Raw genomic sequence first — 72,089 nt, 5'->3', positions numbered from 1 at the left:
GCATACACACGATCGGAATATAAGATGAAAAGCTCCTGTTGGACTTTTTCTGTCGGACATTCCGCTCGTGTGTATGCGGCATAAGTGTAGCACATTAGGGGGACGTGATTGAGCTTCTAAAACAGTTTGATCAATTGTGGTTCAGTCAAACATTTTAATAATTCACAAACCCATAAAAATTCAGGATTTCTGGAGGTCCCAATGAAGAAAAAAAATATCTAAACCAGGCCTCAGACAGGTATATATTACAGAACGTCAAACAATGCAGTTGCTAATGCATGTACACTCTTAAACTCTGTAAGCTTGGTGGGGTTTTTTAAACAATTTTTGGGGACAAACATTTTTGCTGCATTGTTAAAATGTATTGTAAATGATTTATGATATTGTGGTATTTGATTTGATGGATGATGTAGGATACATTGAGCTAGAGATAGAGACAATCGTAGCTGTTGTGATCTTGGGTCCACTTCCTCCCAGAATGAGGCAATAAGGGTGCAAGTCCACCACATATGGAGAAAGAGCCTGCTGATTTACAATGCCAGTGGTGTTCGGGTTAAAAGAAGACATTTTGGGAAGGAGTGATTGGGTGCAATACCAACATGTACAAACCTTCTATCTATTTTCTTGGATGTTGACATTGAGTGAGCTTTTGAGAACAGTGGAGATTATGCATTTCCAGTCTTAGTCTTATAATAGAGACAATCGTAGCTGTTGTGATCTTGGGTCCACTTCCTCCCAGAATGAGGCAATAAGGGTGCAAGTCCACCACATATGGAGAAAAGAGCCTGCTGACTTGCAATGCCAGTGGTGTTCGGGTTAAAAGAAGACATTTTGGGAAGGAGTGATTGGGTGCAGTACCAACATGTACAAACCTTCTATCTATTTTCTTGGATGTTGACATTGAGTGAGCTTTTGAGAACAGTGGAGATTATGCATTTCCAGTCTTAGTCTTATAAGTTTTCAAAGGGGAGGCAGTTCTGAAGCAAGGTCAGTAATTTGGTGTTATGAAGTAGAATCTGATCCATGAAGGGAAGTGGCCAATTTTCTGAAAGCTGGCAAGGACCAGCCTCGGGAAGGTCTCCTTAATAAAAAAGGTTCTAGCAATGAGTTTGAAGGATGATGGGGCCAAGTGTTTAGGAAGAATTTGAGCATGCCCAGTAGGAAGGGGGAGGGAGTAGGAGGTAGGGTTTTTTTTTTAGACTTGGTATTGAGGCTATGTAATCTAAGGCAGGGGTCCTCAACCCCTGGGCCTCAGAGTATTGCCGGTTAAACATGTGCAATTCGTTTTGTTCCAAATTAGTTTTTTTAACAAGTTTTGACAAATTTGTTCATTTTCCGAATTTCCGAAATTTGGGAAATTTGAAAATTCGGAAATTCAGAAATTCAGAAAGTTTCCAAATTTCAAATTCCGAATTTTCAAATGTTCTAATTCCTGAAATTTCGGAATTTCAGAAATTCGGAAAATCGGAATTTGAAAATTTGGAAATTCGAAATTCAAAAATTCGGAAATTTGAAAATCCGAATTTTTGGATTTCCGAATTCCGAAATTTGAAAATCCGAATTTTTGAATTTCTGAATTCCGAATTTCCAAATTTCCGAAAAAAGCAAAAAAAACCGAATGAAACTAAAATGAACAAATTTTTTGTCAGTGCACATGTCTAGTGCCGGTCCATAGCCTGTTGGAGGCTGGGCTGCGCGACTGGTGGTGCTCAGCGTGAGAGCGAACTAGAAAAACATGCACCGCCACCCTCCCACCACCAGAGGGCGCCTGCTACCCTTCTCTGATCCCCACTACTCCCTTCCCTCTCAGTGGTCATCTTACCTATGGAGAGGAAGGGGGAGAGGAAGGAGAAGGGGATGGAGGAGAGCCAGGTCAGGGTCATAGAGCACTACCTGACAGGCTGCACACATCCAACCCCCCCCCCCCCGGAGGTGACAGGCAGTGCACTTTTCCATGGTGATTGCTGGCAGATGTAACAACGACCTGGATCATTAACATTTCATGCGCATTACACCATTTCATCATTCTGGTAAGACCCTCTTGTATGCATGAAGTAGAAGTTGGACATTTGCTTGGACATTTTATTCACTAGGACCAGAATATTTGTGTGTTCTTTGTACATATGGACACTTTAATGGCCACTTTCTATTTTTATTTATTTCTATTCATTTTTATTAATTGTTATCTTGTTTTTCATTATTTGGCAATTGATGGTGATGCATTGCATATATTAAAGCGGACCTTCAGTCATTTTTTCAAATTTCCATCTAGTAAATCTTCTGCCCTTGCTGTTTTAACATTGTATAGTAAAACTTTTTTTTTAAATACCTTATATGGCCCACTTCCTGTTTCTTGTCTGATCATTAGCCTAGGCTTAATGCACAGCTCTCTCTATCACTCTTGTGAGAGTTTGCCAGGAAGGGAGGGGGGGTGAGTCATAAGAGGGCCAATGAAAACTGCAGGCCTGCAGAGCTGGAGGTGTGCCTTTGTGTGTCTGCGTAAATCCAGGAAGTGAACAGGCACAGTTAAAATGGCTGCAGCAAAGTGGTTGGAGGGAAGCTTCAGAATGGCAAAGATGTTTTGATTACAAATTATGTGAGCAGACTGCAGTTCCTCTTTAATTTTGTTATATATATAGCACTGGACATTCAAGCTATGACCCCCTCCTCAGCAACCCCTCCTCAGCAACCAGCAGCCCCCCCAACCCCCAGTCCGTGGTGGGGTTGTTGTCAGCGAGGCTGGTCCTTGGTGCCAGGAAGGTTAGGGACCGCTGATCTAAGGTATCAGCAGAAGCATTAGTAAAAATTATCCCAGGAAGGGATTCCACTGAAGTAGAGGAGATTAATTATTAGTCTACCTGGTCTTTTATGGAGCTATGTGAGCTCCAGTCCACATTTCTGGTTATTTGTGTAGTTCAGCAATGATTTAGGATTTCTAGGTGCTTTATACCTCCCAAATGCTTAGGTGCTATTAGGATAAATTGTGTATTGAGGGAGAATATGATGTTAATGAGGAATGATAAACATTGTTGTCACCTGTTTAAGGGGCGTGGCTTGACGATGGCAGCATGAGGACGATGGCAACGTGAGGATCCGAAATCACACACTACTTTTTGAGGCAGCACGCCGTATCTTCTCCCGTGGTTCAATCCAAATTGGGCCCCCGGCGAGTCACTCCGGCAGCGGTGCCCAGCGCTCACAATAGCACCAAGAAAGGTACACAGGTGGGGGCTGCAGCAGCTCGCGACGCTCACCAACCCGCGGATTGGCCGCTCTCCCCTATTCTATCTCCAGACCTGCCCCGCATAGACTCCCAGCCTACCTCAGAAAGCATGGTGGAGACAGGCAGCCACCCTGTGGCGGCCCTCCGGGACATTGTCGCGGGCCTGCAAACCAAACAGGACCTACAGGCCATGGCCACATCAATTGTAAATGCTCTCACACGGGAGCTTCATGATCTCCACCAGCAGGTGGAGACTGTGGAGGAGCTGGCGACTGACTTAGAGTTGTCCTCAAATGCTACGAATGCCTGGAGATGGAGCAGGAAGCCTTCCGCCGCCATCTTGTTGAGGTTCAACTGAGGCTAGATGATGGGGAAAATCGCAGCAGGCGCAATAACCTGTGACTTTGCGGCATTCCGGAGGTAACCACGGGACCAGACTTACACACCACAGTGGTAAGCATTTTGAATCAAGTCTTGAGCAAACCCCCTACCTTGGAATTAGAGCTGGACAAGGTGTTATGGGCCCCAGGGCGCCCCTTTCCTCCTCTCAGGGTCGTGCTCCATTGGACCTAACATGGGACGTCCTCTGCCGGGTCTACTTTTTCACCATTAAAGAGGAACGTGGTCCAAGGGCACCATTGACTTTGATGGAGCCATGATTCAGATCTTCCCTGATGTCTCCAGGCAAACACGGGCCCTACGAGGCCTTTTGCGACCCCTGCTGGATGTGATCCATGAAGCGGAGGCCACTTACCACTGGGGTCATCCCTTCCATCTAATCGTGCGGAAGCAAGGATCTGATTTCTACCTTCGTTCCCCGGATCAGCTACTTGACCTGTTCAGCTTCATTGATAAACCTGCCATCAGTGTTCCCAATTGGTTTGACTTTCTACTTACCCAAGAGGCTTTTGGCCGTATCAAGATCTCCTTAGGGTTCGTGAGGAGCTCCGTACGCTCCTATTCCACAAAACAAAGTAAAAACTGGCATAGGCACACCGTCCAATGTACGAATTCTCTAAGAAACCCGGTACGTTGCTGGCACGGGAGCTGTGAGGTCCATGTACAAAAACCTATATATCCCGTATCATGGGCTCCTCGGGGCAGAAGCTTCATACCTCTTCAGACATGGCGGCGGAGTTCAAACCCTTCTATGAAAGCATCTATAATATGGACCGTTCCCCTCCTACAGACCCCTCCACTAGTGGTGGTACTGCCTCTAAGTCCTATCTTGCCTCTTCAGGCATGCCATCCCTTCCCCCCCCCCCGCAATTCAAGAAGAATTGGAGGAGCCTATCACGGTTGGAGCTAGGAGTGGCTCTGGCTCACTCAAAGCTGAAAAAGGCCACTACAAGGTTTTTTTTTTAGACCTTGGGGGTTATTTACGAAAGGCAAATCCACTTTGCACTACAAGTGCACTTGGAAGTGCAGTCACTGTAGATTGCTGTAGATCTGAGGGGAAGCTTTGAAATGAGGTGAAGCTCTGCTGCTTTTATCATCCAATCATGTGCAAGCAAAAATGCTGTTTTTTATTTTCTTTGCATGTCCCCCTCAGATCTACAGCGACTGCACTTCCAAGTGCACTTGCAGTGCAGTTGTAGTGCAAAGTGGATTTGCCTCTGGTAAATAACCCCCCTTGTCTCAACCACTGGTCTCTGCCCTAAATTTGATGACAGACGGAGAGTCCTTTCCGAAAGACACATTGAGAGTTTATATTTCCCTTATTTCAAAGGAGGGTTTGGACCCATTGCAATGTGGGAATTATCGCTCAATAGCACTCCTAAATACAGATTTGAAATTATTTGCGAAGATTCTGGCCAATAGGTTGCTCCTGCATATCCCGAGTCTCGTCCACAGAGACCAAGCAGGTTTTGTGCCTCTTCGCGAGCCATACGATAATACAATTCGGGTGGTGAACTTGATCCAAGCAGGCAGGTCATCGAATCGGCCTCTTCTCTTGCTGTCCACGGATGTAGAGAAAGCCTTTGATTGGGTAAATTGGACCTTCATGCAAACCACCCTAGAACACATTGGTCTCCGGTCATCCATGCTAAATTGGATACTATCTCTCTATTCTAACGTCACGGCTGTGGTTAAGGTCAATCAGAAGCAAGGACGAGCCAGAAGCGGTCGGTCTTGTAAACTAGCGCTCATAATGGAGAATTAACATTCGTGGCGCTGCAAATTATGAAATCCCGAAATGCAGCACACATTCTCTTCTTTTTTAATGGGATAATAATGGAGCTGCTTTGCTGGTGATACTGATGGAGTTATTGCAAACAAATTTTCAAAGGCTTTTTTTTTCTAGTGATATCAAGAATAATATTATTATGCTTTTTTCTTTTTATTTGGGCAAGTTAACACAACACCATTATCTCATAATTTTTAAGATCAAAGATACAGCTATGTTGGTGTCCCTTGTCAATTTTACATTGTATTTTTTAAAATGTAACTGTCTACTCCCAAAATGTCATTTGAAGTAAAACACATAGCCAAGTATTATTCTCCTCAATTTTTTTAATGTGCATTAAAAAAAGAAAACAAATAAAATTAGATATGTTATCTGCCAATAGAACTTAACCAAAAAGTGCATTCTATGCATCCAAAAATATAGAAAATATACCAAATCAAATCATTTTTTAACCAAAAAAATAATGTCAAAGCAATAACTCCAAGGCCAATAATAAATAACACGTTATTTCCTCTGATTCCGCAACATGTCTGTTTGACGAACGGCCATTCAGAAACTAACTGAAAACCACGAAATGAAAAGTGCCAAATGAAAAGTGCAAAAAGAAAAGCGCGAATCAACACTCACCAAACTTCTACTAACACGAAATTAGCAGAAGGAGCCCAAAGGGTGGTGCTAAAGAGCTGAAAAACAACATAGTACGTCACTACGTTCGTATTTGTTGGCCAACAATTGTGTGGCCGTGTGTATACAAGACAAGTTTGAGCCAACGCCCTTCGGACAAAATTCCACGGTTTTGTTGTTGGAAAGTCCGATCGTGTGTACGAGGCGTATGGGTACCTAGTCTCTTGGGATATTCAGGAGAGTCATTACGTTGTAGTAGGAAACACATACCAAGGTGGGGATTGAGATATTACAGCGATCATGTTAGGGTGGTTAAGCAATCATAGCTCTACCATCAATATTCAAGAACATAATAACATATCAGGAGTAAGATGGTAGTTGCAGAGTTCCGATCACATACAAAATGAAATGATATAAAAGTTTTGCGATTGCGGGTAGCAGGTCTCGCTCGAGGGATACAGAGACTGGTACGAGACTGTTAGTATTTGATATTATTAGAGCTTTGGAGCTTCTCGAAAAAGCAGCCATACTTAGAGCCAAGCCATGCCCCTAATTAGTAATTTTCGGTGTATTCTATTTATTCTTCATAGTGCCAGCATCTACAGCACATTATAGAATACCATACACAAAGCCATTTCTCCCTGCTAAAGTAACAATTATTGTCCCTACCAAAGTCATATTGTACCAGACACACTTCATAGTGCTAATCTAGTTTTTGATAATTGATTTGTGGGATCTACCTTCATGCTGCCAAAACCATTGCACTTTAAGTTATGGAAATATCTCAACCCGAATTCTTTTAAAAATGCATTTTTAAGTATTATGAGCATATGCAGTGCAACAATCTAGTTAAATTGCTACAGTGCCTCAGCAAGCAGTGATCTTACTTTATTTCTGGCTTATTAAGTGCCAATTTCACTATTTTCCAATGTGCATTAACAGTTGACAGATGTAGCCAGAATAAAACTTGCATAGAATTACTGCTGAGCATAATTATCACCAGCCACAGAAAGAACATATGTATTTACACGTGGGTGGCTGATTGAGAAAATAAAACTGCACTGGAATTCATAGCATTTATTGAAAGGACACATGGGAGTTATTAAAGCTAAATTTCAGACAAATATAAATGAGACATTTTTCAATGTGGGTGTATGTTTGTTAAAAACATTAACTATGATTTTACTGCTTGTACATGTACCTGAATGTAGCTTTATTTTAGCTTCCTGTAACCCCCCCCCCCATACATCAGGTCTCAAAATAAGAGAAGGAGGGCCAGCAATGTTAGCCAGTAATCAGAGGTGGGGGACTCGAGTCACATGACTTGACTCGAGTCAGTTTCGAGTCACCTGTTTGAGGACTTGCGACTTGCTTGACAAAATTAAATAAATGACTCGACTTGACTTTGACTTGTCACTAATGACTTGCGACTTGACTTTGACTTGGGCTATTTGACTTGCAATGACTTGGCACCACCAGTCCTGTGTCTTGGCCTAGGCAAAAGCCGCCCCCCCCCCCACAAAAGAAAGCTCCCCCCGAGTCCCGGCTTCGGGGTAGATCAGTATTTTGACTTAATTTGTGACTTGACCAAAATAAATGACTTGACTTGACTTGCTTGACTTCTAGCAGGGACTCGACTTGACTTGCTTGCTTTTTGCCACAGTAACTTGGGACTTGCTTGTGACTTGAAGGTTAAGACTTGAGACTTGCTTGTGACTTGCACATGTGTGACTTACTCCCATCACTGCCAGTAATGCCTGGTACATATGATGAGATTATCGGATCGTACATTTTTTTTTTTTTTTTTGCATACTAGTCTCATATCGAAAATAAAAAATTTAGTGACCAAAATTCTCGTGCGACAGAAGTTTAAAGGTTTGTAAGTGATGTAATGCATTGTAGTGTAGTGTATTTGTATTGTATTTTCAAAAAACAACTGTACTGATTAAACGAAAATCAAACGATCTGGTATTGTATGAGAACATTTTTCGTGCTTGTCCCATCAGATGATATCAGATGAACTGTTGTGATCAGCTCTCGAAAGCAGTGTACTAATTATCAGACGATCGCTTCAAAGGCGATATTTTTGTACGATTTACTGATCGTGTTTACGGGCCATAAAGCTCTACTGAAGTCCGCTCTCTGCTGACGTCACAGGAATCAGTCCAGGCACCATGTCATCGCGACAATAGAAGTCGGGATCCGCCAGGTGCCTGTACTGATACCCATCTCAGCCTCTCAGGGAGCCGCTGAGAACCTGAGACGACCGCTCCCCACCCCCTCCACAGCTCAGCGCTCCAGTGAGTGTGGAGGAACAGAGCAGGAGAGCTGCTGATTGACAGTTAGCAACTCTGCTCGGGGAGCTGTGAGAACCGAGCCATCGGCGATGTTCGATTGCTCAGTTCTTAGTGTAGACAGATGCAGCATTGGACCAAGGTAAGTGTGATGGGGGAAACCCCCAAACCCATACTTCTCTTTTAAGCTCTGTATGAGGACTTTTACCGCTGTAGGATCTGTCCTGCCCAGTAGCGGCTAGTGGTTTTTGTTTGGGGGGGCAGCACACAACCAACCCTGCGGCACCACAACCCCCCCCCCTCGCTGTCTGCCGGTCCACCGGCACTTACCCTATCCAGACAGCGGGCACATTGGGTCATCGGTGATCACATCGGGCAGCGGCGGGGATCGAGGCATCGGCGGACATGAGGCTGCGGCGGGCATCTGGCAGCTGCTCCTGTGTCTTCTCTTCCTCTCTTCCACCGTGCGTCTCCTCCTCTCCTATTGGGGGTCCAATAGGATTGCCTGTCCTTGCAGCCAATCGAGTGATGGGTATCAGACCTTCTTCCCAATTGGCCGGGAGGAGGATCAGTGTTGCAACAGCGCATATTCATGCGCTGTTGTAATACCTGCGTGGGCTCATGGCGCAATGCTCTGAGCCACGGGTCCACCCTATTTTGAAGCCTAGCAAAGCCTCTGGCTCTAATCAGGTGCTTAAAAGAAAAACCCTGCCGCTGTAATTCATGTGCCTGGCATCCTAAAATATATAACGCATCAATAGGGGGTTGCAGCTGCGGATAGAGGGGGCGGCACCCAGGCGCTCCTAATGGACGGGCCACCACGGGTCCTGCCTATTAGCTGTCTGTTGCCCATGGTGCTACAGTTGGGATGATCTACTAAAGGCAGATACTCTTTTAATTTTGCAAGAAAAATTTTGACATTACACACTTTGCAAGGAAGTTACCCCTTAACTTAGTGAATGAGGTGAAGCTCTGCTGACTTCCATTATCCAAACTTGTTCAAGACGTTTTCCCCACATTAACTAAATGAGGGGAAAATTCCTTGAAAAGTGAGCAGCATATTTGCCTTTAGTAAATCAAACCCTGTGAATCTGTCAAATATTTAACTATAGTCTAACTTGATTTTTCTTATCGGCTGGAATTATCCTTTGAAAACAAACAAAAAAAAGAGTTAAAAAAAGTGTATTTGCAAAAGGGAAATTTGACCATTGGAGAAAACTGTAGAAAGATTCTGGAAAAAAAGTTCATACCATAGAATGAATGGTACTGCTCTTCCCTATTCATTTTGTAATAAGGAAGTTTTCTACTGAACTTTCTTCAATCATGTGTCGATGTTGACCTTAATGTTCTGCCAACTTAAAAACAATATTATTATAACACAATCATACATCCTGTTCTCAGTCGAACAAAAAAGGTTAGTAAATATGAATGCTACCAGGTGTGGCAAAAAAACAACCATAACCAATCACATTCATATACATTCTCTAGAAAAAAGTTTACAATGGAACTAAGTGTTATAGGTCACTGGTATTATATTAAACTTCACAGAATCAGATCCTTCGCATCACGTCGTCCCCTTTACATCGATGTCCTCAGTCCCCTTCACATTACAGCCCCCCACCTTTTCCCTTACAGTCCCCCTTTATATCAGTGTCCTCAGTCCCCCTTCATATCACCGCCCTGCCCCCTTTACAATACAGCCCTTCCCCTTCACATCCCAGCCCCTCCCTTACATAGTTACATAGTTACATAGTAGGTGAGGTTGAAAAAAGACACACGTCCATCAAGTCCAACCTATGTGTGTGATTATGTGTCAGTATTACCTTACATATCCCTGTATGTTGCGGTCATTCAAATCATAGGCCCTTCAAATCATAGTCCCCCTTTACATCACAGACGCCCCCATCCTTTCCCTTACAGTCCCCCTCTACATCAGTGTCCTCAGTCCCCCATTCATGTCACAGCCCTGCCCCCTTTACAATACAGCCCTCCCCCTTCACATCACAGCCCCTCTCTTCATATCATAGGCCCCCTTTACATCACAATCGCTCATTTACAACAGTGTCCTCAATCCCCCTTTCATATTACAGATATCTTTCACATCACAGTCCCCCCTTTACATCTCAGTTCCCCTTTATATTCCCCCCCACATCAAGTTCCCATTCACAGTCCCCCCCCTTCACATCACAGTGCCCCCCTTCCCCCTTTACATCATGGTTTCCTTCCTTTACTTCATAGTCCTCTCTTTACGTCACAGCCCCCTCTTCGCATCACAGTCCCTTCCTTTAAACCACAGTCCCCCTTCACAACACAGCCCCCTCCCCCCACTTTACATCACAATACCCCCTTCACATCACACACCCCCCATCACAACACAGCCCCACTTTTGCATCACAGTCACCCCCTTTACATCACATTCCTTCTTTTACATCAATTTCCCCGGTCCCCTTCACATCACAGCCCCCCCCACCTTTCCCTTACAGTCCCAATTACATTAGTGTCCTCAGTCCCCCTTCATATCACAGCCCTCCCCCCTTTACAATACATCCCTCCCCCTTCAGATCACAGCCCTTCCCTTTATATCATAGGCCCCTTTTACATCACAGTCCCCCCATTTACATCAGTGTCCTCAGTCCCCTATTCATGTCACAGACATCCTTCACATCACAGTCCCCCCTTTACATTACAGTTCCCATTCACAGCCTCCCCCCCCACATCAACGTTCCCTTCACAGTCCCTCCTTTACATCACAGTGCCCCCTTCCTCCTTTACATCAGAGTTTCCTCCATTTACATCATAGTTCCCTCTTTACATCACAGCCCCCCCTTCACATCAGAGTCCCTTCCTTTACATCACAATCCCCCTTCGCATCACAGCTCCTCTTTATATCACAGTTCCCCTATTCGTTTACATTACAACCACCCTCCCTTTTCATCACATCCCCCTTCACATTACAAGCCCCCTTTACATCACAGACCCCTCCCCCCACTTTACATCACAATACCCCTTCACATCACGCATCCCCATCACAATACAGCTCCCCTTTCACATCATAGTCACACCCTTTACATCACACTCCCTGCCACATAACAGGCCCCTTCACATCAAAGCCCCCCTTTTACAGTACAGCCCCATTTACATCTGAGCCCTCACTTTTCATCATAATCCCCCCTTCACATCCTTGTTAGGTCCACCCCAGGATCTATCAACCAATGAGACCAGGGAAAGGACATCCAGACTGCTGAGTGGCGCGGCTGTGGTAATCCAGATAGGATTGTCACTCAGTTCAGGTTTAGACCATATCTACCATTTAGTGATGTCTGATATAGGTGACAATATTGTTTCATGTTAACAAAACCATGCACAAACAAATGATCCTGAAAGGTTAGAGGTTACTTATTAGAATTTATGAAAGAATTAATGCACTGGAGTCAAGGAGAAGGTGAAGGTTTTGGTGTAATTGACTTTAAAGTATACTGTACGTAAAGGCAAAGCATTTCTTTTTAGAGTTGGGCCCCCTGTCAATATTTGTACCCTAAATACCCATTAAAAGATCCAACAACATAAAAATAAAAATACAATTCATCTAAGCAGTTCAGTGAATAAAATTGTGAGTTTCCATTACAGTAAAATGTTGCAAATGCAAAATCAGTTTTACTGACATCCCTCTGTTCACCCCAGAGATACAGTATAAGTAACTTAAGCCATGACTGGATTATGGTCGCCACTCAAGTCAGTTAAAATAAATTCCTTCAAAAATTCAACAGAAATAGCATTAATAATACAGTGTGTGCCCTCCTCTAGTAGAGACCGCAAGGTAAATGTAGTTTTTGGCTCCATTGTAGTGAGTGGAGCAGTGATTTATTATATTGTAGACATGTGCGATTAGTTTCGTACAAATCAAAAATTCATACGAATTTCCGGAAATTCGTACATTTGCGAGGATCCGAAATACGAATTTTTATGCATACGAATTTTTATGCATACGAATTTTTATGCATACAAATTTTGTACAAAATACGAAATTTCGTTTACGAACTTAGGATAATTTTATCATAATGACCTTTCGTTGTTGTTACGAAAAGTTAACGAAACTAAAATTTAAAACCCCAGGAAGTCAGCACAGTACAGGGATGGTGGGAGCCCCTCATAATGATACATTTATCATAACAAACTTTCATTATTGTTACGAAAAGTTTACGAACCTAACGAAAATTCATATTTCGTATGAATCCGAATTGAGTTTCGGACACAAATTACGAATTAATTTTAATACGGAACAGAATGAAACAAAACTAATTTATTGATGGCGCACATGTCTATTATATTGGTCTGTTCAGGGTTTCCTGAGAGTTTGATTACTCCCACCTGCCTCTGAAAGAAGCTGCCAGAGCATAGAGTTTTACAACTGTCTGCATTTCTTCTTTAAATATAAATAACCCCTAAAATTTATACTTAACTTCTCCCAACACTTAAAATGAACCTTTAACCTAACTCTGAAACTAACCCTTGAAAAATAATTTTACCTTAACCTTTAGCCCAATTCTTCCCATAACATTAATGCAACACTAGAGTAACCTAATCGTCCTACTGACACTAACATAAACTCATAACTCATAATATTTTCTCCCCCAGAAAAATGAAAAGTCAGCAGCTACAAATACTGTAGGTGCTGACTTTTAATAAAAGGAAACTCAACTGTCCAGTTATCCAGTGTTGTCCTCACCCGAGCCGATTCTTTAATCGGCTTTGGGCCCAGGCACCAGGATCTTAAGTAAGGGAAACCGGCAGTGAAGTCTTGTGGCTTCACAGCTGGTTCCCACTGTTACTTGCACAAGCTGTGCGTTGTGAATGGTCCTGCAGTCTTCTGGGATCTGTGATGTGTCTCAGAATGCTGTGGGGGAACCAGGTACCCGCCCCCCCCCCACCCCCCAAAAACTTACTATAATTAAAGAGGGGGTGGATGATGCAAAGAAGCAGAACTTCCCCTTTTGGGAGAAGTTCTGCTTTAACCCCTAACAATTCCTAAAACAAGGTGCTCATTACTTATCCTTCCAGCACTAAAAGTACACTTTTGTGAACCATAAGCTGAGATCTCAGCAATGAGACAACCTGATTTGCTGCCTGTTGGTCTGGATAAAATACAATCAGCACAGAAGCAGGTTGGAAATGCTAGATGTTATTTAGGAATGTGTTCGAAAAAATGTTATGTTAGCCAGAGCTACCAATCAGATATTCCTCTTCCCTCATTATGCACTGTAGTAAAAAATAAAAAGGGATAACCCTGATTTATTATAATGGATACAGGAATATTTCTTTATTTAGACATTCAGATAAATGTGGCCCACAGCATTAATAAATCATGTATATTTTGGAAATATTTTAGATTGCTACAAAGTTAAAATGTTTCTTTTCCCAGCTAAAAGTCTATATTGGTTTTATCGACTTGTATCTTTAAATACATGCCAAGTCCTCTCTTCAAAATAATTGTAACTGTTGTAGTTATTAAATATTCTCTAATTCCTGACTGGTAGATGTAACAACCAATAACAACTATAATAGACACCTGATGAGGCATGACTTAAAGCAAACATGTGTTTGCCCATACAAGTGAAAGCAACATGCTTGTTTTAAAGCCCTCCTATCCATTAGCACATACTTACCTTACCTTCACTCCCTAGGTACGCATGGCATATGTAATACTACAAATGCACTAAAACAAGACTTTCTTTTATTTAGATTACCTGCTATGAGGACATATTTTAAAGCTCTTATGAAAAGTACAAATTTTCTTTGTCTACCTAAATCAGTGCATAGAATTACAAATAATAGCCTGTTTCTGTGCAGTCTCAACTTAAAACAAAATATGCATACATGGGAACTAAAGAAAAAAAAGCTTGTTAACACTCAGTAAGAAAAAAAAAGAAGAAGAAAAATAAATAATGAATTTAAAATATTTTTTTATCAAGAAATCTTTATCATGCTAGAAAAATATATACTGTATTTGGAACTGTCTTTACCAACCAAAATAGAAACATTTTGTAGCAGGGGTTGATTATTCTGGGCTGCTCATTGTCTCACAGGCTGCTGCTCTAATTGCTCTCACTTGTGTTCTAGAGGATTCTAGAGTTATAGTGGAAGGAAACATGAGAGAAGCAGCCTGAATATTTATGGGGATCCAGCTAATCCCTGGGAAGGTGTGCCCAGTAGGTGATTGGAGAGCACATAACTAGTCTGAGGTCTGAAGCAGGAATGAGGAGTTCCTTGATACAGACCTGCTGGAGGAGCCATTCAGATGACAGTGAGGTCCTAGCTAGAGTTTAAGCGGGGGGCCCTGTTGTGCTATATTACAACATCCCCAGAATTATTGCTCTCACTCTAACGTTCAGCAATACCTCACATGTGTGGTTTGAACACCGTTCTCATATGTGGGAAGGTCTTAAGTATGCGTTCACTTCTGCGTGCGAGCACACGGGTACAGGGGTGATTTACTTTTTTTTTTTTTATATTGTTAATTTTACCTTTTTTTTTAGTTTGACACTTTAACCTCCCTGGCGGTATTCCCGAGTCTGGCTCGGGTTGGATTTTTTATACCAAAAGCGGTATCCCCGAGCCAGACTCGGGCTTGCATCGCAGGATCCAGGAAGAGCATACTTACCTTGTCCCCTGGATCCTGCGATGTCTCCCCGCTGTGATCGGCGAGCCGCTGTGTCTCGCTCGATTCACAGTGCCGAGCTCCGTTCCCTGCGAGCGTTGCGACGCACGGGGACGGAGTTCGGCAGTAAATTCAAAAGTGAAACACACAGTATAGATACAACATACTGTAATCTTACAGATTACAGTACTGTATCAAATAATTACACATCCCCTTTGTCCCTAGTGGTCTGTCCAGTGTCCTGCATGCAGTTTTATATATATAAAACTGTTCTTTCTGCCAGGAAACTGGAGATTGTCCATAGCAACCAAAACTGTCTCTTTACATCAAAAGTGGTTTTAGAGCAGCTAGAAAAAAGCGATAATAAATTAGAATCACTTGCAGAATTGAGCGATAGTGATTTGTGGGGAGATCCGTCATCAAACACTAAAAGTAACGAAAGCTAAAATTCTGCAACTGAGCAAATTTCAGTGTTTTTGATTTGATTACATTATTATATAATTTTTATTATTATTATATTATTATTTGTTATAATTATTTATAGTTATTTATTATATTATAATTTTTTATTTCGTTTTTCAAACTTTATCATACCCGGGATGTCTACTAGACTCTTGTTTGGACAGATTTAAGTGAACTATTCCTAAGAATTACAGGCCTACAATATAAAGCGCCAAATTTCTGTGCAAAATAATTGTACCGCTTTCAGCACCTAAAATCAGAAATAATCATACCGCCAGGGAGGTTAAAAAAAAAAAAAAATGATCACATTTATTCCTATTACAAGGAATGTAAACATTCCTTGTAATAGGAATATGGCATAATCGCTCCTCTTTACAGTAAGTTATAGGGTCAATAAGACCCCACATCTCACCTCTAGGCTGGGAAGCCTGAAATAATAAAAAAAAAAAAAAATATCTCGGCTCCCCATTTGTTTGAATGCAGAGGCCGGGCATGATGTCATAACATCGCGCCCGGCCTCCGAACGATCATAGAGACTCTGGCGGCCATCTGGTCTGCCGGAAATCTCTATAGTAAATATCCGGGGCCGGCGGATTCATTCTCTGACTCACCGATGGAAGCGGTGAGTCGGTAGAAGCACCGGATGGTGGCAGGAGGGGACGTCCTCTCTCGCCACCCCTAAGAACTATCAAGTGGTGGAACAGCCACTATGATCATTCTTATGGTGTAGGGAATCTCCGGCTGAAAAAGACGATATCTGAATGATGCCTGTAGCTGCAGGCATCATTCAGATATCCCCGCTCAAAGTCAAGGACGTCCTATTAAGTACCTTGGGTGGGAAGTTGTTAAAATTATTTTTTTTTATATTAATCAGACATAACATTACATGGGACAATATTACTGATTACTGTCAGGTTTTGACTTGAGTAGATATTTCTCAAACAAATGCTGGGAACATAGATACCATTGTTGTATTCAATTGACAGTTTGAATAGTCTCTATAGCTACAGTAAACAGGTAAGAGAGGGTCTATCAAACTGAAAGAATGACTGTTAGGCGGTTGTTATAGAAAACAACCTGAGCTATATAAAGGTTGCCAGGCATAAGCTGGGGGCCACTCATCATGGATTAACACCAGAGCAGGAGGAAGAATCTGTAAACAGTGAACAAGAAGGTGCCTAATCTCCAGAAGCCTCATTGTCAATGGAGATCACGAACACAGTAACTGGAGATAAGTAACTTTTAAGTGTATTTCTACTGTTACAGACCATAGGCTGTTTATTTGCTAGGCATTTTGCTTGTTATAGATATCTGTCAGTCTTGTACTGTATTCCTAAAATTGTAATAGCATGTTTGTAGAGTAAAAGCACATTTACACACTGCAGAGGTCTCAGCTTCCTTGCTTATACCACAAAGCAACTTTGATAGATAGACGCAAGCAAAACACCCACAGGTGCTCAATAGGGTTTAGGTCTGGAGACATGCTCTGCCAGTCCATCAACTTTACCCTCAGCTTCTTTATCAAGGCAGTGGTCATCTTGGAGGTGTGTTTGGGGTTGTTATCATGTTAGAATATTGCCCTGCGGCTCAGTCTCCGAAGAGAGGGGATCATGCTCTGCTTCAGTATGTCACAGTACCTGTTGGCATTCATGGTTCCCTCAATGAACTGTAGCTTCCCAGTGCCGGCAGCACTTATGTAGCCCCAGACCAGGACACTCCCACCACCATACTTGACTGTAGGCAAGACACACTTGTCTTTGTACTCCTCACTAGGGATGAGCCGAACACCCCCCAGTTCGGTTTGCAGCAGAACTTGCGAACAGGCAAAAAATTTGTTCGAACACGCGAACATCATTAAAGTCTATGGGACACAAACATGAATAATCAAAAGTGCTAATTTTAAAGGCTTATATGCAAGTTATTGTCATAAAAAGTGTTTGGGGACCTGGGTCCTGCCCCAGGGGACATCAATGCAAAAAGAAGTTTTAAAAACGGCTGTTTTTTCGGGAGCATTGATTTTAATAATGCTTAAAGTGAAACAATAAAAGTGTAATATTCCTTAAAATTTCGTACCTGGGGGGTGTCTATAGTATGCCTGTAAAGGGGCACATGTTTCCTGTGTTTAGAACAGTTTGACAGCAAAATGACATTTCAAAGGAAAAAAAGTAATTTACTCGCGGCTATAAATGAATTGTCGGTCCGACAATACACATAAAAGTTCACTGATAAAAGCTGCATGGGATTTCCCCACAGGGGTTACCCCGAACCAAAATAAAAAAAAATGGCGTGGGGTCCCCTCAAAAATCCATACCAGATCCTTATCCGAGCACGCAACCTGGCGGGCCGCAGGAAAAGAGGGGGGACGAGAGAGCGCCCCCCCTCCTGAATTGTACCAGGCCACATGCCCTCAACATTGGGAGGGTGCTTTGAGGTAGCCCCCCAAAGCACCTTGTCCCCATGTTGATGGGGAGAAGGGCCTCATCCCCACAACCCTTGGCCGGTGGTTGTGGGGGTCTGTGGGCAGGGTGCTTCTCGGAATCTGGAAGCCCCCTTTAACAAGGGGACCCCCAGATCCCACCCCCCCCGTGTGAATTGGTAATGGGGTACAAATGTACCCCTACCATTTCACAAAAAAGTGTCAAAAAGTTTAAAAAACACAAGAGATGGTTTTTGACAAGTCCTTTATTCATTTCTTCTTCTTTCGGCTTCTTCTTCCATCTTCTTTCTTCTGGTGTTCTTTCGGTGTTCTTCTTCCTCCATCTTCTTCTTCATCTTCTTCTTCTCCATCTTCTTCCTTCCGCTCTTCTCGTCCCGCATCTTCCTCAGCCTGAAGGAAAAAACTGTTTAAACTCATTGTTCTTTTTTCCCAACATTCTGCTCTTTTTGTTCCTGTTTTGGTATTTCAGTCATTTCCAAATTTTCTGTGATGTAATGACCCGGAATATGGCTGTACTGACCTGTGGAGTTGACTCTTTTTTAGAAGGAAATGCAGTGTAGCAGAGCATAGCTTCATGAACTTGGCACATTGCATTATAAATTAAGTTCAGAGATAAGATTTCAAAAGTTACAATCTCTGATCCAAAAGAAAACCTAATAGAGCTGCTAGTATAATAACTAAAAAAGTATTAAAAGTATTTTTTTTCTCTTCACTTCTTCCAGACCTTTGATTTTAATCTAGCTGTGTAGAGATTTCTGCGTGGTCCCTTGTGCAGACGAGATAATAAATTGAGTTTGGAGCAGAAAAGAGAAGGCACATTTCCTTAGCTGAGAAAACCAGGTAATAAGAAAAGGCTTTTTACGAAGTCTACAATTCCACAACTCCAAAAGAATATGAATGCTGCACTGATGACCACAGAAGACATTCCAAAGAGGAAGTCAGTTTATAGGAGTTGTAAAGGTAGAAGGTTGTTTATCTTAATGCATTGTATGCATTAAGATAAAAAGCCTTATATGTGCAGCACCCCCCCCCTCTCTGTCCAGCGATGTCCACGAGTCCCTTGGCCTCTCCCTCCTGATTGGCTGAGACACAGCAGCGACACCACTGGTTCCCGTAGTCAATTAAAGTGAGTTATCCATTCAGGAAATAGAGGGGGTGGGGCCTAACGGCAGCTCCTTGTCTTAATGAACACACAGAGCTGCAGCTAGGCTCGGGTGCCCCCATAGCAAGCTACTTGCTGTGGGGGCACTCGACAAGAGGGAGGGGCCATGAGCACATAAGAGGGACCCGAGAAGAGGAGATCTAGGCTGCTCTGTGCAAATCCACTGCAATAGAGCAAAGTTTACCATGTTTGTTATTTAATAAAAAAACAAAAAAAAACGATACTTTAAAGCAGTATTCAACCCAAATCAAAAATGTAATATATTGCAGTTTACCAATCATTAGATGTGGTAGCTGTATTCGCTTTCTTTTTTTAGACTTTTTCCCTCTGTTTTCACCTATTGATCTGGCCAGTAACACACCTCCTGTATTAGAGTGCTTCCATCTGGATGAAGGAGCACAGGGGGCACTTTTGGACAGCAGCATTGTCATTCTTGGGGGGAAGGGAGTGATTTACAGGCATGACCAAAAGTTTTGAGAATGACACTAATATGCATTTTTACAAAGTCTGCTGCTTCAGTGTTTTTAGATCTTTTTGTCAGATGTTACTATGGTACACTGAAGTATAATTACAAGCATTTCATAAGTGTCAAAGGCTTTTATTGACAATTACATTAACCACTTACATACAGGGCACTTTCACCCGTTCCTGCCCAGGCCATTTTCAGCTTTCAGCACTGTCGCACTTTGAAAGACAATTGCGCGGTCATGCTACACTGTACTACATTGTGCTTTTGGTGGTATTTAATCACTGCTGGGATTTTTATATTAAAAAAAAAAAAAAAAAAAAAAGACCGAAAATTTTGAAAAAAAAAAAGTTTTTCTTAGTTTCTGTCAGTAAATTTTGTAAATAAGTAATTTTTCTCCTTCACTGATGTGCACTGATGAGGCAGCACTGATGGGCACTAGACATGTGCGCCGTCAATAAATTTGTTTAGTTTTGTTCCATTCCGTTTCATATTAGAATTAATTTGTATTTCGTAATTTGTGTCTGAAATTTCATACGAAATACGAATTTTCATTAGGTTCGTTAGCGTTTCGTAATGTTTCGAATGTTCGTTATGATGAATTTATCATTATGAGGGGCTTCCACCATCCCTGTGCTGTGCTGACTTCCTGGGTTTTTAACTTTTAGGTTTGTTAACTTTTCGTAACAATTACGAATGTTCGTTAAGAATTTGGATCCGAAATTAGTAAACGAAATTTCGTATATCGTACAAAGTTCGGAAGCATAGCAATTCGTATTTCGGATCCTCCCGAATGTACCAATTTTCGGAAATTTGGACGAATTTTCAATTCGAATGAAACTAATGGGCACTGATAGGTGGCACTGATGAGCACTGAAAGACGGCACTGATGGGTGGCACTTATGGGCACTGATAGATGGCTCTGGTGGGTACTGATTGCTGTCAGTTCTGGCGCTCTAATGTAATGAGTGCCTTGATTACATCTCTTACTGCCGTTGATCGGCTCTCCTCACCACACACTCTGTCAGCCTGAAGTGAGGAGTGACGATTACCGGCACTTCCTTGTGTAAAATGTGACCGGCTGTGATTGGACACAGCCGATCACATGATTAAAGAGCCGCGTCAGCGGCTCTTTACAGAGATCAGGGTCGCAACATGTCCTAGCAACATGGCACGACCGCGATCGCCATGCTGCGCGGCCGTTCGGGTGCACAGTCATATGATGTCCACTCAGAACGAGAGCCACATCGTCCCTCAGTCATTTGAAGGAGTTGTAAAGGCAGAAGGTTTTTTATCGTAATGCATTCTATGCATTAAGATAAAAAGCATTCTGTGTGCAGCAGCCCCAGTACCCCCTAATACTTACCTGAGCCTCATCTCTGTCCAGCAATGTCCACAAACCTCTAGGCTGCCCGGGACTCTCCCTCCTGATTGGTTGAGACACAGCAGCGGCATTATTGGCTCCTGCAGCTGTCAATCAAAGTCAGTTAGCCAATCAGAGGAGAGAGGGGCGGGGCCAAATGACAGCACGGAGCTGCAGCTCAGCTCGGGTGCCCCCATAGTAAGCTGTTTGCAGTCGGGGCACTCAACAGGAGGGAGGGGCCAGGAGCAGCAAACAGGCACCCGAGAAGAGGAGGATCTGGGCTGCCTTGTGCAAAACCAACCACACAGAGCAGGTAAGTATAACATGTAAGTATAATATGTTTGTTATTTAAACAAGACTTTACAATCACTTTAAGTTTATGCAAAGGGTCAATATTTTCAGTGTTGACCCTTCTTTTTCAAGACCTCTGCAATTCACTCTGGCATGATGTCAATCAACTTCTGGGCCACATCCTGACTGATGGTAGCCCATCCTTGCATAATCAACGCTTGGAGTTTATCAGAATTTGTGGGGGGGTTTCACCCACCTTTTGAGGATTGACCACAAGTTCTCAATGGGATTAAGGTCTGAGGAGTTTCCTGGCCATGAACCCAAAGATTTGATGTTTTGTTCCCAAAGCCACTTAGTTATTACTTTTGCCTTATGACAAGGTGATCCATCATGCTGGAAAAGGCATTGTTTATCACCAAACTGTCCTTGTCTCGGAGGATGGTTTTGTACCATTCTTTATTCATGGCTGTGTTCTTAGGCAAAATTGTGAGTGAGCCTACCACCTTGGCTGAGAAGCAACCCCACACATTAATGGTCTCAGGATGCTTTACTGTTGGCATGACACAGGACTGATGGTAGCGCTCACTTTTTCTTTCCGGGAGGGCCCAAACAATCGGAAAGGGGATTCATCAGAAAAAATGACTTTACCCCAGTACTCAGCAGTCCAATCCCTGTACCTTTTGTAGAATATCAGTCTGTCCCTGATGTTTTTTTCCTGGAGAGAAGGGGCTTCTTTGCTACCCTACTTGACACCAGGCCATCCTCCAAAGTCCTTACTTCACTGTGCTGCAGATACACTCACACCTGCCTGCTGCCATTCCCGAGCAAGCTCTGCACTTGTGGTACCCTGATCCCACAGCTGAATCAACTGTAGGAGACGGTCTTGGTACTTGCTAGACTTTCTTGGGCACACTGAAGCCTTCTTCACAATAATTGAAACTCTCTCCTTGAAGCTCTTGATGATCCGATAAATGGTTGATTAAGGTGCAATCTTAGTACCAAAAATATCCTTGCCTGTGAATCCCTGTTTGTGCAAAGCAATGATGACTGCACGTGTTTCCTTGCAGGTAACGATGGTTAACAGAGGAAGAACAATAATTTCAGGTACCACCCTCCTTTTAAAACTTCAATTCTGCTATTCTAACTCAATCAGCGTTACAGAGTGATTTCCAGCCTTGTCCTCATCAGCACTTATCATTGTGGGAACACAATTTGTATTAACAGCAGTTTAGAGGTCGATTTAAATTAGGTCCCTGTATTTTATTTATCACTTTGGCAGTACGCAGCACCTTTTCTCTTTATTTGCCTCAACAACACTGACACCTGTGTTAATGAGAGAATCACTGACATGATATCAGCTGGTCCATTTGTGGCAGGGCTGAAGTGCAATGGAATGTTTTTTTTTGGGGGGGGGGGATTAAGTTCATTTTAATGGCAAAGAGGGACTTTGCAATTAATTGCAATTCATCTGATCACTCTTCATAACATTCTGGAGCATATGCAAATTGACATCATAAAAACTGAGGCAGCAGACTATGTGAACATTTATATTTGTGTCATTCTCAAAACCTTTGGGCATGGCTGTACTATCAGATTTAGATGCACTAACAAATTGAAGCCAAACTCCAGCTCACACTTTATAAGCAGTTACAGGGATAAAGGTTTTACGTAAATAAAAGCAAAACATTGTATGCACCCCTGCCAGTGTTAAATGGTTTGTCATTAACATCTAATGGCTACAGCTGCAGAAGATCTTGTTCTGTTGAAAAACAACAGACTTACTGGCTGTATCACCAGGTAAAACTAAAGGAAAGAAAGCCTACAAAAATACAACTAATGCCGCCATCACATCTAAGAATTGGTAAGCTGCAATATAATACATGTTTGCTTTTTGGTTTGATACTGCTTTAAAGAGAAATCTGGAAGAAATAAATGGAGAGGAGCCAAAAGGCCAGAGCAAAACAGTAGGCCTGCTTGGAGGTCATTGGTTTAGTTGGCAGGGAGGAGCTTCAGGGGTTGGACTTGCAGGGGCTGCTGGGAGTCCTTTCTGGAAAGATCAACGAGGAATAAGATTGTCCCACCTGACTTCCATTGCTTGATTGTCACAGCAGCTTGGAGTGTAAAAGGGTCTTTGGGGGTCTGCGAAAGGGTTAAATGGTAATCTGGTGATATAGGCTTCCCACGTTGGTGCCAGTTGTTTAACAGGGCTCAGTCAGGGCTCAGTCCCTTGGAAAATTGGAAAAGAGTCATCTCTGGAACAGTCATCAAGTTGGTGGGATGTTGCTGGGGACAAGGTTGGATTTTAATAAAGCCTTTTTGGTTTGCGAACACCAATACAGAAAGTGAGAAGCCAACATTTTAGAAAATGTACCTGTTCAAAAGTTTAGGGCAATATTCTAATGTTTCAATGACAACTCTGTAAAGTGGAAACTTTGGGGAGATTTCCTCTCATTTCCTGTGGTGTCTTCAGGACAGGAAGTGAAGGAAAATTACCCTAGCTTGACAATGACAGCAAGAAGTAGCCTGATATAGGTTGACCCTTGAAAAAGTCACGTGTCTGTGACGCAACAAGTCGGGAGGAGGAGCCTGTGACGTTTCCAGCAGTGGCTGTGTGTGAGCACTGGCAGCGGATGAGGAGCCTTCAGCGCAGAGCTCTATGCAGCTGATCATTGTAATCTTTATGTGATCTTGCAAATGGGGATATGTGAGTGAAACTAAGTATCCTAGCATTCAGTATCATTATATTGTGATCTCTGCGCAATGGATTTGTTTCTCTTTATTCTTCATGTCATGGAAATGAATGGAAAATCAGATTAAACGCCATTGGTGACGGAGTGGTGATAGTGACAGTAAATCTTCTATTATTTTATCTCACAGGAGACTCGGCCCTGAACTCACTAATTTTGATTTTTTTTATCAGTTGAACTTTTGAGTATTTATTGTTGGCGCACACAAGATATTTATTTATTTATTCACTGAACTCACAAATTTTGATCTATTTTATCAGTTGAACTTTTGAGTATTTATTATTGGCGCACACAAGATATTTATTTATTTATATATTTAAATTGTTTGGCAATCATACTTAAGGATTATTGTGGTACCATATTTCACAGGTATTTTATATGGGTGAATGAATAGGGAGATTCATTTTTAATTAGTAATATTTATTTATTTATCACTCATTGAGATACACACTAAGGTGCAATACTAAGAGGTTATTATCAGCGCAATTATTCACATTTACTTAATTATTCACTTGTCACTCACAAATTAATTGCAGCTATATTATTTGGTTATCTCTTATTAATCACAATTTTTGTATAATTTATCCGCGTCAGCGCTTTAGTATTTTTACAATCATCCTGATATAGGTTGTACCTTTTCCATACTCAAGGGTTTCCAAACTTTTCAGTATGGGGAGGGGCAGATCATATATTTTACAAATATTCACAGGCAATAAAAAAGAAAAATCAGTGTTATAAATTACTGAAGAAAATTTAAATAAATCAATGTGTTTTACTTGGATCCTTTGGTAATCAGCATGATATGATTCAGAACAAGAGAGAAAGAACTTTAGTAGGATTACCCATTAGATTTCCTCTATATTAGAGTTCCCCCTTACATTAGGTCCTCCTTTATATCAGGTTCCCCTATACATCAGTGTTCCCCCGTACATCAGGGTCTACTCCCTTACATCAGGATCCCCATCAAAGTGCCCTCCTTATATCAGGGGCATTAGGGTCCCTCCTTACACCAGAGTCCCCCTTACCCACATAAGGTTTACAGAGTGGATGTAGCAGCAGGGCAGGAGACGGGAGGTGGAGCAGGTCTGAAAAGAAGAAGTTCCATCCTTCTATGAATACTGGGGCAAGCATGTCATTGGTTGCTAAGATTCCACCGGGGTTATAGCACAGACCATAGGCAGCCTCTGCTGACCTGAATCCTAAATCTGTGTACATTGAGGATATGCCACTCACCCTAGCTGCAGGTTAGATAAAATCTTGTAGCGGGCTGGACGTGGCCCATGGGCCTTAGTTTGGGGACCCCTGCTCTAGCCCAAAAAAAATAACATGAAAAGTCTATAATACTGTTTTCTACGTCAATATAATATCTTGCTTAGTAATGTTTTCTTTTTTTTTTTACTATACTGTACACATAAACAATGTTTGCAAAGTACATGTTATGGCTTTCAGCAATAGAATTTAAAAATGGCCCTAATTTGGCATCAGAACAAACTTTCTGCTCAGGAAATGGCTCGTTTGTTACATCAATTAACAAAATCACAAGTCTTCTCCACATTTTATTGCTTCCTCTGGTTATTTAATAAAATACTTTTCTGACACCATAATTAAATGACTGATCAATAAAAACGGCTGAAATTTTGTATAGGAAATTACAGATTCCTATTTTTTTTCTAAATAAAGGCCATGACCTCCTGCTTCCCGGGGAATGGCGTCAGTCTGAAGACAAGGAGGCACACACAAACAGGCAACTCATTAATGACACAGTTCATGACGGACCACATTTTGGCAATTAAATGAAAGATAACATATTGAGTTGCTCGGTAAAACCTTTACACCTCTGCAACTGTACTGTCTCTCTTCAATTCATTAAGCACTATGCAAACTGTTGGTGCTTTATAATACTTTTATAAAAATGTCCAAATACATGAGAAGCCACATTGCCGCATCAAGGCACATCTGCAAAGTGTGGTTTCTAATGCTTAAAATGTCACTAAACCCACATCATAAAAAACAATCATTAAATAGTGTATTACATGCTGTTCATAGCTGCTCAGTCACTATGAGATTCGTTTTCTGCAAAAAACCTGGTTGCTCCTGCTGCTCTCTAACTCTGCCTTCTGTTCATGTACCTAATTCAGATAGGGATTTTACAACTGTGGTGGTAACTCTGCACATGCTCAGTTTTCAGTGAGTTTCTATGCTGAGCATTTTCTCCCTATCACTTTTGAGCAGCCCATGTGACTATAGAGTGACACATGTGGGCGTATACACAGCAGTAAATGACAACTCATTCCCTCTCTCCTCCTTCATGCCCACTAGCCAGCTAAACACAATGGAGGTAGACTATTACATGTAGATTCATGATGGCTTCACTTCCCTCTTATTATAAGACACAGGCTGGAGGGGCGTTTACTGGCCTTATCTGCGCTTGCACACTGTGGTTTCTGAATAAATACCAAGACTTTTGAAGAGCAACATCTGGTTGTGTGGATCATCTTTACAGCATGACAGCCTGTGACTCGCAGAAATCTTCCCCCACCATGTTGATTTCAAATACAGTTGTGTGAAAAAGTATTTGCCCCTTCCTGATTTTTTTATTTTTTTGCATATTTCTCACACTTAAATGATTCAGATCATCAAACAAATTTTAATATTACAAAAAGATAACCCAAGATGTAAATCCATGATGCAGTTTTTAAATTATTTAATTTATTAAGGTAAAAAAAATGTTCAAACCTGCCTGGCCCTATGTGAAAAGTAATTGCCCCTCCCATGCTGAATCATGAATGAATTGTGATTAACCACAATTTTTTGGAAAGCTGAGTTAAATTTCACTTGCCACACCCAGGCCTGATTTCTGCCAGATCTGTTGAATCAAGAAATCACATAAATAGAAGCTGTCTGACAAAGTGAAGCACGCTAAAGCCGCGTACACACGGGCGGACTTTTCGACCGGACTGGTCCGACCGACCGAATCCGGCGGACAATCCGATCGTGTGTGGGCTCCATCGGACCTGCAGCTGACTTTTTCAGTCAAAAATCTGACGGACTTTAGATTTGAAACATGTTTCAAATCTTTCCGACGGACTTGAGTCCGGTCGAAAAATCCGCTCGTCTGTATGCCAGTCCTACGGACGAAAACCCACGCTAGGGCAGCTATTGGCTACCGGCTATCAACTTCCTTATTTTAGTCCGGTCGTACGTCATCACGTACGAATCCGTTGGACTTTGGTGTGATCGTGTGTAGGCAAGTCCGTTCGTTCAAAAGTCCATCGGAAGTCCGTCAAAAGTCCATTGAAAGTCCGTCGGACCAGTCCGGTCAAAAAGTCCGCCCGTGTGTATGCGGCATCACAGATCACAAAAAGCCACACATCATGCCACAATCTAAAATAATTCAAGAACAGATTAGAAACAAACTAATCTACATGTAACGGTCTAGGAAGGGTTTCAAAACCATTTCTAAGGCTTTGGAACTCCAGTGAACCACGGAAAGCCATTATCCACAAATGGAGATAACTTGGAACAGTGGCTAACCTTCCCAGGAGTGACTGGCCTACAAAAATTACTCCAAGAGCATGACAATGACTCATACAGGAGGTCATAAAAGAACCCAGAACAACATCTAAAGAACTGCAGGCCTCACTTGCCACAGGTAAGATCAGTGTTCATGCTTCAACAATAAGAAAGAGACTGGACAAAAATGGCATTCATGGGAGAGTTCCAAGGCCAGAGCCACTGCTGACCAAAAAGAACACAAAGGCTCATCAATCTCACATTTACCAAAAAACATCTTGATTATCCCCAAGACTTTTAGGCAAATATTCTGTGGGCTGATGAGACAAAAATTTAACTTTTTGGAAGGTGTGCGTCCCGTTACAGCTGGCATAAAACGAATACAGCATTTCATAACAAGAACATCACATCATACCAACAGTCAGACATGCTGGTGGTAGTGTTATGGTCTGGGGCTGCTTTGCAGCTTCAGGACCTGGACGACTTATCATAATTGATGGAACCATGAATTTTGAGCTCTACCAGAAAACCCTGTTAGAGAAGAATGTCCGGCCATCAGTTTGTGTCCTCAAGCTCAAGTGCACTTGGGTTATGCAGCAGGACAATGATCCAAAATAAAACAGCAAGTCCACCTCCAAATGGTTCAAACAAAGCAAAGTTTAGGTTTCAGAGTGGCCTAGTCAAAGTCCTGACTTAAATCCAATTGAGATGCTGTATCATGACCTTACACATGCCGTTCATGCTGGAAAACCCTCCAATGTGGCTGAAATAAAACAATTCTGCAAAGAAGACTGGGCCAAAATTGCTCCACAGCAATGTGAAAGACTCATTGCCAGTTATCGCAAACGGTTGATTGCAGTTGTTGCCGCCAAGGGTGGCACAACCAGTTATTAGGTTTAGGGGGCAATTACTTTTTTACACAATCGTATATATTTATATGCCAATTTAAAACAGTTTATTGCTATTAATTATTTATTATTACTCTGTATTCTAAAGACTTTTTTGTGACCAGCAGCAAAGGACTAGAAGCTCCTCCTGCTTATGTTACCCTGCAGACAGGCTGGGAAAGATCTGGGTCATGTGACAGCTGTATATCGATTAGGAAAAAGGTACTTAGATGGGGTTTTTCATTAAAATAACTACAGTGCCATCACCCATATAAAGAAATAGAACAGTGTGTGTTTAGTATTACTTTACTTATCTGGGGTTACTACCTGGATCATATATACAGTTGGGATGGAAAGTATTCAGACCCCCTTACATTTTTCACTCTTTGTTATATTGCAGCCATTTGCTAAAATCATTTAAGTTCATTTTTTTCTAACTAATGTACACACGGCACCCCATATTGACAGAAAAACACAGAATTGTTGACATTTTTTGCAGATTTATTAAAAAAGAAAAACTGAAATATCACATGGTCTTAAGTATTCAGACCCTTTGCTGTGACACTCATATATTTAATTCAGGTGCTGTCCATATTTAACTCAGGTGCTGATCATCCTTACAATGGTTCTACACCTTCATTTGAGTCCAGCTGTGTTTGATTATACTGATTGGACTTGATTAGGAAAGCCACACACCTGTCTATATAAGACCTTACAGCTCACAGTGCATGTCAGAGCAAATGAGAATCATGAGATCAAAGGAACTGCCTGAAGAGCTCAGAGACAGAATTGTGGCAAGGCACAGATCTGGCCAAGGTTACAAAATATTTCTGCTGCACTTAAGGTTCATAAGGGCACAGTGGCCTCCATAATCCTTAAATGGAAGATGTTTGGGATGACCAGAACCCTTCCTAGAGCTGGCCGTCTGGCCAAACTGAGCTATCGGGGGAGAAGAGTCTTAGTGAGAGGTAAAGAAGAACCCAAAGATCACTGTGGCTGAGCTCCAGAGATGCCGTCGGGAGATTGGAAAATGTTGTAGAAAGTCAACCATCACTGCAGCTGTCCACCAGTCGGGGCCTTATGGCAGAGTGGCCTGACGGAAGCCTCTCCTCAGTGCAAGACACATGAAAGCCCACATGGAGTTTGCTAAAAAACACCTGAAGGACTCCAAGATGGTGAGAAATAAGATTTTCTGGTCTGATGAGACCAAGATAGAACTTTTTGGCCTTATTCTAAGCGGTATGTGTGGAGAAAACCAGGCACTGCTCATCACCTGTCCAATACAAGCCCAACAGTGAAGCATGGTGGTGGCAGCCTCATGCTGTGAGGGTATTTTTCAGCTGCAGGGACAAGACGACTGGTTGCAATTGAGGGAAAGATGAATACGGCCAAGTACAGGGATATCCTGGACAAAAACCTTCTCCAGAGTGCTCAGGACCTCAGACTGGGCTGAAGGTTTACCTTCCAACAAGACAATGACCCTAAGCACACAGCTAAAATAATGAAGGAGTGGCTTCACAACAACTCTGTGACTGTTCTTGAATGGCCCAGCCAGAGCCCTGATTTAAACCCAATTGAGCATCTCTGGAGAGACCTAAAAATGGCTGTCCACCAACGTTTACCATCAAACCTGACAGAACTGGAGAGGATCAGCAAGGAGGAATGGCAGAGGATCCCCAAATCCAGGTGTGAAAAACTTGTTGCATCTTTCCCAAAAAGACTCATGGCTGTATTAGATCAAAAGGGTGCTTCTACTAAATACTGAGCAAAGTGTCTGAATACTTAGGACCATGTGATATTTCAGTTTTTCTTTTTTAATAAATCTGCAAAAATGTCAACAATAACAAAGAGTGAAAAATTTAAGGAGGTCTGAATACTTTCCATCCCCACTGTATATATGAAAAAGCAAAAAAATTATTGCAGTGTTCTAGTGATTTTTTTATTACTCAGCTGGTGGAAAAAAATTGTCCGAAATCTGGAAGCAGGGGGTCTTCCTCCAGGCTGTACTGTTTAGGTGAGGAGGGAGGAGACTGGTGAGGATATGTGAGAGTTGTAGACTTTAGGATTTCTAATGAGGTATAGTCTTAGGTTTTGTTCAGGTATAACATCTTTCTCATTTACTGTTCAATGGGTCAGAAATGTATTGCAGTTGAGCAAAGCAATGGCTAACATATAGAAAGCTGTTTGAGAGGCCCTCACACCTTTTCATTTTCAAACTTTCGTTAGCTAGTGGTAGAAGCTGGAAAATGTGAATCTAAAGCAGTGTTTCTCAACCTTTTTTCAGTCAAGGCACCCTTTAAAATTGTGGATAATCTCAAGGCACCAACCCAAATTAAGGACAGTGTTGAGGCGCCCCATTCTAAAATGTAAAAACTATTCTAATAGTTTTACATAATGCATCATCATCAATACACGTATGACACCCATCATTAGAGGTGATTTATTCTTTCAAAGCAAATACACTTTTGCACACTGGTACTGACTAGTATTTCAAAGTTTCTCTTATCTCTCAATTTTTCTCCTTCACTTAGCTAATGTGAACCCAAAGTTGATGGAGGGAGACAAGGGAAGGTCAAACAACAATGATATGCAGGCAACTGACATCCTCTTAATCAACTGATGTCATTGGACATTTTTAGGCATTTTTGCCAAGGCACCCCAGGGAAAAAAGTGGAAAAAGGCTGCTATAAAGGATACATGTTATTGGTAGTAGAGTAGACTAGACTACATTATGAGCAGACAAAATGAAGCACTTATCCTGGGTTCACAAGCTCAGCAGGGTCCAACGGAAAATATTAATGGATTTGGGTCTTTTTTTTTCTGTTTTATATCTGTGTTTGTTTTACTATATATATATATATATATATATATATATATATATATATATATATATATATATATATAATCTGAGTTTTACAAATAAACATTGTAATACATTACAAAGAATCCCTTAAAGCGCAGTTCCACCCAGAAATGGAACTTCCACTGATCCGGTCCCCCCCTTCCAGTGTCACATTTGGCACCTTTCAGGGGGGAGGGGAGCAGATACCTGTGTAATCCAAGTATTTGCTCCCATTTCCGGTAAAAGATCACCGCAGTATCCACGGCTATCTACGCCATGTCCGTCCCCTCCTCCGCCCCCCCCCCGCTGTCTTCTGGGAGACACACAGGTCCCAGAAGACAGCAGGGACCACTCAGAATGCGCAATGTGACTCGCGCATGCGCATTAGGGAACCAGGTGTCAGGGCTGGGCTCAGCCCTTCTCAGAGCAGGCCGCTCAGCTGTCGGTTAATTGCCAGCTCCAATCTTTTCCACAGTGACTCACCTGATGATATCCTGTTTGTCAGTCCTGCTGGTTACTTAAGCTGTTCAGTTCAGTTCCTCTCTGCCTTTGCCTTGGTCAAAACATCCAGAGACTTTCTCCTGTGTACCTGTTGAAGACTTGCTTGGCTGACGTCCCTTCTGGTTCCTGATCCTGCTTGCTGTTCCACTACGCTGATTCTCCATTTTCCTGATTTCCTGGCCTGTCCTGAAGTATGCTGATCTCTGGCTCCCTGACTGCCCTCCTCATGACCCCTATCACTTAGCCAGTGTGATTAGTACAGTTTCAGTGTATGGTATTATCACTGTATTAGTGTCATTAGCGAGGTCAGATAGCATAAATCAGCATCATTCCCAGCCAGTGTCAGTTAGAGCCAGTCCCTGATTGCCCGCCACACTATCACAGTCACACTATGAGTCGCTGATCACCGCCATTACTAGTATAGTGTCTCTCTGGGTCTGTATCCTGGTCATGGTCAGAACTATACTAGTGTCCCCAAAAGTATAGTGTCCCCAAAAATGCAGTGTTAGCAGGATCAGCCTTGATCACTGCCAGCACTTGTGACCTGGAGTGAGAAAAGGGAGTTAGTGAGAGGAACCCATTTTAATAGGCACAGATAGGTACTGTAGTTGGCTTTGTGCTGCAGATAGACGGGTGTGAAGCCAAGAGGTTTAGACCACCTGTATTTAAATCTCCATGGGATCCTAATCAGCAAGATGCTTCATTGATAGGAAATTCCAAAATTGCTGAGGTCCTTCTTCTATGGGAAGCCTTCATGCCTAGAAAAGCACACTTTGAAGGACTGGGAGTAGTAGTTCAGAACTTAAGGGATGCATTATCTGATTTATCTCATTGCTCTTTAAGCAATGAAGATCTGTAAGCCAAACCTTAGGCACCAATGCTTATTAAACTACCTTTACTGCCTGAAAGGTAGGATCTGAAAGACTTCTATACCTAAAGTTCTCTAAACTCTGATGTTCTGGATACAAAATTGTATAGAAAAGTAGCTGTCTGAGTGTTCAGCTCTTGCTACCATGTGTGATAGATTAATAATAAAATATGAAAACATAAAAAAAAAAAGGCAGCGCACAAAACTGTATATTAAATATAATGAATAATATTTATTAGAAGTATAATAAATAAATATAACAATTATAAAAATATAAAACATATATACTTTTTTTACCAATACAAAATAAAAAAATGTTATATATTTTTATTTTTAATGAGGGGGTTGCTTTAATGTTAAGCTTTGCTGCTCTTTTCACTTTGAGTCTATGGGCTTCTGATTTAAAATAATAAACCATGTATATCCTGGCATAGCATGAAACATCCACAATGCATATGGTAACTAATCCCCCTATGATCTTTACGGAAGAATTATATATTTAATATAATAATGTGATTTGGTAATACTGTCATGTACCTTTGTATTCATGTGATATTTATCATATTAGGTCTTCCTTAAGTGACCTCAAATTATTATTTTTTCCCTATAACTGATTTGACATTTGTACTATTTGCAAAAAGTTAAACCACACGAGAATTTAAGAAGAGAACAAAACAATAAGAAAATGCACAAAAAGAATAAATAACCTTGTAGGTATCAAGTTCAATGGCATTTTATCTACTGGAATGAACACCATTTCTAAGGTACAAAACAGGCCAGGTGCTCTTAACTAGAGAATTAATCTGAATGGATTGTATTTCAATAAACATGGATCAATAACTAGGGAACAGCAAGGACCTACTGCACATAAAAGAAGGCACAAACAAATGATTCACTAAGTGACTGGCCATTATTCAAAGAGTAATAAACAAGAGTATAACAGCAAAATAAAGTATCCCTTGAAAAAGTTTTCCTTAGCAAGAAAGGTTAAAAGTAAATCCCCACTACTATATAATGGGTTATGGGGTAAGACTGGCTGCTTGTACCATTTCCACCTTTCCTAAGTGCTGACGAGCCATCTTTTTTCATATAAATTATTATTATTTTAGGTGTTTATTAGATATATTAAAAATGAATTCCAAGCAGGGTACACATCAAGGCTGGGTTAAACCCCTTGTCAATCTGTCTTTATTTCTAGGCTCGTTCCTATTCCCTGTATATTTTATATTGCATATTTATATGTGCATATTTTATATTTATATAATTTTAATATATTTTAAATCCAATAAATCGTAAAATATAAAGCATTGCCAAATTACCAAATCATATAAAGACAAAAAACATAATACTAGTAACCAAAAGTATAATCCAAAATTTCTATACCCAATTCAGATTCTAAGCATATAATGCTCTTAATTGCCCTATAAAAGTCCAGATACAATTAATCCAAATTCTCTGCAATTGTCATCATGTGAAAATAATGATGGGTCATTTCAAAAGGTATTATCCCACTCCCTGTAGATCAATCCACTCACCATATTTAATTGACTGGAAAAAAAGGCCAAGATAGTGTTCCATAAAACTCCCCAATACCTGCCAAGGATGGCTTCCAAAGGATATATCCAATATCAAACAAATGGATGGCCCCTGCCCCCACCTATAACTGGCCTTCACAGCAAGGAGCACATGGTAGGACTATCACATGAAAGACAAAAACAGAACATTCCATAGCTCAACTCACCAACCAATCTGCCAACCGACCAAATTAACCTGTCCAACAGTCTGCGTTAAAAACAGGGGTTTAGTTAGCACGCATTTGCAAAAGCATGCAAGGCCTCTTCACGGCACCCTGTCAATGCTTGCAGTCCTAACACTATTGAATTTATAAGTGTCTCCACAATGGAAGCACATGCATTAAATGGATAGATGAGAGCAGGTGGGCCTGGAGGCAGCCCAATTCCCCTTAAAGGAACAGGAGCACACTGGACACCCAGCAAGAGCACAATGGCAGCAAAGGTGTACAGTGTGTCCCTGGACCAATATACATCAGAAACAGATATATCCAATATGGCAAAATACATAAAGTGAAGCTCTAATAGTGCATTAAAGTTTGCTTTGACACTTTACTTACATTGGTATGTACTTTAAATAGTGCTGTATATTACTTGACTCACTCACTAGACATGTGCATGTCAAAAAAATGTGTTTTGTTTCGTTTTGATTCGTTAATCTAGTTATTTTGTTCAGTGCAATTCGGTTGATTTGTTCAATCCGTATTGGGAATTCGTATTGGGAATTCGTATTGGGAATTTTTTTTTTTCAATTCGAAATGTTCAAATCAATACCTCCTCTCTTTGGGTGAACTCCAGCTGGAATATCCTAGAGCAGTGGGGGGAACTCAACATGGGCAGAAGCAGAGATCCCATGATGTACACCATATTTTGTCTCAGTTTTGGATCCAGGGGTTTTACAAGAATATAGGGACTGATCTGAAGTCTTTTGAATTGTTATTATTAATTTAGACCTGCTCATATTTGCTGTTAAGTAAATTCGCAATTTTGCTAAGACTACTGAACAGGTTACAGCATTGCAATGCAGACATTGAGCTGCAGACATTGATTTACTATGTTAGGTCTAGTTCCCGTTCGAAACATGTACTGAAGTATGAGTAGTCTTGTATGAATCACAGAGAAAGAAGGCTGTACATGTCAACCCAAATTGCCATTGTGCTAACTCTTCAAGCATTGCCATTCTGGAAGTTTTTAGCATGCTCTGAGTCACCCCTGGGGCCTCCTCCCAATTGGATGTGCCAGGTTCAGATTCTCAAAGAGTAACTACAACAACACACACCCAAAATACTTTAACTGAAATTGAAGAGACAGCACCATTACTTCTTAGGCCCCTTTCACACGAGGGGTCTGATCCGGTCTGCCTATCTGTTTTTAAGGCAGACGCTCCATTCTCTTCTATAGGCAGTCAGTTGTAAACAGACTTGTGTCCATTTACACCTGGATACCTCCAATCCAATTCAGAGTGGAGCGGGGCAATCCATCCAGCTGCTCCGCTCCATGCTGCTCAGCTTAGCAGGGGATCAGTGGACAGATTTCCTGCTGAGCAAACTGGAGTTGAGTCCGGCCAGTGTAAAGGAGCCATAAGGGAAATCTTTTCAGTCATGTCAAGGTGTTCAGCAGACACTCTGTGTTGAGAGGGGCAATACCTAAGGATAGGCAGGACAGATGCTACAGTAGTGTAAGTGCTCAAACCAAAAGCTGCATTCGCAGAATCAGCGACTAATAGCTGAGCCAGCCAAAGATGTAGCACCCCCCTAGATAGGTGCTAGGATTAGGTAAATTTAATTTTGGTTCACTGTACTCAGTGGAGCTGTAGTTCGTTTGATATGTAAGCTTAATTGTGGCTCACTGTAACCAGTGTGTCTGTGTTTGATTGTTTTGGCCTGCCCGGTGTTTCACTTGCTGCAGGTTTGTTTACTCCCTCTGTTTTCTGGAGAGCTGTGTGTTATTCTGGAGCATAGGTGAGGAGAAAGGCAAATGGGCAGCATGAATATTTATACAGCCCTGGCCAATCCCTAAGAGAATAGCCCAGATGGGTGCTGGGAGTCTGTATACATACTCTGAGACACAGCGCTTCCAGGTATTTTTCCTTAGAAGGAGATCACAGCCTAAAGAGGGCTGGAAGATTTTGGCCGGAGGCAACGATCATCTGAGGACATTTGTGAGTAAAGATTGAGTGAGAGGTCCAGAGACTGTGGGCTTCCGCCACCCCTCTATTGCTAGAGAGAGTCAGCTGTGTGTAGAAAAAGGGAGGAGCTCAGTTCATTTAGTTCTTTGTGAAGGGGCTCTAATCGTTCAAAAGAGGAGCCTTTTGTGCCTCTAGTTGCTACTATTACTACTACAAAGCCAAGTCCACTGATCTCTTTGAAAGGATTTTGCTTACAGTTACAGAAGGCAGTCTAGTATTCTCCCTTTTAAGGATGAGCCGAACACCCCTTCCTTTTCGCGGCAGAACAGGCAAAAAATTTGTGCGAACACCGTTAAAGTCTATGGGACTCGAACGTGAAAAATCAAAAGTGCTAATTTTAAAGGCTAATATGCAAGTTATTGTCATAAAAAGTGTTTGAGGGCTCGGGTCCTGCCCCAGGGGACATGTATCAATGCAAAAAGTTTTAAAAACAGCCATTTTTTCGGGAGCAGGGATTTTAATAATGCTTAAAGTGAAACAATAAAAGTGAAATATTTCTTTAAATGACGTGCCTGGCGGGTGTCTGTAGTATGCCTGTAAAGTGGCGCATTTTTTCCGTGTTTAGAACAGTCCTTGCACAAAATGACATTTCTAAAGGAATAAAAGTCATTTAAAACTGCTTGAGGCTGTAATGTATTGTCGGGTCCCGGCGATATAGATGAAAATCATTGAGCAAAACGGCATGGTTCCCCCCCCAGCCCATTACCAAGCCCTTTGGGTCTGGTATGGATATTAAGGGGAACCCCGCACCCAAAATCCCAAGAAAAAAAGGCGTGGGGCCCCCAGGCCCTATATACTCTGATCAGAAGTATACAGGCAGTCCGTGGGTTAAAAAAAAGATAGGATAGGTTTGTTCTTAAGTTGAATCTGTTTTTAATTTGGAACAGGTACATTTTTAAAGTGTAGCTCCAGCCAAAAAAATCTATTTTTAAGCTTTTTGGATAACATAGGGAAGGGTTATCATCACCCCCTGTAACATTTGTTTCGCTGTTTGTGCCCCTGTTCAGAAGATTTCACCTCACTTTCTGTCCCAATGACAATTGGATTTAGAAAATTTTGGGTTATTAGGGAAACTAGGATTGGTGATAAAGCATCAGTGGGACACCTTTTTCCCATATTAACTCTTACAGGAGAAAATTTTCCCTTCCTAGGGGTAGATTTCCTCTTACTTCCTGTTGCCTCCATCCATTTATAAGTAGGAGTCGTTTGTAAGTTGGATGTTTGAAAGTAGGGGACTGCCCTAGACACTCTGTGGAAAATTGGGCCTTAGGTGTTGGTGGTACCAGAACACTGTAAGCCCTAACAGTAACTCTTGATGGGCGCTGGAACGGGCCCTGCTGTGAAATATTATATCAAGAATTGTAATTACATGCCCCTGTTAAACAGGGGCAGAAAAATTGGGCTTTAGGCAGTGGTGGTGGTAGTGGCACAACACTGTAAAGCCTCACATATACTCTTGTTGAGCACAGGAACGGGCCCTGCTGTGAAATATTAGAGCAAAATTTGTAATTACATGCCCCTGTTAAACAGGGACAGAAAAATTGGGCCTAGGAGGTGGTGGTGGCAGAAAACTGTAAAGCCTCACAGATACTCTTGTTGAGCACAGGAACGGGCCCTGCTGTGAAATATTAGCTCAAAGATTGTAATTACGTGCCCCTGTTAAACAAGGACAGAAAAATTGGGCCTTAGGCGGTGGTGGTGGCACAACAGTGTAAAGCCTCACAGATACTTTTGTGAGCACAGAAACAGGCCCTACTGTGAAATATTAGATCAAAAATTGTAATTACACGCCCCTGTTGAACAGGGGCAGAAAAATTGGGCCTTAGGCAGTGGTGGTGGTGCCCTGAACCAAAAATATTCTTAGAAGCTATCATCATGAAGATTAAGGAGGAATAGGATAGTCACTCAGCATATGCAGTCTTCAAGGGATCCCACATGCATAGAAAAATCAACTGGTTACATCAGCATCAGGTGCTTGGTAGCTGGTGATCCAAGACTGATTCATTTTTATGAATGTGAGCCGATCAACAGAGTCTGTGGACAGGCGCACTCTGTGATCGGTTACAAAGCCTCCAGCAGCACTGAATGTGCGCTCAGAAAAAACGCTGGATGCAGGACAGACCAGTAGCTCAATTGCATATTGAGCAAGCTCTGGCCAGTGGTCCATCCTCAAGACCCAGTAACCCAGTGGATGTTCTGTTGTAAAGGTCTCCAAGTCTGATCTTGCCCTTAGATATTCCTGCACCATGTAATTCAGACGCTGGTGATGGTTGCTGGAACCGATCAGACCTTGGCGCTGAGGACTGAAGAATTGTCTGAAGGCATCGGTCAGCCTGCCACCTTCTCCACCAATCTTTCTGTGACTGAACGAAGCCTCAGCAACACGTTGTCTGGCACCAGGAAATTGTAACCTCCCAGGCTCTGGAAACGCATTGCACAAACCTTTCTGCAAGGCCTCCCGAAGATGTTTCATCCTCTGCTCCCTCTGCGAAGGCTGGATAAGTTCTGCAACCTTACCCTTGTAACGTGGATCAAGAAGGGTTGCCAGCCAGTAATGATCCCTCTCCTTGATACCACAAATCCTAGGGTCCTTTCGCAGGCTTTGCAGGATCAAGGAGGCCATGCAGCGTAAGTTTGCAGAGGCATTCGATCCTGAGTCCTCTGGGTTACTAAGGATCACATGATCCTCAACCACCTCCTCACAGCCACGTACAACTCCATGTACCCTTGAAGACTGCTGCTGATGATGAGTGTTATCCTTCACTTCCATGCTGACACAATCCTCCTCCTCTTCTTCTTCCTGTGTGATTGGCGGGCCCACAGGAATACTATCTGGATAAAGGGGGCCTTGAGAGGTAAGGAAGTCCTCCTCTTCCTTCCGCTGTTCTGCCTCAAGTGCCCTGTCCATTATTCCACAAAGCGCGTGCTCCAGTAGGAAGACAAGAGGGACAGTTTTACTAATGCATGCACTGTCACTGCTCACCATCCTTGTGGCCTCCTCAAATGGTGACAGGACAGTGCATGCATCCTTGATCAGTAGCCACTGGCGTGGCGAAAAAAAGCCAGGCTCCCCTGACCCTGTCCTGGTGCCATACTCACACGGGTACTCATTGATGGCCCTCTGCTGCATGTGCAGCCACTGTAGCATTGCCAACGTTGAGTTCCACCTGGTGGGCATGTCACAAATGAGGCAGTTCTTGGGCAGGTTGCATTCTCTTTGAATGTCAGCCAGCCAAGCACTGGCATTATATGACCGGCGGAAATGACCACAGACTTTCCTGGCATGCCTCAGGAGATCCTGTAAGCCCGGGTACCTGCTCAAGAACCGCTGCACCACCAAATTCAGGACGTGAGCCAAACATGTAACATCGGTCAAGTGTCCCTGTCGGAGGGCGGGGAGGAGGTTGGTGCCATTGTCACATACAACCATTCCTGGCTGAAGCTGGCATGGCATCAACCACCTCTGAGCCTGCCCCTGCAGAGCTGCCAGAATCTCTGCCCGGTGGCTCCTGTCCCCTAAGCAGACCAACTCAAGCACCGCATGGCATCTTTTTGCCTTAGTGCTTGCGTAGCCCCTTGAACGCCTACAGAACACCGCTGGTGCATAGGACAAATCTGCAGAGGAAGAGGCCATAGAGGAAGAAGAAGAAGAGGGGGTGGAGAAGAGAGCTGTTGCAGAATCACCACTACTAGCATTTTGGAGGCGTGGTGGCGAAGCTCCAACAATACTGAACCCTATCCTGCATCCTTCCCAAATGCCAGCAGAGTTACCCAGTGCACCGTGAAAGAAAGGTAACATCCCTGTTTATGCCTGCTGGACCATGAGTCAGCGGTAATATGCACCTTACTGCTAACCGCCCTGTCCAACGAGGCCAAGACATTGCCTTCCACATGCTGGTAGAGAGCCGGAATGGCCTTCCATGAAAAGAAATGGCGTTTGGGAACCTGCCACTGAGGTACCGCACATTCCACAAATTTGCAAAAGGGGGCAGAGTCTACCAGCTGAAAAGGCATTAGTTGCAGTGCTAGCAATTTAGCCAAGCTAGCATTCAGACGCTAAGCATGTGGATGGCTGGGACCGAATTTCTTTTGATGGTTTAGCAACTGGGGTAGGGAAATTTGCCTGCTAAAATCGGATGTTGGTGTACCACTAGCAGATTGACTGCAAGTACTTGGGACACCTATTTCTATACATTCATTCCTCTCAGTGCATGTTTCTGAGAGGACTGGAGGTATAGTGCGGTTGGAGATCCCAGCTAATGAGGAGCAAGGAGAGGTACGCCTTGTTCTTTGATGTGGGTCTTTCAAGTGCTGTTGTCAACGGACTGCATGGGAGGTCGTCATATGTCTGGTCAAGCATGTGGTGCCCAAGCGGCTGCTGTTTTGGCCACGCTTGATATGCTTCAGACATATGTTGCAAACAGCAATGGTGAGATCTGCTGCACACGTGTCAAAAAAGGCCCACACCAAAGAACTTTTCAAAATATGCGGGGAGTCAGCAGTGCCCTGCACCTGCTTAGCTCTGCGGTGTGATGCAATAAGGTGGCTGCCCTTATGCTGCCCCCTGAAGGTCATCCTGCCTCATTGGAGATGTGCCTCCTCCTCTCCCTCTCTTCTATCAGGCACCTCAGTAGAGTCAGTGACCTCATCATCCCCTCCCTCCTCATCACTGGAGCAAACTTGGCAGTATGCTGCAGCTGGGGGAACATGACTGCCAGTTTCTTGACCTTCTTGGGCACCCCCTCTCTCTAGGCTCATGTTACTCCCTTCCTCAACCTGGGTACCATCATTGGAGCCTTCAAATCGCTGCACATCCTCCTGCAGCATGTACCTGACACTGTGGTCGAATAGTTCGGGGGACTCCTCTGTGCATGATGGTGGGGCTAGGGAAGGAGTGACTGTTGACGTGGAGCTGATGGAATAGGCCGCTTTGGCAGCTGCATTGGCAGGCAAACTACTCTGAGCCTGGGTGACAGAGGATGAGGAGGATGAGGACGGCTTTGTTATCCATTCCACCAACTCTTCTGCATGTTGTGGCTCAATAACACGGCCAGCTGCAGAAAAAAATGACAAGCGTGCCCCACAGTCACGTGCTGAGGATGCACCGTGTCCACGACCAGCACTATTGAATGTAGACACAGAGCCTGCTTGCCCTCTTTTAGTGGCCTGTGAGTGTCTGCCTCTCCTTGGTGGCCTTCTGGACATGCTGTAAATTTTGTTTAGCAAAACCACACTACACTGTATTGTGTACTGTGTACACCACCAGAAAAGTAGTAGCAACTGCACTAGGGGTGCACGGTACTGTGTACACCAGGAGTCTTCAAACTACTGTCCTCCTCTAAGGGTGCACTGTATGTATTGTGTACTGTGTACACCACCAGAAAAGTAGTAGCAACTGCACTAGGAGTGCATGGTACTGTGTACACCAACAGAAGTGTAATAACAACTATGGGTGCACTGTATGTATTGTGTACTGTGTACACCACCAGAAAAGTAGTAGCAACTGCACTAGGGGTGCACGGTACTGTGTACACCAACAGAAGTATAATAACAACTATGGGTGCACTGTATGTATTGTGTACACCACCAGAAAAGTAGTAGCAACTGCACTAGGTGTGCACGGTATTGTGTACACCACCAGAAGTCTAATAGCAACTATGGGTGCACTGTATGTATTGTGTACTGTGTACACCAGGGGTCTTCAAACTACGGCCCTCCAGTTGTTCAAGAACTACAATTCCCATCATGCCTAGTCATGTTTGTGAATGTCAGAGTTTTACATTGCCTCATGGGATGTGTAGTTCCGCAACAGCTGGAGGGCCGTAGTTTGAGGATCCCTGGTGTACACCACCAGAAAAGTAGTAGCAACTGCACTATGAGTGCACGGTACTGTTTACTGTGTACACCGCCTGAAGTATGTTAGAAAAAGTACACCAGGAATGGCCTGTGGTCAGATATAGGCTTGGCTACACTGGATGCAATGGATATATATATATACAGTCCCTGACAAAAGTCTTGTCGCTTGTGTACAAATTGACCTGAAGTGCTGCTAAAATATATTTCTAATCAAGATTTTGTTACAAGAAATGGGTCATTTTAATCCCAACAGCTTTTGTAATAATATTTCAGTGCAAAACAAAACTGACAAAAAGTATTCTAATATTCACAGCTTGTTAAAGCCCATTGAGTCAATTTTTGCCAAGACATAAGTGTTGTCGCCTTGTTATATGAGCTTCACCTGTGACTAGGGATGAGCTTCGTGTTCGAGTCGAACCCATGTTCGACTCGAACATCGGCTGTTCGATCGTTCGCCGAATTGCGAACGTTATGGGCCGTTCGCGCTAAATTCGTGTGGCGCGTCACGGCCCATAATTCACTGCGGCATCGCAGTGCATTGCTGGCTGATGATTGGCCAAGCATGCACTATGACCCGCATGCTTGGCCAATCACAGCGCCGTCAGTAGAGAGAGCTGTAATTGGCCAAAGCCAGGGTGGCTTTGGCCAATTATGGCTCAGGGGATTTAGTACACACCCCACACTATATAAGGCCGCCTGCACGGCGGCCCTGTGTAGTGTGTGTTCCGGTGTGCTGAGAGATAGAGAGAGAGAGAGACAGTGTCATTTGATTTGAGTTAGATAGATTAGGCAGAACAGTCAGTCAGTTAGCTGCACTTACAGTGTATTGTGTATATATATGCATCCCAGGTGTTGCATATATATATATACACTGTATTCAGTTTAGCTAGATCCGTTCCTGTTATCTTCTATCTAGACTATTTATATTTAATGCAGTGCGTCCTGCTCACAGTGTTCAGCTAGATCCGTTCCTGCTATTTACATTTAGTGCAGTGCGTCCTGCTCACAGTGTTCAGCTAGATCCGTTCCTGTTATCTTCTAGACTATTTACATTTAGTGCAGTGCGTCCTGCTCACAGTGTTCAGCTAGATCCGTTCCTGCAATTTACATTTAGTGCAGTGCGTCCTGCTCACAGTGTTCAGCTAGATCCGTTCCTGCTATTTACATTTAGTGCAGTGCGTCCTGCTCACAGTGTTCAGCTAGATCCGTTCCTGCTATTTACATTTAGTGCAGTGCGTCCTGCTCACAGTGTTCAGCTAGATCCGTTCCTGCTATTTACATTTAGTGCAGTGCGTCCTGCTCACAGTGTTCAGCTAGATCCGTTCCTGTTATCTTCTAGACTATTTACATTTAGTGCAGTGCGTCCTGCTCACAGTGTTCAGCTAGATCCGTTCCTGCAATTTACATTTAGTGCAGTGCGTCCTGCTCACAGTGTTCAGCTAGATCCGTTCCTGCTATTTACATTTAGTGCAGTGCGTCCTGCTCACAGTGTTCAGCTAGATCCGTTCCTGCTATTTACATTTAGTGCAGTGCGTCCTGCTCACAGTGTTCAGCTAGATCCGTTCCTGCTATTTACATTTAGTGCAGTGCGTCCTGCTCAAAGTGTTCAGCTAGATCCGTTCCTGCTATTTACATTTAGTGCAGTGCGTCCTGCTCACAGTGTTCAGCTAGATCCGTTCCTGCTATTTACATTTAGTGCAGTGCGTCCTGCTCACAGTGTTCAGCTAGATCCGTTCCTGTTAAATTCCTACTGACCGGCAGGCTTGTCTGGTTACAGTATATAAAGCTACCTGAAGAAAATTACAGGTGTTCTATTTGATCCTATTAGTACCACGGTCAGGCAGCTAGACTATTTACATTTAGTACAGTGCGTCCTGCTCACAGTGTTCAGCTAGATCCGTTCCTGTTATCTTCCTACTGACAGGCAGGCTTGTCTGGTTACAGTATATAAAGCTACCTGAAGAAAATTACAGGTGTTCTATTTGATCCTATTAGTACCACGGTCAGGCAGCTAGACTATTTACATTTAGTACAGTGCGTCCTGCTCACAGTGTACAGCTAGATCCGTTCCTGTTATCTTCCTACTGACAGGCAGGCTTGTCTGGTTACAGTATATAAAGCTACCTGAAGAAAATTACAGGTGTTCTATTTGATCCTATTAGTACCACGGTCAGGCAGCTAGACTATTTACATTTAGTACAGTGCGTCCTGCTCACAGTGTTCAGCTAGATCCGTTCCTGTTATCTTCCTACTGACAGGCAGGCTTGTCTGGTTACAGTATATAAAGCTACTTGAAGAAAATTACAGGTGTTCTATCCCAGCTTAGTGCAGCTACAGGCCATTAGTATGTCTGGAAGGCCAAGAAGGAGAGGCAGACAGTCACAAGCCAATAAGAGAGGGCAAGCAGGCTCTGTGTCTAGTGCTGGTCGTGGAGACGGTGCATCCTCATCAGCACGTGGCCATGGGACACGCTTGGCCTTTTTTTCGGCAGCTGGCCATGTTGAGCCGCAACATGCGGAAGACTTGGTCGAGTGGATGACCAAGCCGTCCTCATCCTCCTCATCCTCTCTCACCCATGCCCAGGGTGCTTTGTCTGGCAAAGCAGCGGCCTCTTCCCTCAGCTCAATGTCATCAGTGACTCCTTCCCTAGCTCCACCATGTCCTCATGAGGATTCCCTCGAACTGTTTGACCACAGTGTTGGGTACATGCTCCAGGAGGATGCCCAGCGTTTGGAAGGCTCTGATGACGATACTGAGCTCGATGAAGGCAGTAACATGAGCGCGGACAGAGGGGGTGCCCAAGAAGGACAGCAATCTGGCAGTCATGCTCCCCCTGCTGCAGCATACTGCCAGGTTTGCTCCAGTGATGAGGAGGGAGGGGATGATGAGGTCACTGACTCAACGTGGGTGCCTGATAGGAGAGAGGAGGAGGAGGAGGAGGAGGAGGAGGAGGAGGAGGCGGCAGCACATCACCAACGAGGCAGGATGCCCTCCAGGGGCCAGCCTAAGGGCAGCACATTGACTGCATCACACCCCAAAGCTCCACATGTGCAGGGCGCTGCAGTCTCTGCGCGTTATTCAAAAAGTTCTTTGGTGTGGGCCTTTTTTGAGACGAGTGCATCAGATCGCACCGCTGCTATTTGCAACATATGTCTCAAGCGTATCTCGCGTGGCCAAAATATCTCCCGCTTGGGTACCACATGCTTGACCAGACATATGTTGACCTGCCATGCAGTTCGTTGGCAAGCGTATCTAAAAGACCCACACCAAAGAACAAAGAGGATCTCTCCTTGCTCCTCATCAGCTGAGATTTCCAACCCCACTAGACCTTCAGTCCTCTCTGAGACCTGCAGTGAGAGGAATGAAGGTGTAGAATTAGGTGTGTCACAGCCAAGTACTTGTGGGCAATCTGCTTTTGGTACACCGACGTCAGATTGTACCAGGCAAATTTCCCTGCCCCAGCTGCTGCACCGCCGAAAGAAGTTTGCTCCCAGCCATCCACATGCCCAGCGGTTGAATGCTAGCTTGGCAAAATTGCTAGCACTTCAACTGCTGCCTTTTCAGTTGGTAGACTCTGCCCCCTTCCGTGAGTTTGTGGAATGTGCGGTTCCTCAGTGGCAGGTACCCAAACGCCACTTTTTCTCACGGAAGGCGATTCCGGCTCTCTACCGGCATGTGGAAGGCAATGTCCATGCCTCGCTGGACAGGGCGGTCAGCGGTAAGGTGCATATTACCGCTGACTCATGGTCCAGCAGGCATGGACAGGGACGTTACCTAAGTTTCACGGCGCATTGGGTGACTCTGCTGGCAGCTGGGAAGGATGCAGGACAAGGTGCAGTAGTGTTGGAGGTTGTTCCGCCACCACGCCTCCAAAATGCTGATTGTGACACACCTCTCTCCTCCACCCCCTCCTCTTCTTCTTCCTCCATGGCCTCTTCCTCGGAACCAGCGGTGCTCCGTAGGCGTTCAAGGGGCTACGCAAGTACGCAGGCCAAAAGATGCCATGCGGTGCTTGAGCTGGTGTGCTTGGGGGACAGGAGCCACACTGGGGCAGAGGTTCTGTCAGCTCTGCAGGGGCAGGTTCAGAGGTGGTTGACGCCACGCCAACTTAAGGCAGGAATGGTGGTTTGCGACAATGGCACCAACCTCCTCTCTGCCCTCCGACAGGGACAAATGACCCATGTGCCCTGTTTGGCTCACGTCCTTAACTTGGTGGTGCAGCGGTTCTTGGGCAGGTACCCGGGCTTACAGGATGTCCTGAGGCAGGCCAGGAAAGTCTGTGTGCATTTCCGCCGGTCATATAATGCCAGTGCTCGGCTGACGGACCTCCAAAAGGAGTTTAACCTGCCCAAGAACCGCCTAATCTGTGACATGCCCACCAGGTGGAACTCAACGTTGGCCATGCTGCAGCGGCTGCACACGCAGCAGAGGGCCATCAATGAGTACCTGTGCGACTATGGCACCAGGACAGGGTCAGGGGAGCTTGGTTTTTTTTCCCCACGCCAGTGGGCCATGATCAGGGATGCATGCACTGTCCTGTCATCATTCGAGGAGGCCACGAGGATGGTGAGCAGTGACAGTGCATGCATCAGTGACACTGTCCCCCTTGTCCACCTGTTGGAGCACACGCTGCGTGGAATAATGGACAGGGCACTTGAGGCAGAACAGAGGCAGGAAGAGGAGGACTTCCTTAGCTCTCAAGGCCCCCTTTATCCAGACAGTGTTCCTGCGTGCCCGCCGATCACACAGGAAGAGGACGAGGAGGAAGAGGAGGAGGAGGAAGATTGTGTCAGTATGGAGGTGGAGCCTGGCACTCAGCATCAGCAGCAGTCTTTAAGGGATCAGTCCCAAGAAACACATGGACTTGTACGTGGCTGGGAGGAGGTGGCTGCGGACCATGTCGTTCTTAGTGACCCAGAGGACTCCGGACCGAATGCCTCAGCAAACCTACGCTGCATGGCCTCCCTGATCCTGCAAAGCCTGCGTAAGGATCCTCGTATTCGTGGTATCAAGGAGAAGGACCAATACTGGCTGGCAACCCTCCTTGATCCACGTTACAAGGGTAAGGTTGCGGACCTTATCTTGCCATCGCAGAGGGAGCAGAGGATGAAACATCTTCGGGAGGCCTTGCAGAAAGGTCTGTGCAACGCGTTCCCAGAGACTGGGAGGTTACAAACTCCTGTTTCTGGACAACGTGTTGCTGAGGCTTCGGTCAGTCAAAGAAGGAGCGGTGGAGAAGGTGGCCGTCTGACCGATGCGTTCAGACAATTTTTTGGTCCGCAGCCCCAAGGTATGATCGGTTCCAGCAACCATCGCCAGCGTCTGTTTTACATGGTGCAGGAATACCTAGGGGCAAGATCAGACTTGGACACCTTTCCCACCGAAAATCCTCTGGGTTACTGGGTCTTGAGGATGGATCACTGGCCAGAGCTTGCACAGTATGCAATTGAGCTACTGGCCTGTCCTGCATCCAGCGTTCTTTCGGAACGCACATTCAGTGCTGCTGGAGGCGTGGTAACCGATCACAGGGTGCGTCTGTCCACCGACTCGGTCGATCGGCTGACCTTCATAAAAATGAATGAGTCTTGGATCACCACCAGCTACCAAGCACCTGATGCTGATGTAACCGAATAATTTTTTTTGAAATCTCAGATCCCTTCAAAGACTGCCTATGCTGATGCTGAGTGACTATCCCTGAGTAATTATCCTCTTCCTCCTCAATCATCACGCTGATAGCTTGTAAGAACATTTTTGGTTCTGGGCGCCACCACCAGTGCCTAAGGCACAATTTTTCAGCCCCTGTTTAACAGGGGCGTGTAATTACAATTTTTGATGTAATACTTTGCAGCAGGGCTCGTTCCTGCATTCCAACTAGAGTGTCTGTGAGGGGTTGCAGTGTTGTGGCACCAGCACCAGTGCCTAGGGCCCAATTTTTCTGCCCCTGTCTAACAGGGGCGTGTAATTACAATTTTTGATGCAATACTTTGCAGCAGGGCTCGTTCCTGCGTTCCAACTAGAGTGTCTGTGAGGGGTTGCAGTGTTGTGGCACCAGCACCAGTGCCTAAGGCCCAATTTTTCTGCCCCTGTCTAACAGGGGCGTGTAATTACAATTTTTGAAGCAATAATTTGCAGCAGGGCTCGTTCCTGCGTTCCAACTAGAGTGTCTGTGAGGGGTTGCAGTGTTGTGGCACCAGCACCAGTGCCTAAGGCCTAATTTTTCAGCTCCTGTTCAACAGGGGCATGTAATTACAATTCTTGATCTAATATTTCACAGCAGGGCCCTGTGAGGGCTTACAGTGTTGTGGCCACAGCAACACCTAAGGCCCAAATTTCTGCTGAGTATATAGGGCAGGACCCTACTTTCAAACATCTAACTTACAAACGACTCCTACTTGCAAACGGAAGGAGACAACAGGAAGTGAGATAAAATCTACCCCTAGGAAGGGAAATTCTCTCCTGTAAGAGTTAATATGGGAAAACTATTTCTCCTTTCCACTGATGCTTTCCAATCCTTGTTCCACAAAAAAACCCAAATTTTCAAAAAACATTTTTCATTGGGACAAAAAAGTGAGGTGAAATCTTCTGAAGAGGAGGAAAGACAGCAAAACAAATGTCACAGGGGTGATAACCCTTCCCTATGTTTTCCAAAAAGCTTAGAAAAGATTTTTTGGCTGGAGCTAAACACGTTAAAAATGTTCAAAATTACAAACAGATTCTACTTAACAACAAACCTACAGTCCCTGTCTTGTTTGCACCGCCTGTATACTGCTGTTCAGAGTATATAGGGCCTGGTGGCCCCACACCTTTCCTTATTTTAATTTGGGTGCGGGGTTCCCCTTAATATCCATACAAGACCCAAAGGGCCTGGTAATGGACTGGGGGGTACCCATGCCGTTTGTCTCACTGATTTTCATCCATATTGCCATGACCCGACATGACATTAAACCCGCAAGCAGTTTTAAATGAGATTTTTTCCTTTAAAAATGACATTTGGTGCAGGGACTGTTCTAAACATGGGAAACACGCGTCACTTTACAGGCATACTATAGACACCCCCCAGGTACGATATTTAAAGGAATATTTCACTTTTTTTTTTTTACTTTAAGCATCATTAAAATCACTGCTCCCGAAAAAACGGCCGTTTTTAAAAGTTTTTTTTGCATTGATACATGTCCCCTGGGGTAGGACCCGGGTCCCCAAACCCTTTTTAGGACAATACCATGCAAATTAGCCTTTAAAATGAGCACTTTTGATTTCGAACGTTCGAGTCCCATAGACGTCAATGGGGTTCTAACGTTCGTGCGAACTTTCGGTCCGTTCGCGGGTTCTGGTGCGAACCGAACCGGGGGGTGTTCGGCTCATCCCTACCTGTGACTAATAATGGATCAATTAGGTCTCAGGTGTGTATAAAAAGAACACCAGTACACTAGACCTTCTCAGCTGCAACTAGACCTCTGCAAACATGCCTAAGATTCACCCGGAGACTAAAGTTTTGATTATCAGGAGGCTGAAGACCAGATCCACTGCTGATGTGACAGACACCTTCAATGTGTTTCAGCGTCAAGTTCAGAGGATAAAAAAAAGATTTGAAGAGACTGGAGACGTTTTGGACAAGGCCAGGTCAGGCCGACCCCGCAAGACAACTGCTCGAGAAGACCATTTGTTGGCTCGAAAATCCAAGGCCAGCCCATTTTCCACTGCAGCAGAGCTCCACGAGACCTGGTCACCTGAAGTCCCTGTGTCAACCAGAACAGTTTGTCGGATTCTGTCTCAAAATGGCCTCCATGGTCGAATCAGTGCCCATAAGCCAGCACTAAACAAAAGACAATTGAAAAACCGTGTGGCATTTGCCAAGGGCCACAGCCTGCTTAAAGGAAGGACTCTGGAAACGTGGCAGAAGGTGGATTTTTCAGATGAATCTTCTGTTGAATTACACCACAGTCGCCGCAAATATTGCAGGAGACCTACTGGAACCCGCATGGAGCCGAGATTTACCCAGAAAACAGTGAAGTTTGGTGGAGGCAAAATCATGGTCTGGGGTTACATCCAGTATGGGGGTGTGCGAGGGATCTGCAGGGTGGAAGGCAATATCAATAGTCTAAAATACCAAGAAATCTTAGCTACCTCTTATATTCCCAACCATAAAAAAGGCCAAATTTTGCAGCAGGATGGTGCTCCATCGCATACTTCCATCTCCACATCAAAGTTCCTTAAGGCAAAGAAGATCAAGATGCTCCAGGATTGGCCAGCCCAGTCACCAGACATAAACATCATTGAGCATATGTGGTGTAGGATGAAAGATGAAGCATGGAAGATGAAACCAAAGAATATTGATGAACTCTGGGAGGCATGCAAGACTGTTTTCTTTGCTATTCCTGATGCCTTCATCAATAAATTGTATGAATCCTTGCCAAACCGCATGGATGCTGTCCTTCAAGCTCATGGAAGTCATACAAGATATTAAATTTGGATCTCACAGCACCACTACTTAATTTGCTGACATATTTTTGGATTTTCAGTAAAGTTGTTCAATTTCTGTATAGGCGACAAAACTTTTGTCTTGCCAAAATTTGACCTGTCTGTCTTGATTAAATGATAAATCTTTTTTCAGTGAAACTAATTTATTTCAGTGCATTAAACATCATTTGGGAGGGCTTTAGCTTTTCATATAAGCTATTTCTAACACCAATTGATTAATAAAAAGTCAGGTTAATAGCAGGAGTTTCTACAAAATAGAGAAGTGACAAAACTTTTGTCAGGGACTGTATATATATATACACACGAGCCTGGCTGTATCTATATTAAATACACTAAAACTAACTGAATAACCTGCCTGCCTAAGGTATATTATATATATATTCAAGACTCTCTGTATATATATATATATATATATATATATATATATATATATATATATATATATATATTAAATACACTGCAGCTAACTGAATAACCTGCCTGCCTGCTCAATCTAAATGACACTCTCTCTCCATCCACGCCAACAACACACTACACAGGGCCGACGTGCAGGCAGCCTTATATAGTGTGGGGCGTGGACTTGAGTCCCCCTGAGCCATGATTGGCCACCCTGCCTTTGGCCAATTACGGCTCTCTTAGCTGAGGGCGCTGGGATTGGCCAAAGCATGCAGGTCATGGTGCATGCTTTGGTTAATCATCATACAGCAGTGCACCCGGAGTGCATTATGGGGCGTTACGCGGCACTCGAATTTGGCACGAATGCCCCATAATGTTCGGTTTTCGACTAACGGGTGAACAGCCAATGTTTGAGTCAAACTCATGTTCGACCCAAACATAAAGATCATCCCTACTCCCTTTGTACTAAGGATGAGCTCCGGCGTGTTCGCACACCCCACGTGCAGAGCCGCTAGGAAGTCGGCACTGCGCTGCGCTAATCACAGGCAGACATGTCCCGATCTTTGTAGTCGCGCATCGGGACAATGTCTCACTGCCTGTGATTAGCCCAGCACAGTGCCGACTTCCTGGCGGGCTCTGCACGTGGGGTGTGCGAACACGCCAGGGAGCTCATCCTTACTTTGTACATAGTTCCTTTTTGGAGTATCCTACTCAATCCCCAACCCTATCCAAGTTACCCAAAAATAGAAAAATCAACCACCAAAAATTACACCCCTGGACTGTTTATAGAGCTGAAGAGTGACTTTGTGCCTGGCTGCAGGGCAACTGCTGACAAAAGGAACCCTGGACAAATTTCTCGTGGCTCCTACAGCGGTAACGCTACACAGATAAACAGATAAATAGCCAGGCCTCTATCTGGGGCTTTAATAAAAACAGACAAACCTGTTCAGGTACAGGATTGAAGTTTTAAACCTTACTTTTAAAAACCACTATTGAGGTCAGGGGTTCACAGCAGAGACCTTAGCTACAGTGCTGAGTAAAGACAGGCAGATGGAAAAGCTGACCTTTAAAAGTCCCATAAAGGAACCTTCCACTTCTAGCCTAGTTTTTTTCTGTCATTACAGAAAACATGAAAACATGTGAGGATGAGTATGTAGAGGGACTGCCAGATCAAAAGCCTCATCCAATGAAAGCTGTCCATACCACTGACTGTTACAGTGTCCAAAAAATATCGGTATCAGTTTTAAAGTAAAATTTTGGGCAAACTGCTAAGTACACAGATGATATACATACAGTATATGGAAGCTGCTTTATCAGCCAAAGAATTTTTGTAGATCCAGTCCTGAAATTTAAGCAGCTCTGCCACACAGCACAGTCTTGTCTATGGGGGACCGGGCCATTTTTTCGATTCGACACTGCGTCGCTTTAACTGACATTGCACCCAAACAAAATTGACATCCTTTTTTTCCCACAAATAGAGATTTCTTTTGGTGGTATTTGATCGCCTCTGCGGTTTTTATTTTTTGGGCTATAAACAAAAGAATAGCGACAATTTTGGAAAAAAAAAAAAACGCAAAATTTTGTATTTTTTGCTATAATAAAAATCCCCGTTTTTTTTTTAAAAGCAAATTTTTTCTCAGTTTAGGCCAATATGTATTCTTCTACATATTTTTGGTAAAAAAAAACCCGCAATAAGCGTATATTGATTGGTTTGCGCAAAAGTTATAGCGTCTACAAAATAGGTGATAGATTCATAGCATTTTTATTATTATTTTTTTTTTTTACTAGAAATGGACACAATCTGCTATGAAATTGCTCTGATTACTGTAAAAATGTCACTGGCAGGGAAGGGGTTAACACTAAGGGGCGATCAATGGGTTAACTGTGTTCCCTGTTTGTGTTTCTAATTGTAGGGTGAGGGGACTGACCTAGAGGAAATGAGGGATCGTGGTTCCTAGCTAATAGGAACACACGATCTGTCACGCCTCTGCTCACAGAACAGGGATTTGGGTTCCCTGTTCTGCCTCTCGTGCCCACGATCGCTTGTGGCCGGCGGTCATCACTACCGTCGGCCACGAGCACCGGCACCCCTGCTATCCCGATCCGGGATCGTGCTGACCTGCCGCAGTAAAATGACGCGGCTGGTCGGCAAGGGGTTAATATGTATTTTATATCTGTCCGCAGTTCAACTTTATGTTTTAACAATCACCCTTTATTTACTAAAGTATATATAGACAAATACATTAAGAGGCATCGTGTGCTGTATTTAAAATGTGATTTGCAAATCTAGAGAATATTGTTGAATTACTGTTGCAATAAATTAGTATGATTATAGTGTGTGTTTCTGTATCTCATTAGTTATTTCTGTTATTGTTTGTTCTATCTTTACTTCATATAATTAAAAAAGACACACACAGCCTTCAAGATGCCAATAATATACAATGTATTATACTTTAATTTGTAAACTTAGCTTGGGAATTGTTATTGCTCTCAATTACGGGATTAGTCAGTTGTTGATTGTTTTTAACAAGATAGATGCTCAAGTCAGTTAAAAATTATACATATTTTTTCCTTTAATTGGAAATGTTTTATGATGAACAGAGTGGGAGACAGTTTCCATTTATCAAGCTCACCTTGGGAAATTAAATGAATCTAAATAATAAGATTTGTGAGACATACGGGTAAATAATAAAATGCGTCGCTCATTAATGGCACAAAATATAAATTAAAGTATTTGGCTTGGTAAACGTTTGGAAACTTGCTGATAGCTTCAAATACAGTGTAATAAATAGACAGATCATTCATAAAAGGAAAAATCGCTTCTGCACTGCTGCTCCAATTAAAATTTCAGCAGCTTGTTCCTAGTGTTCCAGACTTTAAAACTTGCAAGTAGTGCATTTGTAGAGTATTGCAGTGTTGTAAGTCTCTGTAGTGACCACCACCCAGTGGTGTACCTAGCATATCATCATTTTTTTTATCCCCCCCCCCCCAAAAGCAATTAAGTGGCGTGCACACATAGCTAAATAAAACCTGAGCCTACTCTCCCTATACTCAGCCCACATATGCCACAATTCCTTTTCCAGCGAAATATGCGTTGATGACTGTGCCACAAGCAAAAGTGTACATACATACATACAAACCTCAGCACACTGACAGAAGTCAGGAGTATGTCATATGTAGCCCAGTTTACAGAGTGCAGTGGTCAGGAGTATGTAATATACAGCCCAGTGTACAGAGTGCAGAAGTCAGGAGTATGTCAAATACAGCCCAGTGTACAGAGTGCAGAGGTCAGGAGTATGTCAAATACAGCCCAGTGTACAGAGTGCAGAAATCAGGAGTATGCCATATACAGCCCAGTATACAGAGTGCAGTGGTCAAGGGTAAGTAATGTAAAACACAATGGGGGGAATTTATCAAAACTGGAGCAGGCAGAATTTGGAGCATCTGTACAAGTCAACCAATCAGCTTCTATCTTCAGTTTGTTCAGTTAAGCTTTGAAAATAGAAGATAGACACTGATTGTTTGCCTTACACAGCTGTTCTGGAATCTGGATGCTACAGTTTTGATAAATTCCATGCGGTGTCTATGGTAGAGAGGTAAGGGGAGTGTAACTCACATGCCACTTTGCAAAGTAGAATAAAAAATTCTGTAGAATATCTTATTTACAGGGTGACATGGTTTTTTTCATAGATGCACATGCAAACTGACTGCGACTGTCTCCTTCTGAAGTGGGCATTGCCCCACAAAATGCATAGAGATTACAGTGTTCCGAAATGAATATTGATCCATATATCATTATGTCGGCATCCTGAATGTACATTGTTGAAATGGTGACCTTACTCTTACACAATGAATGTGAAAATTTAATAAATAATTTACAGTGCTCGCAACAGTGCAAAAAGGCAAAAAAAATTAAATATGTATTCCAAAAATATCCTATTAAAAGTGCTCTTGTGCTCCAAAAATATGCACCACTTGCAGCAGTACAAAAGTTAATAACTGAATTATATGTAAACAAAATACATAAAAATAATATGTTTGTATATGCAAAAACGTCCCCAAAAAAGTGCTCTTGTGCTCCAATCCTCTAAAAAGTGCAAAGTGCTCCGAACTTCCACTCTGTGGTGTGACACACTCCCCTTCTGTGTCCCTACTTACCATCTGCAGTCATAGTGCTCTGTGTGGTTTGCCAAAATTCATTTTTGAAAAACTATACAGTCCAGAGTTTTACAGATGGCGACTGGCAAAATATTAGATGCATTTAATAAAAGAAAATACATTTTTTATTATACAATTTATATTATTTTATTATTATTTATTTTTTATTATTATTATAAACGCAACACTTTTGTGTTTGCCCCTATTTATCATGAGCTAAACTTAAAGATCTTCGACTTTTTCTATGTACACAAAAGGCCTATTTCTCTCAAATATTGTTCACAAATCTGTCTAAGCCCAGGTTCACACTGAGCTGCAGAAATTAAGCTGAAATCGCACCATTTCACTCCCACATGTCAGTCACGATTTTGGTGGCAATTTCACAGACATCTGTGCAGGTTTCTGCACATATGTCAATGGAAATCGCACACCCCGAAATTGCAAAAAGTAATACAGAAACTACTTCTTGAAATTGGTGTGGCGCCACAAATGCAGCGTTGCACCGATTAGGACGGTGCCATTTCTGGCAATTGCCGCTGATTTTACATGCAATTTGACATGGCTTAAGCTGTGTTAGTGAGCACTTCTCCTTTGCCGGGATAATCCATCCACCTCGCAGGTGTGGCATAACCAGATGCTGATTAGACAGCATGATTATTGCACAGGTGTGCCTTAGGCTGGCCACAATAAAAGGCCACTCTTAAATGTGCAGTTTTATCACACAGCACAATGCCACAGATGTCGCAAGTTTTGAGGGAGCGTTCAGTTGGCATGCTGACTGTAGGAATGTCCGCCAGAGCTGTTGCCCTTGCATTGAATGTTCATTTCTCTACCATAAGCCGTCTCCAAAGGTGTTTCAGAGAATTTGGCAGTACATCCAACTGCCCTCACAACCGCAGACCACGTGTAACCAAACCAGCCGAGGACCTCCACATCCAGCATCTTCACCTCCAAGATCATCTGAGACCAGCCACCCGGACAGCTGCTGCAACAATTGGTTTTCATAACAAAGAATTTCTGCACAAACTGTCAGAAACTGTCTCAGAGAAGCTCATCTGCTTGCTCGTCGTCCTCATCGGGGTCTCGACCTGACTGCAGTTTGTCGTTGTAATCGACTTGAGTGGGCAAATAATCACATTTGAAGGCGTCTGGTACTTTGGAGAGGTGCTCTCTTCATGGATGAATCTCGGTTTTCACTGTAGAAGGCAGATGGCAGACAGTCTGTATAGCGTTGTGTTTGGTAACGCGCCACTGAAATATTAAATGTGCAGTAATGCACTGAAATATACTGCATTAAACATGAACTAACGCACTGAAATCTACTGCGTTAAATGGCATGTAACGCATTGAAATATACAGCCTTAAACGTGCAGTAACGCACGGAAATAAACTGTGTTAAACGGCACGTAACACACTGCAATATACAGTGTTAAACTTGCAGTAACGCAATGAAATATACAGTGTTAAATGGTCACTACACTCACACTGACTGAACTATATCTAGATTCACACTAATGTAAAGATGAATGGTGGTCACTACACTCACACTGACTGAACTATCCCTAGATTCACACTAACATAAAGATGAATGGTGGTCACTACATTCACACTGACTGAACTCTCTAGATTCACACTAAACTGATATTCTACACTGACAATAGAATCACAATAGCACACTATAGCACTCTAATGCCCCATACACACGATCGCACATGCCGACAACAAAATCCAGGTTTTTTTCCCGACGGATGTTGGCTCAAACTTGTCTTGCATACACACAGTCACACAAAGTCGGAAATTGCGAACGTTAAGAACGCGGTGACGTACAACACGTATTGACGGCACTATAAAAGGGAAGTTTTAAATCAAGTGCGCCACCCTTTGGGCTCCTTCTGCTAATCTCGTGTTTATCTCGTGTTAGTAGAAGTTTGGTAAGAGACAATTCGCGCTTTTCAGCCTTGTGCTTTTCAGATCGTTAACTGCTCTTTAGTTTGTGCTTGTGGGTTTGTATCTGTTCTTCAGTGCGTGTAGTCAGTTCACATTTGTTTGTCAGTGCGTATTATTATTATAGTACATATTTGATTTTCAGTGCATTCTTGTCCGCTTGCTTCTGATTTTCAGCTCGCTCTTCTCAGGCCTTTCTGTTTTTCAGTGCTTTCTGTTAGTTCGTTCTGACCAGCCGACCGTTTTGAAGCCATGTTGCGGTTACGTACTCGTTGTAGATTTTGTGCTGTGCGAGGGCTTGGTGTTGGGGTTCTTGCTTTGACCCAAGCCCTGTCCATGAACAGGGTGGGGAGGAGTTCATGGACAAAGAATTGGTTGCTCCAGCGTGACCAATTCTCTCATATGCCTTTATTGCGGAGATCCGTGAAAATAATCCTGACGATTTCAGGAATTATCTCCAGATGACGGATGCCATTTTTCACCATTTGTTGGCTTTGCTGTCTCCTTATATTAGCAGGACATGCAGCAAGCCATCACTCCTGAACAGAGGCTAGTCGGCACGTTGCTGTGCTTGGCGATGGGGAGAAGTCTGCAGGACATCAAGTTCTCGACAGGCATCTCCCCCCAGGCTCTGGGGATCATTATTCCAGAGACCCGTTCTTCCATCATTCAGGTCCTGCAGAAGGACTATATTAAGGTAAGATTTCTTCTTTAACATCACATTATATGTATTTAATGTTTGCTAATGTATTGTATTTCTTTCATCATTCCCTATATACCATGATTGTAATATGCTGTGAATGTCGTCTTTGTCCTCATGCATGCTGGAAGCTTTTAAACTTCCTTTTTTGTCCTTCATGCATATTTGCCTTCACTAACCTCCCCAGCATGCTATCCTGGGCCCATACACACCTAGTCTAGTCACTTAACAATGTATTTTGGCAGCTCCATAGTAGTGCTTACCTTAAACACTCCCTATAATGTGTACAAATGTTATTTGTGTCCTTAAATTCATGCAGAGTGCCAGAGGCTTTTTTTTGGGGTCCCAAAATCATTTGGAATCCTCCCTCCCCCCAACCGATAAGTCAACCGATACCAATCCTCTATCTGCTGACCTTGCCAAACCCATACACACTATACCTCTTTTGTGTTCATATTTATGGATGAATTCACCAAAGCATGCAGTGAAAGGGCCTGCCTGAATACTTTCGAATGGTACTGTTTAAAGTTTTGTTCTCCTATTATCTTGATAGACAATTGAATAATGTAAAAAAAGTGCTTACATTTGTACAGTGTGTATTTATATTTTTGGATTATGAAACTTCTTACCTGTCCAGTGGGCTGCCAATAGTGTAAGTAAGGAGGGGCTGGCCAAAGTAATAGACATTATTAATGCATTCAGCTTTCAATGAAGTGGAGAGGGTTACCTGTCCAAAACATCTCCCCCCCTCTAAAATTTTTACAATGGGCCATCAGAGAGGGTGAGGAATCTGATAAGTGGACCTTCTCTTTTGGTCTTTAAATACTCCTTCAAATAAATGTTAATATTAATTTTGGCCAAGAATGTTTGTGTCTAATCTGCTTGCAATGTTTATGTGCAAAATGACTAATATTTTTTTTCTTGTTTGACTCCACAGTTTCCTTCAATGCCACAGGAATGGTAGACTGTGGCATCCCAGTTTGCCCAGCGGTGGGACTTTCCCAACTGCGGAGGGGCAATAGATGGGAAGCACGTCCACATTGTCCCACCCCCCAACTCGGGGTCATACTATTATAACTATAAGGGGTTTAATAGTACTGTGATGTTGGCTGTGGTGTGACATATGAGTTCCTGTATGTGGACGTGGGGAAGAATGGCCGGATGTCGGATGGTGGAGTCATCGCCCAGACCGAATTTTACAGACGGCTCCAGAATGTTGGCTTGGGATTGCCACCTACTGAAGAGAACGTGGAAGGACTCCCGTTCGTCTTTGTCGCTGATGAAGCATTTGGTCTGGGTGAACACCTGATGCACCCGTTCCCGATGAGGACCCTCATGCCGGAGCAGAGGGTTTTTAACTACCTGCTGGCCGGAGCCAGAAGAGTGGTGGAAAATGCCTTTGGAATAATGGCCAGCCGGTTCCGCCTATTCCTTACTGCAATAAACATGGCGGCATATAAAATCAATCGTATCATTATGGCATGCTGCATATTGCATAACTTTTTAAGAAAAAATGCATCAAACTATGTGGCCTCAGTTGGGACTGAGGCCAGCTTATTACCGGATACAACAACCCTGATGGGTCTTGAAGCTGGCCGTCCTGGCTTGCCCCCCCAAAGCGCCCGTGAAGTTTGTGAAAAGTATCTAGAGTACTTTGCAGGTATGGGGGCCATTGATATGCCACAAAATGTTTAACAAACATGTGAAAAATAAATTTTTTATTTAAACGGAAGTAATATTTACTTACTTTGATTTACTGCTTGTGTTTCTTTTAGCTGCCTCCTAGGTTATCCAATGGGCTTTTCTTTTTTCCCTTTTTCTCTTTTTGTTCAATATTGCAAACGTAATTTTTTGGATACATGAGGTGACAATCTCTTCTTCAGCAAACTATTATGTTGTGGGTCTGCTACACACACACACACACACACACACACCTTGTTTTTGTTGTTAATGTATGTAATGCATTACTGATAAAAATATTGATCATTTTCAGCACCATGACTGAAATTTGTGGAGTCACAAAAATGGCCTGATTGTAACAAATTATAAAGCACTGTGGGAGTTATTTACTAAAGGAAATTCCACTTTGCACTCCAAGTACACTGCAAAAGTGCACTTGAAACTGCACTGAAACTGCACTTGTAGTGCAAAGTGGATTTGCCTTTAGTAAATAACCCCCATTGTCACTGTAAACACCAACTTACTACAAAAATTGCTATTGAGCATAGAAAGAAGAAGTCACACATTGTTGAGTAGAAAACATTTTACTCAAAGCACATTCACATGTGCGTTATGCCACGTACACACGACCGGTCTTTCCGTCAGAATAAACTCTGAAGGACTTTCCAACGGAGTTCTGCTGAAACTGTCTTGCCTACACACGATCACATAAAAGTCCGACCGTCTAGAACGCAGTGACGTACAACACGTACGACGGGACTAGAAAAAGGAAGTTCAATAGCGAATAGCCAATAGTTGCCGTCTCTTACTTGCTTCAGAGCATGTGTCGTTTTTGGTCCGTCGGAACAGCATACAGAGGAGTGGTTTTCCCGATAGGAACTGATTCCGTCGGAAAGATTTAAAACATGTTCTATTTCTAGGTTCGTCAGAATTTTCAAAAAAAAAAGTCTGATGAGGCCCACACATGATCAGAATGTCCAATGAAACAATTCCGTCTGATTTTTCCTGCCGAAAAATCCAACCGTGTGTACGCGGCATTAGAAAAGGGTTTTTGAACAAACCAATATCTTTGGTGTATAACATTTTTTTTCACATTAGAAATATCCTTTTTTTTGGTTAAACAGGCATGTTTCAAACCATAACATACACAACTCAGGAACTTACAAAGTTCAACTTTGATAAAGTGAAGGCAATATTAGACATTACTATGTCCAAACTGTGTTGATCTTGCCTTCATCAGATGGGTTGATGTCACCCCTGTAAAAGCCAAATTTTGAAGATGCACACAAATTGTGATTCAAGCTGTGGATTTCCCTCCTGATCCCATGCCTAATATCATCATGTGCTAGCTCCCATCATGGGGGATCACTGAAAGTGTTTTGGGGGTGCAACCCCTTCCTCTCACCTACTTGAGATGCGAGGAAGGGGTTGCACCCACAAAATGTGTACATTGATATCCCGTGATGGCAGATAGCACATGTTGTCACACTGTGTGCATCTTCAAAATTTGGCTTTTAAAATACTTTAAAACTTGTTTTTAAAAGCATAAATACACAATAAAACCGTACAATTTTTGTGTATTTATATTCTGCCTAAAACATCAATGATGTTCTTCATTATTAGTTGAACATCACTGATGTTTTCCTTTATATTTTTCAAAATCACGATTGCACCCCATTATCTCCCTGAGATTCTTCTTCCACAACATCCACATCACCTAAAATAAAAAAACACACCATGTATTATAAATATGCAGGCATACGTCTATTACCTGAAGCTGTGGTCTCAGACATTCACCTGTTGGGATGACTATTTCAGCCACTTCATAAACGTCTCTCCCCTCATCCTCTGCTTGTGGTTTGGAGATTTCCCCTTCTTTAGGAGGTTTGGGGTTCCTGGTGCCCTCAAATGTCCCGAGTCTTTTTCACCCCTATGTAAATTAAAAAAAAGGTATACTTAGCCCATAGATATTTGAGGCCAGAAATAGGAATATGAAACATTGCTTGGAAATGTCGTCCAATTGTCTGTTTTGGCAGCGTTCCAAGCTGAAGAATTTTTAGTTCCTTTCAAAAACTGGAATACTTACCTTTTTTGTACAAGTTTCACACATGGAGACACCCCTATAGTGTCCACTGGAGCACCTGTGTGGGACACCCTAAAAAGTTTGTTCTGGTGTCCCACACTAGTGCTCCTGTGTCCAGATGTGTAAACAGCTGCTGAGTGTCCTCTCCTTACACGGAATCAATTTTCCATTTCATTCTAGTTACAAGCCCATCTAGACAACAAACTTCTTTTAATACAAATAGGCCTGAACAAATGTAGTTAACCTGCATCTGCCCAAAACATCTTATAAGTGGGCGAACGAACAATGTTTCCTACGACCGATTACTGTGCCCATGAACATGAAAGTTGCCATTTTAAAACTGTACAACAGTAAAGAAAAGCACATGGAGCAGCATGCAAGTAATAATAATAATAGGAACACACGACAAGTACTTAGTTTTTCAAAGCAGTTTCCTGATCCTTCTGTACTGATCGTGCTCCCTCAATTTCTGGTCTGACCAGCGTTCCCTCAATTGCTCCTTGGATCCTCGTACCCCAAAATTCCTGTGCAGACTCTTCAAAACTTTAGTCATGATTTTGGCCTTTCTCACATTTGGGTTTAGGTAAGGTTCATACTTTCCATCATAGTCGACCCTCTTCAAGATGTCTACCATCTCCACCATCTCTACAAAGGACATATTTGAGGCCTTAAATCTCCTCCGGGATCGGGACGTTCGTGGCTCCAGGCTTTTGTCGTTGCTGCTCTCCTCTGCATGCACCTGCTGTGTCTCCGCCATGTTCTCTACCCACTGTGCCGAAAGACAAGGCGCGGGAAATATACTAGAAAGAAGGTCAGGGGTGGGTGGAGTATCACGCATGTGGAGTGTATATAAAGCGTAACACGCATGCGTCATACGTACGATCTGTGAGAGGAGGATGGAGTACTGGAAGCGACGACCATTATAACGAAGGTGCAATTTTAACTTGCATCAGTGGCCTATACTGCTTATAGATTGAGGCCTATATTGGGTCAAGATTAGGAGAGTTTCGCCTGATATTAGGGTTTGTCTTGTGTTGTGTCTTGCAGAGAAAATGCATGGTTTCAAAGACCACAGCTTCCTCCCAATATACAATGATATATATAGGGAGCTGCCCTGTCTGAGGCAGGTGAAACACCCGAATTATAATAACAAAATAAAGAGGCATGCAGCAATGGAGAAACTGCTGGAGTTGGTGAAACCGCAGGTCCCCACGGCAGATATCCCCCTGTTTAAAAAAAAAATTGGTGGCCTGAGGAGCACATATAATCGTGAGCATACTAAGGTACAGAAATTCATGAGATCAGGAGCAGCAGCAGATGACATTTATGTCCTCAGGCTGTGTTACTATGAGAGACTTCATTTGCTGGCAGACCAGACTGAAGTCAGGGAATCCCTCTCAACCCTACCTTCCACGCTTCCTTACACCTCAGCTGAGGCTTCCGACACCCACCCTGGGACTTCCAGCCAGGAAGAAGTGGAGGAGCTCAGCTTGAGCCAGGTATGTGAAATAGATGTTATTATTGATCACTAATTGCTGATTTAATAAAGTGTTTTATATATCAATAGACAGTAGTAGCCAAAAAGGTTTGGGACAAGAATGTAAAATGCTGGGCACAGAATGATAGTCTTTTCTATTTATTAACATTCAATTTGCAACAGTCATGAGCTGAAAATTGTGTGTGATTGATGAACAATAAACTAAAACTATGTCCCCTTTTCATACACAGGAAAGCCTCAGCCAGGAGGAGGCTGTGGAATGTGGCAGCCAGGAGGAGGCTGTGGAATGTGGCAGCCAGGAGGTGGTGGGGGTAAGTGGCAGCCAGGAGGTGGCTGGGCCCAGTAGGAGCCTCACAAAATCGCAGGTCCCACCCCTCCGCCTTCCAACCAAAAGAGCCAGGAAGGGGAGTAACGTGGAGGAGGCAGCGCTCAGGCTTTGCATTAGGGAGGCTAATGAGGCCCTCAAAGCCAACCCCACTCTCGAAGAGGCCTTTGCATGCATGACTGCATACAAAATGCATCAAATGGAGGAGGGCCAATGCCTCTTGTGTGAGGAACTTATGGTGATCACCCAAAATAAGGGGTTGAGGGGCCAACTACCAACCAAAACACACCTGTATGAGTTGGACTATCCTCCTTCTCCTCCTCCACCACCTCCTGCCACACCTCCAACACCTCCAACACCACAGCCACAGCCTGGAAGGAAGCGTGTAAAGAAGACTAAAAAGTGATGGCCTGGGTTCAGTCTGATCTGGCAAAAGATGCAGGCTGTGGTATGACCACAGCCTGGGGACGTAGATGTCATCTGCTGCTGTTCCTGATCTCTTGGAGTCCTGGACCGGATTGTGCTCACTATTATATGGACTCCTCAGTCCTGGACCAATTTTGGCTGGCAAATAGTTGATGTGTGCCCTGGGGTACAAAGGCTTTGCCAATTTCAGCAGTTTATCCAGCATTGCCTTCCTCTTTATTTTGTTCTGACCCAGAATAAATGGCTATTATTTTTTAAGAAATACTTGTCTATGTGTTTTACTTCACAAAAGGCAGTTTGTTTGTGAGCAGGCAGGTACATTTAAAAAATACAATGTCAAATGAACAAAGGACACCAACACCAAAGAACCTCCTTGAGGTTAAAAAATACAAGATAATAATGGTGTTGTGGTAACTTGACACACAAAACAAGAAATAATATTATGGAGATCACTATAAAAAACAAAAAAAGGAGATTTTGATAAAAAAAAAAATCTAAACAAAAATTCTAAACATTATTATGGAGATCTTACGAAAAAAAAAATATTATTCAGGAGATCATGAGAAATAATAAAGAAATCAGTTTGATTGAATATGTGTGAATATGTGTGAATATGAGCAGCAAAACAACTTCATTATTCTAGCATTGTAAGGAAGAAGAGAATGTGCTACATTAAAACATTTTAAAAATTGACAAATGCGCTATCTCCATTACGAACGCTAGTTTTACCAGACCGAGCGCTTCCGTCTCGTAATTTATTCTGAGCATGCGTGGCACTTTGTGCATCGGAATTGTCTACACACGAACGGATTTTGTTGTCGGAAGATTTGAGATCCAGATCTCAAATTTTGTGTGTCGGAAAATCCGATGGAGCCTACACACGGTCGGATTTTCCAACAACAAGCTCCGATTGCACATTTGCCGGCGGAAAGTCCGACCATGTGTACGGGGCATAACTGTCTAGTAGCACTGAACAGAGCCCTGTTCTATCTCTCTCCACGTTGATATCACACTAAAAATGGCCGCTATTGAAAGAGTACTTTTATAGTGTCAGGAGGATTAAGAGCAATGAGCCATGACTGGATAAAGTTATCAAGACAGTATCCAATTATGGCTCTAAAAGTGCTCTGTCCCCTGATTGGGCAAAGCTTTCATCGCTTCAGTGGCGACGGCGCAGTGCATTGTGGTCGTTCTGCGAGCCGAACAAACGGTCAAATGCCCTCATAATACAGGTGTTCGGTGAATGTGCGACCAGCCAATGTTCGGCCCAAACTCATGCTCGGGCCGAACCATTCGCCCACCCCTAGCTGCCATCAAATCTAAAGACAGGTAATGTACAATATAATACATTTCTCTTCTTGGGTTTAGATATACCCTATATTGTCAAAAGTATTGGGGTGCCTCCTTTACATGCACATGAACTTTAATGGCATCCCAGTCTTAGTCCGAAGGGTTCAATTGCGTTGGCCCACCCTTTGCAGCTATAACAGCTTCAAACTTCTGGGAAGGTTGTCCACAAGGTTTAGGAGTGTGTCTATTGGAATGTTTGATAATTCTTCCAGAAGTGCATTTGTGAGGTCAGGCACCGATGTGGACCAGAAGGCCTGGCTCACATTCTCCGCTCTAATTCATCCCAAAGGTGTTCTATCGGGTTTGAAATCAGGACTCTGTGCAGGCCAGTCAAGTTCCTCCATCCCAAACTCGCTCATCCATGTCTTTATGGACCTGCAAGAGCAAATGGTGGGCCAACTCAATACTGAACCCTACGGACTTAAGCCGCGTACACACGATCAGATTTTCCAACGGGAAATGTGTGATGACAGGCTGTTGGTGGAAAAGCCTACCATTTGTACGCTCCATCGGACAATTGTTGTTGGATTTTCCGCGGACAAATTTTGACGGATTTTTGTCGGATTTTCCGAGCGTGTGTACACAAGTCCGTCGGACAAAAGTCCAAAGTACAAACATGCATGCTCGGAAGCAAGGACGAGCCAGAAGCAGTCGGTCTTGTAAACCAGCGTTCGTAATGGAGAATTAACATTTGTGACGTGGCAAATTATGAAATCTCGAAATGCAGCGCACAATTCTCTTCTTCTTTAATGGGATAATAATGAAGCTGCTTTTCTGGTGATACTGATGGAGTTATTGCAAACAAATTTTCAAAGGCTTTTTTTTCTAGTGATATCAAGAATAATATATATTATTATGCTTTTTTTTTGGGGGGGGGGGCAAGTTACTGTAGTTTTTAAGATTAAAGATACAACTATGTTGGTATCCCTTGTCAATTTTACATTGTATTCTTTTTTTAAATGTAACTGCCTACTCCCAAACTGTCATTTGAAGTAAAACACATAGCCAGATATTATTCTACACAATTTTTTTATTGTGCATTAAAAAAAGAAAACAAATAAAATTAGATATGCTATCTGCCAATAGAACTTAACCAAAAAGTGAATTCTATGCATCCAAAAATATAGAAAATATAACAAATCAAATCATTATTATTCAACCAAAAAAATAAAATAAAAGCCTCATGCATGTGTCCTGCTTCTTAATATAGGGGGTCAACAATGCCAAGAGTTGGTAAAAGCAGGGGTCCGTCATCTGGAGAAAACTCCAAAATCATCTGGATAATTCTCCTGGAGCTCCCGCAGCAAAGGCATATGACATAATTGGTCACGATTAATAAAGCAACCAATTTTTGGTCCAAGAACTCCTCCTCCTCCTGTTCCTGGACTGGACTTGGGTCAAAGCAATAACTCCAAGGCCAATAATAAATAACACGTTATCTCCTCCGATTCCACAACATGTCTGGTTGACGAATGGCCATTCAGAAACTAACTGAAAAGCACGAAATGAAAAGCGCAAACTGAAAAGCGCTAAATGAAAAGCGCGAATTGAAAAGCAGGAATCAACACTCACCAAACTTCTACTAACTCGAAATAAGCAGAAGGAGCCCAAAGGGTGGCGCTAAAAAGCTGAAAAAAACACGTAGTACGTCACTACTTTCGTGTTTGTTGGCCGACAATTCCTTGCCGTTTGTATGCAAGACAAAATCCAGGCACACGCCTTCGGACAAAAGTCAGAGGTTTTGTCTGCGGAAAATCCGATCGTGTGTACGAGATTTAAGACAGGGATGCCATGTGCATGTAAGGGAGTTACCCTTTACGTTAGCGAAAACCTAGCAAGTAAGTAAACTTCTTCTATAACAGTTGTCAGCACTGACATCCATCTCTGGCCATTTCCCACTCAGACATCACAATTGTGTAATTGCCTAATTGCTACTGCAATTACTCACTTTGCTAAGCTCTGAGTGAACCCGGAATTGTCAGCTGTGGATTGGAATCTGCTGTGTTTTTTTTTACCTTTGTATAAATAAGATATTGGACACATTACAGTTTTTGTATTTCCCAATGTACGTACTGACAACTTCCTCCTGTGTGTTTATAATGCAAAGGTGTCTAGGTGAACAATGGCTGAGATTCTCCCTTATGTAACACAATGAAATAAAATAATAGCCATTGTATCCAAAAGGAATTTTAAAGAGCAGCTCCACCAAAAATGTGTTTGGTGAATATAGTGGGAAATGTTTGGATTCCTGCACCCGATCGCGGGAATAGTTACAATAATAAATGCAAAACTCAGACCCAGTCGCATTACCAGACCAACTTTAAGGCTGCATTCACACTTCAGCGTTTTGAAAGCACCGATGTGTGAAAGACAAATCGTGGGACTCGCATTTGAAATGCCATTCATTTGAATGACACCTTAAATCCCGACGTGGGTCTGCCGTGATTGTTGCATGGTAAATCGTGCTGCAAACGTGGCAACACTCATTGCAGGAAGCATGTCTCCAAAAAAAAGTTCAGGAGCTAAATCGTGGGCAGGTTCGCGGGAAATCTGACCGCGATTCAAAGCGCTGAAGTGTGAATGCGTCACAATCTGAGATTGTAAATATTCTTTCACAGTTCTGTCCCTTTTCTCATTCAAATGTATGTGCAAAAACATAATAAACAGAAATAGAAATAAAAAATATATAAAGTTTCTCAATTCCCAAAAGAAAATGTTGCACAGTCTGATAAAAAGTCCACCAATCCTGTGCAATAATACATTCATCCAAGGTGACTCTTGTGAGCAATCCAAAGCTCAGGTGTTCCAACACTCACCAGAGGTTTTTGTCTCCCTGCTGTAAAGCTAAAGAGTCAATCAAGCTTATGGATAACTACAACACCCCCGCCCTCTCCCCCCCCCACTGTTTACTCTGGCTCCCTCTGATGTTATTTGCCTGGGGCATTCTTTGCATAAAAAGCTTCTATGTTCGCATCTAAACCCAGAAGTGCCACTCCGGCGCAGTCTTCATAGGCCGGAAATGACGCCACCGGAAGCCCCGCCCAATACGTTTCACACCAGTCAATGGATGTCCTCAGGATTGCCAAAGCAGTGATGGAGGGTGAGATCTTGCTTGAGACATGAACAGCAGTGAACGGCTGGGGAACCAAACCTTCCCACACACCACAAGAGAAGGAGGATTCTATAGGTGGACTTTATTTCTGAACTAACCAATGTATGCCTATTCTCTCAGGGCCTATTTATAGCCGTATTGAACACCAAAAAACAGAATTACCTCTGACCAAAGCAAATATTGTCTAAATTCAAGAGTCATGTGTATTCTCAGATGAATCTTGGTGTGCTTTGTGTATTTCTTCCAGATCTGTGCAGTAATCCAGTGTAAAAGTTTGCCTCTGTGCAAAAACCTCTGTAATAAAGACCAGTCACTGCTTCACTCCTTTCTTGTGCAGCATGGCCGGTCTTGTCTTAGCCCCTTTCTATAGTTTGCTGTAGTGGGTGGAGCTTGCTGGGCCCCTCCCTCATCTCTGCCTTCTGCAAAGGCTACATACAGCACAGTGATGATGTCACTGCTACCTTTATAAGGTAATACAATAAAATGCAAAGGCATTTGGTACACAAAAAGTGGATTTATATCCTTTGTGGCTATTGGGGAATATATTTAAATACAAGTTTTTATGCCTGGATTTCAACTTTGAATGTGATATCTATGTTAGTTTTCTTGTTTTAGGCTGCGTTCACACATGTGCGGTGCGGATTCCAGCTCCGTTTTCTCTGCGAAGAGTAAAAGCAGCTGTTCAGCGGTGCCTCTCCGTTGTATCTGCGGATCAGCTGAGCAGGGAGAGGGGGGAGGTGTAGTGAGGAGGGGGAGAGAATGCCTGTTCACAATGCAACGCACCTGCAAATCAGATGTGTTCCCATAGAAGAATATGTGCCTGCAATTCACACCGCATTGCCTAGAAAACGCACACTTTTTTGGGCTATGCGAATGCAACGCACATATGCGAACCAAACTGATTGAAATTGATAGATTTCAAAATGTTCTGCAAATTGGATGCTGAGTAAGCCGCATCCAATTAACATAGGTATGAACCCAGCCTTAGGCTTTTCTTCCCTTTATTTTCACCTGGTGATCTTAGGGTGTCACCATAGAGGCACTTTGAACAGCGGCATTGTCAGTCTGGGGAGATAGTAGTGTTAGATGCACTAGCAGATTTAGATGGACTTGACTAACAAATTAAATCTGAACCCTGGCTAATACTTTTTAACCACTTAAAGTCGCCCTATAGTAATTCCACTGCTACAGGGTGGCACCCTGCGCTATACCATTATCCCTGTCAGTGGAGGCTGCTAAGAGGTCATGAGGTATAGTGGGGGCAGACTGAGGCGAGTAAGGAGGAGGAACAGATTTGTGCCCCTTTTGTGTGGCTTTTAGGTGCTCTTGCCAATGAGCTGAGTGGTGAAACGTTAAATGCCTTGTCAAGCATGTGGTACCCAAATGGCTGGTGTTTTTGCCACGCTTGATGTGCTTGACACAAGGTTTGCAAATTGCAACAGTGCGATCGGCTGCACATGTGCTAAAAAAGGCCCAGACAGCTGAGCTGTGGGCTGGAAGATAACAGCTCCACAATGTGATGGAATAGGGTGGCTGCTCTCTACTTTTCCATGATGGCTGTCTCATTGGGGTTATGCCTCACCCTCACGTTCCTCCTCTGCTCTATCTGGCAACCAAGTCGCGTCAGTGAACTCATCATCATCATCTCCTCCATCCTCATTACCTCTGGAGACAACCTGGCAAAATGCTGTGGCTGAAGGAACATGCCTGGTAATTTGTGTACCAGTGTTCTCCCCTCTCTGTAGGCTCATGTTCCTGCCTTCCTCCACCTCAACCTCAGAACCAACATCTGAATCAAATAATGGCCGCGCATTGTCAAGGACCAAGTGGCTAACGCTGTGTTCAAATAACTCAGCTGACTCCTCCATGCCTGATGCTTGGGCTATGGCAGGAATAGCTGTAGTAAAGGAGGCAGGTTTTGCCACTCTGGCAGCTGCGGGGGACTGCGCACTAGTCTCTGCTTGGATGACGGAGGGTGAGGATGGTTTAGTAAGCCAGTTCACCACCTCCTCTGCCTGCTGTGGCTGAATAGCACGGGCAACATCACTAAACAGAGGAAATGATGCCCTGCCTGAGGACTGAACACGTTCACCTTTGCCTGTGGATACATATGCTGCTGGCGCCCTTACAGTGCCATTGGAACGTCTACCGCTCATTGTTATCCTCCCAGACATGATGGGGGGGTTCTTATTAACAAAATGTAATAAAGATGTGGAAATGTGTACGTGAAGTCACTTTAATCAATGGAAAGTGGTGTTTGGTGCACTTTAACTTGAATACTCACTACACAGACACACTGCACTGCTACTCTATAATATAATGCAGTAAAACTGCACTGACGCACTGCAATACACTGCATCAAACCTGCAGTAACGCACAGAAATATACTGCGTTAAACATTCAGCAACTTACTGAACTATACTACGTTAAATGGATGGTAACGCACTGAAATATGTGGCTTTAAACTTGCAGTAACGCACAGAAATATACTGTGTTAAATGTTACAAACTAAAAATGAGGATCCCTCCAAGTGCAAATACCTGCTAGTGCTCACTGTATATAGCCCCTATACATATAAAATGGCAAAAAAAAGGGGGGGGGGATTGGAGTGGGAGCACACGGTAACATATAATCAAAAACGAATGATACAAACCATGCTTGGGCTCAACCAACTCCTACTCAGTTTTTATAACTGGCTATTCCATTATGTGTTTTTAATTCAATACATTTTTAATTTACCATTGCACGGTGGGTTGTTTTCCTTGTTCCTTTCTCTGTTTTCCATTTCCCCTTTACCCCATTGGAGTTGGTTGATCCCCAGCAGGGTTTTTATCATCGTTTTTGACTGCGTTAAACGTGCACTAACGTACTGAAATATACATTGTTAAAATTGCAGTAACACACTAAAATATACTGCATTAATGCGTGCACTAACCCACAGAAATGTACTGTGTTAAACGGCACGTAACGCACTGAACTGTACTGCGTTAAAAGTAAGGTAAGGCATTGAAATATACAGTGTTAAACTTGCAGTAACGCACTGAAATATATGAGTTAAACTTGCAGTAACGCACTGAAATACTGTGTTAAGCGTGCACTAATGCACAGAAATGTACTGCATTAAACAGCACATAAAGCACTAATATAGGGCATTAAACTTGCAGTAACACACTGAAATATACGATGCTAAACGTGCACTATCGCACAGAAATGTACTGCGTTAAATGGCACGTAACGTACTGAAATATACAGCTTTAAAATTGCAGTAACGCACTGAAATATACAGTGTTAAATGGTCACTACACTCACACTAACTGAACTATCCCTAGATTCATAATAATGAAAAGATGAATGGTGGTGGTCACTACACTCACACTGACTGAACTATCCCTAGATTCATAATAATGAAAAGATGAATGGTTGTCACTACACTCACACTGACTGAACTATCCCTAGATTCACACTAAATTGATATTCTACACTGACAATAGAATCACAATAGCACACTAATGCCCTGTACACACAATAGGATTTTCCGACAACAAAATCCATGTTTTTTTTCCGACGGATGTTGGCTCAAACTTGTCTCGCATACACACGGTCACACAAAGTTGGTCGGAAATTCCGAACGTCAAAAATGCGGTGACATACAACATGTATGATGAGCCGAGAAAAATGAAGTTCAATAGCCAGTGCGGCTCTTCTGCTTGATTCCGAGCATGCATGGAACTTTGTGTGTCGGAATTGTGTACAAATGATCGGAACCGATTTTGTTGTCGGAAAATTTGAGAACCAGCTCTC

Source organism: Aquarana catesbeiana, linkage group LG01, assembly GCF_042186555.1.
Source record: "Aquarana catesbeiana isolate 2022-GZ linkage group LG01, ASM4218655v1, whole genome shotgun sequence".
NCBI classification, from domain to species: Eukaryota; Metazoa; Chordata; class Amphibia; order Anura; family Ranidae; genus Aquarana; species Aquarana catesbeiana.
This window is presented reverse-complemented; position numbering follows the sequence as displayed.